Raw genomic sequence first — 53346 nt, 5'->3', positions numbered from 1 at the left:
TGATCTACAAATGACTAAATATTTTGTAAAATCGTTTGCCAGATACTATGAAAAAACACATTGAAAAATCATCAATTCTCCGTAAGACATCAATCCACTCATGTCTTATGGAGAATTAGATTGTATTCTAAACAAGTACCCATTAACAATCAATTTTAATCATTATCAGGGCAATTGACCCCTGCTTAATAGGTTACCAATCCCTTGTTCATAAAAATAACGTTAAAGTGAAAACAAACTTTTTACTTTTATGTGTGAATTCATGTCCAGTATGTACTTCCAGTTCGTGTTTGCAAGGAAACTATATAGGTCCAGCATATTTTTGCCTTTTTATCTTGAATGGGGAGAATCTTCTTTTATCCTTTTCTTACTAGTCACTAATCTATAATCTGAAATGTACTGTGAGGGCTTACCATTCTGGAATGAGTGTTTTGATATCATATTGTTTTTGAAAATATTGAATATATTTCTCGAATAACTGTCAGTTAAACATTAAAGCATAAATATCTATATTTGTCAATGATTCCTTAACTAAACAAGTTTTGAAATATTTTATATTTATGACATGTTGTCTATTTTATAGAAAAATATGGGATATACATTAACTTATGAATATTGCATTCATAAAATATGATATATCATTCATTTAGACACTTTTTGTCTTACTTTCTTCATTGGAAATTTTGTGTCTAGTTTGGATGGGTATACTTGTGGGGTCTCAAGAAAGAGAGGGCATGTGGAGCGCTGAAAACTATTCAGACCTTGAAAGAGATTACTACTATATACTACTACCACTACTACTACTACCACTACTACTACTACTACTATATCCTATTACTATATACTCTTACTACCGCTACTACAACAACAACTACTACTCTACTAATACTACTACCATATATTATTACTATATACTCTTACTGCTACTATTGCTACTTCTGCTACTACTAGTACTACAACTATATACTATTACTATATTATTACGATTATTATAATACTACTACTACTACTACTACTACTACTACTACTTCTACTACTACTACTACTACTACTACTTTTTCTACTACTACCACTGCTACTACTAGGACAACTACTTCTTCTACTACCACTACCACTACTTCTACTACTACTACTACTACTACTACTACTACTACTACTACTACTTCTTCTACTATTATTACTACATATACTACTACTACTACTACTATTCCTACTTCTTATACTACTATCCTACTACTACTACAAACACTACTCCTGCTACTTATACTACTACTACTACTACTATTGCTACTATTGCTACTACTACTACTACTACTACTACTATACTACTATACTTCTACTTCTACTACTATTGCTACTATTGCTACTACTACTACTACTTCTACTACTACTACTACTAATACTGATGCTAATATATTACTATACTTCTATTACTAATACTACTACTACTACTACTACTTGTTCTTTTTTTCTTCTTCTACTACTTCTACTACACTCCTGGAAGTGTAGGAACCACACCCCTATGTGATTTTTTAACGAAAGTGAAGGAAAGATAACGGTGAGAGCAGAACAAAAGGATGGAAAAGATTTGTCTATTGCTTGTACTATTCAATTAAGGGGGGGGGTCATTTTTACCTCATCTCAACCCTCCTCCATCCCACCTGCATCAAAATACCCAAGAGTTCCTTTATAGGCCTATTATTATGTCTAATTATGTGTGATAGACAAAATAAGTATACAAGTCAAAACTAAATGTCATTTTAGAAAATGAAGAAGATAAAGATGGCATAAGCACCATCAAAATTGAAGAGACTGAGAAAACGAGAGAGGAGAGAGTGAATACAAAAGGGAGATATAAAAGGGGTCATGTAAATGAGCAATGGGAAACTGAAAGATGTTGACGATATGATGAGATAATAATGCACAAAAGTTTGATCTAGCAGCTTTATAATAAAATATCGAAGGATCTCCATATTTATTTCTGTAAGATATACACACATCAATATATTTCTCGAAATATGTTAGTAATTCCTTATGTAATTAGAAAATATATTAAGTTTGATACTTTTATTATTGCACATTATATGAAAGTTCCAGAAGTTCTCCAGGATAATTATAAAAAAGGGATATTTACAATATTCACTGTGAGCATGCAAGTTTACCTTAATACTTATATTAGTATAACAATATTTTAATTCTAGCTCATTGCATCAAACTGATTCTAATCAATTCAAACTCATTTTATTTAATCAGGAAACATACTACTGTGCTGTTCAACTTATATTCATTTCACAAGAACCCAGGAGCGATGTTTCAATTGACAATGTTATTTTAATAAATGAAAAACAATACTTGGATTTAACATGTTCAAGGAATTCAATTTGCGTACACCAATCTTATCTATCTCAGGTAATACCCACAATAATTTCAGTTTGTTCAGAACTCTTACTTTCGAAGTATGAATAAAAAAACACATGCACACCCAGCATTTATGTACAAGCAACAACTTCACAGAAAATGAACAATTCAGTATAATTTTCCCATGTGTTTAGAATCAGGTAATAAAACAATTTCGATTTGGGGGTCTTCAAATTATCTACAGCAGGATAATGTGAAATAATCATAAATGTTTTGTCTCATCATTCATCTCCAAGTTCATTGTTTTCCATACCTTTCTAATGCTTTAAGTCCCGTATAAAGCATAATAGTTGCACTTCAGATAAAACGTTGTTTTTCAATTTCTGAGTGTTATTGAAATTAAAGGGGAAGTTCACCATGACAAAAAGTTTATTGTAAAAATAGCAGAAAAAAATAATAAAAAATATTGTCGAAGGTTTGAGAAAAAATCATCAAATAATTAAAAAGTTATTAGAATTTCAATTATTTGCTTTGTGACGTCATATGCGAGCAGCATTCCTACATAGCGAATGGTAAAAAAAATGAATGAAATGTCATTTTCTCAGAAAATTGAAAATGGTTTTCACTGTACCTTTTGTATATCAAAAGACAAATCATTTCACACCCGATCATGAATAGAAAAACAAAATTAAGTCACCAGGAACCATACAAAATTTGAAATTCATGTATTTTACATTACATGACACATGGGGCAGTTGCTCGTTTATGACGTCACAATTCCAAAACTTTGAACTCTAATAAATTTCTTACTCTTTAACGGATTTTCCTCAAACCTTCACCAATATTTGTTACTATTTTTACAACAAAGTTTTCTTCAGGGTGAACTTCCCCTTCAAGTCATTAGATTATTCTGTAATATTCTATGATCACGTAGGGGGATTGGGGAACAAACTAGAAAATCCAGTAATCAAAAGCATATATTCCTGTAATGGCGCTGTCACACCTTGGCGTTTTAGACAGCGTATGCCCGACGTATGAGGAATTTGGCGAATACGCTGGCGTATGTCGAATACGTTACGGGTAAGTTTTGCATACGTTAAGAGTACGCTAAAACACGCTGGTATACGTCGTCATACGGCGAGGTCGTCGAAAAATTTTGTGCAAGCACAAAATTTTTCGACGTATGCCAGCGTATGGCTCATACGTTCTGCATACGCGGGCAATAAGTTGTAGGCAAGTTACGCGATCGTTGATACACGTTGACACACGTTACTCGTAAGTTACTCATAAGTCGATGTACGTCGAGATAATGTCCAGCGTACCCTAAAACTTACTTCTAACCTATGAGTAACGTGCTTTGAACGTATGTGTAACTTAACTCCAACGTATATTGACGTAAGAAGACGTGCTCCGGACGACCACAAAACTTACTGAACGTGTTTATAACTTACAGCTACCGTATAATGACGTATTGACAACGTATAAAGGTGCAGGAGGAACCCATCAGAACTCATGAAGACTTCATGGTGAACAGATGCCCATGCCATTCGAGAGACACGTGTTCGTCAGCGATACGCTGCCGCGCGCTATGCGTAAGTTAGGCTATCGTAGGGCATAAGTCGTGTACGCCAGCAATACGCTAAGCATTCGTTGGAATACGTTACTTATAAGTTAACGAAGCGTTCGATATAAGTTACTAATACGTTATGTATACGTCCAACTCGTTATGAATACGCTAAGTATACGCCCAGAGTTGAAAAAAAAAACAAAGTTCAGCGTATGCCGACGTTTTAGAGAAATTTTGATACGTCGGGCATACGCTGTCTAAAACGCCAAGGTATGACACCACCTTAGTTTTAAGCTACAGGCACAAGACCAGAGGGGAAAGTGCATGTTTATTTAGAAGAATGTGCACTCTGCCCTCCCCCCCCCATGGAGGGCCCTATAATTTGTATTCAGGAATGAATTATTTTCCCCCATCCGTGCTTTTGTTTTACTAATCAGAAGTTGTTAGGAGTCAAATAGAATAATTAGGGAGGGGGAACTGGAAACTCTCCCTTTAAATTCGATCATTTGCCCTCCATGATTCCAACATTCCTCGATCTTTCCCTGAGTGTGCTTGACACTTGGGATTTCATGTCCTGTTAACCCATGAGAATTCTGAAAGGCGCAATCTAAGGGCATAAAGGGTGAGTTTTCTTGCCAACTTTGTATTAAGTGCTGCTCAAAACTGAAGGATAGCATAACATGTTCATTAATTAAATCAAACTACTTTTTTAAAAGTTCCTTGAAGATCATTTCTTTTCTGCAGTCTTCTCTTGTGGGATGTTTAAAAGTCGTTTCCATTTTCCCATTCTGCTTTCCCCTTCACATGCCGGATATCGCCTGGAGAGAGGGAACAGAGGGAGAAATTGGAACACCGTGAGGTTAAGAAGTAGTTTTCACTTTTGAAGCAACATCATTTAATTACAATATAAACAAAACTTAGATTCCCATAAGATTTCTCCTTACCAACAGAAACGACAAGCAGATTATAAGTACAGACAACAAATTCCATGAGCCTGTGATGTGACTTTAACTACCTTAAATCGAACGTCTACTTTCAGGTGTAATTTAGTTTTAGACTCGTATTGAAGGCACACAATTAAAATACAAACAAATTACAGACACTACTTTTTTAAAGCTTGAGCAAAGTCTCCAGAATCCCTTGATCGTAATCAGTAGTTTAACAGCTGTTTGAATATCGGTGTTTGGTAGTTACTGTCAATTAAAATCAAATCCTGACTGAACTTGTATCAATAAATGAATTAAAATGAAAAACGCTAGAAACTATAAAGTTGGATGGAAAAGTTGCTTTCAAGATTTAGCATCATGACCATATAAATATAAAGATTACATTGGTCATTTATGGTTTACCAGTTTCTAGTTTCACTAAATACGTTACAGAAACTATTGCCTATCTGTACAGTAGGCCCAGTTAATAATGTTTTGTATGCATGGGGCAGCTAGGATGTTGATTCCATTTCATGCAATTAATTCATTTAAAGTTTGTGTGTGTGTGGGGGGGGGGGGCATCGTCAGCACGATCAATGGACATTCGTGATGATATGCATTGAATTGTCTCAGAAATAGTGCATAACTTTAAAATACCAAATTCCATTGAATTTTCAGTATTTGCTTTTTAAGTTTTAATATGTTTAAAAACTGAAATGATAATTTGAAAATGCTTCCCGCTCACTATGCTTCGCCAATCCCTCAACTTCATTGCGGAGAAGGGTGTAGAGAGGGTTTAGGAAGAAAGAGATGGTGGGGGGGGGGGGGTAAGGTGGAACAAGCTGGTAATTATTTTTCCTGTACTGTGTAAAGTACAACAATTAGACATACACATACACACTATTTCTTACTTGTCCAAGTACCAGATGCCGAATACTGCAGCTGATATTAGTAAGACAAAGAGAAGAAATATGACAAACCAGTTCCGTTCTGACCACGTCTGAAAAGAAAATATACATGGAGATACTTTTGCTTAGTTACATGTTTATGCTTTTTCTTACCGTTAACGTGGATCAAAATGCCAATTATGACAGGGGTCCACCCGCCAGTCATAAGGACCACTGGTCATAATACCCGCTAGTTATAAGGACCGCTAGTCATAATAGTCATAAGGGTCGCTATTCATAAGGGGCTTTGTTCATAGAGGTCGCTAGTCATAATCAACGATGGGGGTCGCCATTCATAATCAAACATGAGGGTCGCTAGTCATAATAAAGGAAGAGGGTCGCCAGTCATAAGGAGGAAAAAGGTTCGTTGATCATAAGGGTCGCCATTCATAATAGTGGATGAGGGTCGCCAGTCATAATAGTAGAAGGGGTTCGCCAGTCATAATAATGGATGAGGGTCGCCAGTCATAATAGTAGAAGGGGTTCGCCAGTCATAATAATGGATGAGGGTCGCCAGTCATAATAGTAGAAGGGGTTCGCCAGTCATAATAATGGATGAGGGTCGCCAGTCATAATAATGGATGAGGGTCGCCAGTCATAATAGTGGATGAGGGTCGCCAGTCATAATAATGGATGAGGGTCGCCAGTCATAATAGTGGATGAGGGTCGCCAGTCATAATAGTAGAAAGGGTTCGCCAGTCATAATAATGGATGAGGGTCGCTATTCATAACAATGAATGAGGGTTGCTATTCATAATAATGGATGAGGGTCGCTATTCATAATAATGGATAGGGATCGCCAGTCATAATAGTGGATGAGGGTCGCCAGTCATAATAGTAGAAGGGGTTCGCCAGTCATAATAATGGATGAGGGTCGCCAGTCATAATAGTAGAAGGGGTTCGCCAGTCATAATAATGGATGAGGGTCGCTATTCATAGTAATGGATGAGGGTCGCCAGTCATAATAGTAGAAGGGGTTCGCCAGTCATAATAATGGATGAGGGTCGCCAGTCATAATAGTAGAAGGGGTTCGCCAGTCATAATAATGGATGAGGGTCGCTATTCATAATAATGGATGAGGGTCGCCAGTCATAATAATGGATGAGGGTCGCTATTCATAATAATGGATGGGGATCGCCAGTCATAATAGTGGATGAGGGTCGCCAGTCATAATAGTAGAAGGGGTTCGCCAGTCATAATAATGGATGAGGGTCGCCAGTCATAATAGTAGAAGGGGTTCGCCAGTCATAATAATGGATGAGGGTCGCCAGTCATAATAGTAGAAGGGGTTCGCCAGTCATAATAATGGATGAGGGTCGCCAGTCATAATAGTAGAAGGGGTTCGCCAGTCATAATAATGGATGAGGGTCGCCAGTCATAATAGTAGAAGGGGTTCGCCAGTCATAATAATGGATGAGGGTCGCCAGTCATAATAGTAGAAGGGGTTCGCCAGTCATAATAATGGATGAGGGTCGCCAGTCATAATAGTAGAAAGGGTTCGCCAGTCATAATAATGGATGAGGGTCGCTATTCATAACAATGAATGAGGGTTGCTATTCATAATAATGGATGAGGGTCGCTATTCATAATAATGGATGAGGGTCGCCAGTCATAATAATGGATGAGGGTCGCTATTCATAATAATGGATGGGGATCGCCAGTCATAATAGTGGATGAGGGTCGCCAGTCATAATAGTAGAAGGGGTTCGCCAGTCATAATAATGGATGAGGGTCGCCAGTCATAATAGTAGAAGGGGTTCGCCAGTCATAATAATGGATGAGGGTCGCCAGTCATAATAGTAGAAGGGGTTCGCCAGTCATAATAATGGATGAGGGTCGCTATTCATAGTAATGGATGAGGGTCGCCAGTCATAATAGTAGAAGGGGTTCGCCAGTCATAATAATGGATGAGGGTCGCTATTCATAATAATGGATGGGGATCGCCAGTCATAATAGTGGATGAGGGTCGCCAGTCATAATAGTAGAAGGGGTTCGCCAGTCATAATAATGGATGAGGGTCGCCAGTCATAATAGTAGAAAGGGTTCGCCAGTCATAATAATGGATGAGGGTCGCCAGTCATAATAGTGGATGAGGACAATGGTTTGATAACTTTCACAGTGGCGTACCGTGGGTCACGGCATGGGGGGGGGCGCCAGCAAAATATTTGAATCACTGAGTGATTGCCAGTTATCATGGTTATACTGACCACAATTAGACCACAAACAGCGAGATTTTAAGAAATATATTTTAGGAATCCACTTAGAGTATGCATATCTCACCATAGTCATCTTATGCAAGTGCTAAGTGCTTGCTGATTTATTAGAATTACATCTGAACACATGAAACACTTTTTGCAGTCATTGCAATTTTGATTATCAAACGCATCTGACAAATATTGCGAGCGCGAAGCGCGAGCTGAAAATTTAAATAATATAGACCTATAGTGGGGCATTCTAAGGTTTCTTTGTATGAATTAACAAGGACCATATACGTATTTCATTAACCAAATCATGCGAGCGAGAGCTGAATTTTTTTGTTATTCAGATTAGGAGAAGGGATATTTTAAAGACAGATTTTAGAAATTCATGAAGAGCTGTCATATCTCACCAATCCACTAAAGCGAACGTAATAATGGAAGGAAATGTTTCATAGATACGAAGACCTTAACATGGGGCAATCACTTTTTGAGTCATGAAAAAGAAGCTATGTCACTAAATAAAACAGTGATAACTCAAGTGCTAGGAAACATATTTGGTTTATATTGACTTGAAAACGGGATGTTTTAGTACAACAGGATTATATATCTCGTGAAACAGACAATGCGAGCACCAGGAACAATGAAGACGTAGGCCCTGGGCAAATTATGTTTCATAAAGGTATGATTACAATGTTTCTTATGTAATGTAACAATTATCATATAATATAACATTATAATGAATAATATTTTCCTCTTCACCGCTACGTTTCTCTTCCATTCTCCCTCTTTTCTCATTTTCCCCGTTTGTTTTTTTGTTCAGCTGATTGGAGGGGGGGGGGGGCCTGCCCCCCATGCCCCCCTTAGTTACGCCACTGTGTGTCCATACGGCAACCCCCTCCAATATTATCTTTTTTTATCCCATCATGATGATGGTTTAATGGATTTATTATATGTTTCAATTTTTTTGACATTCCATCTTAATCCCTTCCCAAAGACCCAACATTGATGAATTTGAAGAAACCGGGGTTTCTCTTCAATGACATAAGTATTTCGTTTGGAAATGGTGAACTGGCTCTTTATTTGCATTTTATGATTAAATAATATTGTTTTATTTGTTTAGCGGTATTTTAGGAAGAATTTTCACCAATAGAACAATTATCTCTTGTGATACTTTTTTCATTTCTTTCGTAGAAAGTGTGTGTATGTGTGTGTGTGTGGGGGGGGTGTTTGTTCGGGCCATCTCCCCCTCCTTGAAGGGGGGGGGGGGTATATCCCCATCCCCCGGGATTTACGCCAGTGCTGCTGCATGTTTGTAATATTTTTGCTGATTATGTAATTGTGTACATTTCCGATTCTCTATCTGGATGAGCGTGGGTCTAGTATTCTTCTGTATTCTATTCTTCAATAATCAAGCAGTCTTATTTATATCATTAGTTTTGGGGTGTAACAATTCAAGGTGGGGGATGTTAACTTGTTCTGATTGGTCTATAGGTAACTGTCTATCAAACTTTCTCTGGTATAAGGGGTGTGGTGATGCTCTGTGCAAGTGACTCGGGCTGGAAGTGTGAGTCCTACTTCTTCCTTGAAGTTAGCTGACATCACTGGAGGTTGGTCATTAATGGTCAAGGTTTAGGATTTAAATGGCATTGGGTTTTTTGGATTCTTAGATGACATTGGGGGAGTTTGTAAACAAGTGAATGTGAATGACTGAAAGGATAACAGGAACTTAAATACATACTACATAAAATACTACATAACAATTCAATGCGATTTACAGGTATGTTTACATGAAATTGATAAGTGGTATATAAACAATTGTTTAAAGATCAATGTTACTAGAATAAGTATTATGCTTATTTCAACTCGTTATTAAAAAAACAAAGGAAAATTTTATATAAAGCTTAATGGCAACTCAAACAAGTTAATTCTGTAAGATATTTAGGTGTTGAAGTTAATAATAATCTCATATGAAATGTTCATGTCAAACATCTATGTAGATCAATAAGTTAAATGCTTTACGACATTTAAGTAAAACTCTTAAACCAGACTTACATAATACTTTATTGAAAAAAATAATCAGTCATGTATAGATCATGCTCGTTCCGTTTGGGGTAATTGTTCATTGAAAAACAGGGAACTTAATAGACTGCAAAGGCGAGCGGCACGTATTGTAATGAAAGAATATGATTTTCTATTAGTTGTACAGATTTAACTGAAATTGTGACAATCTTTTGATACAAGGAGGGATTTTTTTATGTATTTTAGCTTCTACCAATGTATATATGGACTTGCCCCTATTAGACTCTGTAATGATATTGAACTATTTACTGATAGACATGGATACACGTAATGCTGATTCACTGAATGCTGTATTACCTATAAGCCAAATATTGAAAGTTTCAAGCAATCCTTTAAATTTAGTGCAATAAAGACATGGAACTCCTTGTCAAATGAACTCCAGAATATTTCTAACCTCCTACATTTCAAGAGGTCGTACAAAAACAAGTATTTTTAAATTAACAGTAGACTGACCTTTTATCCATATTTTATTGTATACTTAACTGTCTAGTTAATTCTGTATTATGCTGTTGTACTCCTTTCTTTCCCCTCTCTCTCTCTCTTTCTCTCTCTCTCTCTACTTCTGCCATATACTAAACCACACTATTTTTCTTCCTGCTCTCTCTATTTTTTGCAACTTTTATTTTAAATTAAGCATATTCAGTATCTTAACTTAATTAAGTTTGTATACATTTTTATTGTTATTTCATATTCTTGATGTAACAGGACCGTGTTGAAAAACAGTGTTTTATTTGAACATTTTATCCTGTATAAAGATGTTTTAATAAATGATTAAATAAATAAATCTATAAGAAATTTTTAACGTTAAGTCAACATTTTTCTTGCGACTTGACCTTCAATATCTTGAAATGTAATATTACTTTTCCTTGATATTCTGACTGACCCAGGAAACCGGGACCATGAGAGGCTCAATCCCTCCCCTTGCCGTCCTTTTCAATAAACCAGTACAATGTTAACCCCCCCCCCCACAAACACACACAAACATTTCGAACTTACCTAACCCGAGTCCCACCCTCCCAATTCGAAACCATACCGCAGTCAATTTCAAAACAGCAAGTCGCCAAAGGAGAATGCATAATCATTATGGCTGGATAGGCCTATCTCATCTTATCCCAAATAATTTGATATCATAATTAATTGAGATATATATATGTTAACGTTTGGATTTGAATAATCTGCAGGGAGTCTTTTCCTTGCAGTGATACATTTTGAGATTGCGCCAAAGTTATTAAGAAATGTTTCCAATAAATAAATCCTATTATATCTGGCGACCCTCATCCATTATTATGACTTGCGACCCTCATCTATTATTATGACTGGCGAACCCTTTCTACTATTATGAATAGCGACCCTTATCTACCATTATGACTGGCGAACCCCTTCTACTATTATGACTGGCGACCCTCATCCATTATTATGACTGGCGAACCCTTTGTTCTATTATGAATAGCGACCTTCATCCACTATTATGACTGGCGAACCCCTTCTACCATTATGACTGGCGACCCTCATCCATTGTTATGACTGGCGACCCTCATCCATTATTATGACTGACGACCCTCATCCATTATTATGACTGGCGACCCTCATCTATCATTATGACTGGCGAACCCCTTCTACTATTATGACTGGCGACCCTCATCTATCATTATGACTGGCGAACCCTTTCTACTATTATGAATAGGGACCCTCATCTACCATTATGACTGGCGAACCCCTTCTACTATTATGACTGGCGACCCTCATCTATCATTATGACTGGCGAACCCCTGCTACTATTATGAATAGCGACCCTCATCCACTATTATGACTGGCGAACCTCATCTATTATTATGACTAGCGACCCTCATCCATTGTTATGACTGGCGAACCCCTTCTACTATTATGAATAGCGACCCTCATCCACTATTATGACTGGCGACCCTCATCTATCATTATGACTGGCGAACCCCTTCTACTATTATGACTGGCGACCCTCTTCCACTATTATGACTGGCGACCCTCATCCATAATTATGAATAGCGACCCTCATCCATTATTATGGCTGGCGAACCCTATCTACTATTATGACTAGCGACCCTCTTCCACTATTATGACTGGCGAACCTTATCCATTATTATGAATAGCGACCCTCACCCATTATTATGACTGGCGAACCCCTTCTACTATTATGACTGGCGACCCTCATCCATTATTATGACTGGCGAACCCCTTCTACTATTATGACTGGCGACCCTCATCTATCATTATGACTGGCGAACCCTTTCTACTATTATGAATAGGGACCCTCATCTACCATTATGACTGGCGAACCCCTTCTACTATTATGACTGGCGATCCTCATCTATCATTATGACTGGCGAACCCCTGCTACTATTATGAATAGCGACCCTCATCCACTATTATGACTGGCGAACCCCTTCTACCATTATGACTGGCGACCCTCATCCATTGTTATGACTGGCGACCCTCATCCATTATTATGACTGACGACCCTCATCCATTATTATGACTGGCGAACCCCTTCTACTATTATGACTGGCGACCCTCTTCCACTATTATGACTGGCGACCCTCATCCATTATTATGAATAGCGACCCTCACCCATTATTATGACTGGCGAACCTCATCTATTATTATGACTAGCGACCCTCATCCATTATTATGACTGGCGAACCCCTTCTACTATTATGAATAGCGACCCTCATCCACTATTATGACTGGCGACCCTCATCTATCATTATGACTGGCGAACCCTTTCTACTATTATGAATAGCGACCCTCATCTACCATTATGACTGGCGAACCCCTTCTGCTATTATGACTGGCGACCCTCATCTATCATTATGACTGGCGAACCCTTTCTACTATTATGAATAGCGACCCTTATCTACCATTATGACTGGTGAACCCCTTCTACTATTATGACTAGCGACCCTCTTCCACTATTATGACTGGCGAACCTTATCCATTATTATGAATAGCGACCCTCACCCATTATTATGACTGGCGAACCCCTTCTACTATTATGACTGGCGACCCTCATCCATTATTATGACTGGCGAACCCCTTCTACTATTATGACTGGCGACCCTCATCTATCATTATGACTGGCGAACCCTTTCTACTATTATGAATAGGGACCCTCATCTACCATTATGACTGGCGAACCCCTTCTACTATTATGACTGGCGATCCTCATCTATCATTATGACTGGCGAACCCCTGCTACTATTATGAATAGCGACCCTCATCCACTATTATGACTGGCGAACCCCTTCTACCATTATGACTGGCGACCCTCATCCATTGTTATGACTGGCGACCCTCATCCATTATTATGACTGACGACCCTCATCCATTATTATGACTGGCGAACCCCTTCTACTATTATGACTGGCGACCCTCTTCCACTATTATGACTGGCGACCCTCATCCATTATTATGAATAGCGACCCTCACCCATTATTATGACTGGCGAACCTCATCTATTATTATGACTAGCGACCCTCATCCATTATTATGACTGGCGAACCCCTTCTACTATTATGAATAGCGACCCTCATCCACTATTATGACTGGCGACCCTCATCTATCATTATGACTGGCGAACCCTTTCTACTATTATGAATAGCGACCCTCATCTACCATTATGACTGGCGAACCCCTTCTGCTATTATGACTGGCGACCCTCATCTATCATTATGACTGGCGAACCCTTTCTACTATTATGAATAGCGACCCTTATCTACCATTATGACTGGTGAACCCCTTCTACTATTATGACTGGCGACCCTCATCTATTATTATGACTAGCGACCCTCATCCATTATTATGACTGGCGAACCCCTTCTACTATTATGAATAGCGACCCTCATCCACTATTATGACTGGCGACCCTCATCTATCATTATGACTGGCGAACCCTTTCTACTATTATGAATAGCGACCCTCATCCACTATTATGACTGGCGAACCTCATCTATTATTATGACTAGCGACCCTCATCCATTATTATGACTGGCGAACCCCTTCTACTATTATGAATAGCGACCCTCATCCACTATTATGACTGGCGACTCTCATCTATCATTATGACTGGCGAACCCTTTCTACTATTATGAATAGCGACCCTCATCTACCATTATGACTGGCGAACCCCTTCTGCTATTATGACTGGCGACCCTCATCTATCATTATGACTGGCGAACCCTTTCTACTATTATGAATAGCGACCCTTATCTACCATTATGACTGGCGAACCCCTTCTACTATTATGACTGGCGACCCTCATCTATCATTATGACTGGCGAACCCTTTCTACTATTATGAATAGCGACCCTCATCCACTATTATGACTGGCGAACCTCATCTATTATTATGACTAGCGACCCTCATCCATTATTATGACTGGCGAACCCCTTCTACTATTATGAATAGCGACCCTCATCCACTATTATGACTGGCGACCCTCATCTATCATTATGACTGGCGAACCCTTTCTACTATTATGAATAGCGACCCTCATCTACCATTATGACTGGCGAACCCCTTCTGCTATTATGACTGGCGACCCTCATCTATCATTATGACTGGCGAACCCTTTCTACTATTATGAATAGCGACCCTTATCTACCATTATGACTGGCGAACCCCTTCTACTATTATGACTGGCGACCCTCATCCATTATTATGACTGGCGAACCCTTTGTTCTATTATGAATAGCGACCTTCATCCACTATTATGACTGGCGAACCCCTTCTACCATTATGACTGGCGACCCTCATCCATTGTTATGACTGGCGACCCTCATCCATTATTATGACTGGCGACCCTCATCCATTATTATGACTGGCGAACCCCTTCTACCATTATGACTGGCGACCCTCATCCCCTATTATGACTGGCGACCCTTATGATCAATGTAGCCTCTTCCTTTTTATGACTAGCGACCCTCATCTAGTATTATGAATTCCGACCCTCATTGTTGATTATGACTGGCGATCCTTATGATCAATTACCCTTATGGTCCATTATGAATAGCAACCCTTATCTTGCATTATGAAAATCGGACCTTATGACCCATGGTCCTTATGACCTTATGACTAGCGACCCCTTTTGCCTATTATGACTAGCGAGCTTTTGGGTATAGGATTTTACACGTTATGACTAGCGGTCCTTATGACCAGTTAGTATTATGACTTATGGTCCTTATGACTGACGGGCTTATCCCATTATGACAATGGAACCATATTCTTGACCCAGGTTTGATCAGGAGTAAATATCAAATATGACGAATTTGTGTTACCTTGTACTAGTATTCAAGCTAAAGACCTCACAAAATTTACTTGGAAGTATTATAAGGTATTTCTCATGTTTTTTGGGTTTTTTTAACAATTATAAATGGAGAATAATTGCATTGTTCAAATGAGTCTACTTCAACTTCAACTTCTAAGAGCAAAAATGCTATGTAATGTATGTCATATGAAAAATGTGACGATTGAATTATGTACTCATTACATTGACTTACCCTGTCTGGATTCTTGAATTCAACCACTACTGGTGTTTCATTAAATATTTTATAAGGACTCATGATAATATCTTGTTCCTCTCTTGAGAGGGTTAATAAGGCAAGTTTTAATGAGTCTTCATTGAAGGTTGAATTGAAGACGCTCATGTTGAATGCAACGGTTGTAAACGGCATTCTGTAATGAACAAGACAAATCAAATAGTAAAACAGTATATCAAATACTTCGGCCAGGAATCCTTTATGAATACAATGAAACACTATCTGTAATTATATCAATCAAGTGGTGGATGAGTTCTAAATATTCCCTCTATGTCTGAAATACTCTTCGAATGAAGTTCCTCATTAGACATTCGATGGCGGTTATTAGAGTAATAGTGATGAACTGATGATGCAGTGGTGCAACTTGAATCAGAAGTTTAAGTCGTCATCACTGGTTTAGATTCAGAAGGTGTAGGGGTGATCTATTGTGTCATCCCCCATTTGAACCATGTGAATCCCACAGGGTCACATATATACACCCATCATCCCATGATCGTCAAGTTTGGTTATAAGAGTGCCATTATAGTTATATGAAGCCATCAAAGTTGTGAACTTTTGAATTTGAAGGCATTAAACACCAAACATCTTGACGTTCTGCTCTGGCACCAGGTAGAGTAAGTTTGAATTACAGTCGTTCGATTGTTTCTGTTGGGAATGGAGGGATGGCATTGAGTTGTTCCTGAAGGTATCCCGAATAGTAGGCAGCTTTCGAACGGTAGTATAGGTGGATTTGAAAACTAGTGCGCTGTGTACCAGTGCTCTCCTTAGTGCATTGCATGCAGATTTTCAGCCTCACCCAATTTAAATCAAAATTTATTCTTGCTCCACTCGTTCTATAGAAAAATAACACAGGTAAATACCATATCAATCTCATATGTTACTAGACTCTTGAGCTTCTGTTTAGATAGACATTTCGTGTCTATTTCACTCCCTATACTAGCGAGTCTATTGGGCTGAGCTCAGTGAAGTCCAGACGTTTAACGTTTTCATTGTGACAGTTACCATATGGTATTACAAGAGTCATCAGCCAATGAAAATCAATGTTCCATGGTAGTTGCCAAAAAATGGCAAAGTCACAATAGTTGTAACTCACAGGTCCGCAACTGCAAAACTTTGTGCGTGTATGCCAAGGAGGGACCACTAGTATTTTCATCAATTGCTTCTACTTGTCTCAGCGAGAACCCTGATAAAATTTAGCTTTACCGTCCTCATTTGTTTAGTCTCTTAACAATCTGTACTGATCATAGAGTTAAATAACTCTATGGTACTGATGCACAGCAATGCGCTGAGGCCTTGTTACAACTGGTAATGTGGCAGCGATGCCTAATGTTGCATTAATGCATTACTTACTCATTGAAATAAATGTTTTGACTTCACATTCCGAAAGATGTGACTGGGCTTACTGTTAGCGCTCTATTAGGCTAAAAACGTCATGTGCGGCTGGTATTTTGGTAAGGATGTTATATTTTGACTCTTGGAATCATGGGTTTATCGATATTTTGATTACGAGAAATAGTTTATTTCATACCCTGTGATTGATGATGACCCGTTGATGGCATTGACGATATCGATTTCCACCATGATATGGGGTTCTTTTCCTGTAGCAGTGTGGATCAGTTCTGCCAATCGTTTCTCAATACCAAGTAGTGATGGGTCGATGTGATTTTCAAGTGTCACTTCAGTAATTGTGTTAGCTGCAAGTCGTAATGTGCAATATAAAGACAAGTGAAATTAACCTTAAAATTTTGCTCTTTTTATAACACACCTGCTAGGCATTGCCCTGCAAAACATTATCATGCGTGCACAATGGACGATACAAGTTTTTTGTCAGTTTCATTTTTGCACGAATCTTGAATGAGTAAAATCATGGAGGTCGAATCGGAGGCAACCAGTTTAACAGGAATTTTAACGTATCCATTGAAATTTACCTCTTTTGAGAAAAGGCCATGCTAAAGATGTGAAAATTTAACCTCTCTTTTGATGGATATATCACAGTGACTGCAAATTTTATGTACTTACCAAACGAAATCTCACAATTTTCTCCCACGAAGTCACCGGGACAAATACATCTATTTCAGAAATACAAAGAGAGGGAAGCATATTCCTCATGAATACTAACTTTCATGTTAAGGAAGTGAGGGGTGATGAAATGGTAGAACATATTTTATCAAAAGAAAACAAAAACAATTTTATTTGTTTATTTTACTGTTAGATATGTTTCTGTCTTTGTCGTGTATTTCATCTCTCTAACAATTATAATTACCTATATGCAACTGTAAATGCCTGAATCACGTTTTAATTCATCTGGGCTTAGAAATCTGCCCCTCAAAATGGGGTAAAATTAAGTGTACCAATTAAAATAATTTTTTCTTCTATTATAAATGTTTATGTTTAATATCTACCCATAAAGAGATGGGGGTGTACCTTTTTCCTTCTGACGTGAATATGCAGGTGGCCCCATTCTCACACGGCATTGACCCACATGGGTCTTCGGTAGTTGTTGGTGGTGGAATTGTGGTTGGAGCTATGTTCGAGCATTCATAGGTCCCGATAAGATTTTTACAATATGGAGTTTCAGGTGGACAAGGCTCGATCATTAAATTGCACTCATCGATGTCTTCTTCGCAGAAAATCCCCGTATAACCCTCGGTACACATGCAAGAATAGCCATTCAACGCATCTCTGCAACCTGCGCCATTTTTACACTTGTGATTCACGCATTCATTGATATTTTCCTCACAGTGTTTCCCCCGGAATCCAGAACGACAGTAGCAAAAGAACTTGCCAACGCCATCTATGCATCTGCCGTTGTTTTGACAAGTTTGACGGCTACATTCATTGATATTAAATTCGCAGTGAGGGCCTTCATATCCTGGTTGACAACTACATCTGTAACCATTTAAACGATTGACACAATGTCCATCGTTCAAGCAAGGGTTACTTAGACATTCATTGACTTCAGTCTCACAGTAGCTGCCGAAGTATCCGTCAATACAGTCACACCGGAACGCATTTATCATATCGACACAGGTGGACAATCCACGACAAGGATTTGAAGCACATTCATTGATGTTGACTTCACAGTTGTATCCTTCGTACCCGATCAAACATTCGCATCTGTAACTGTCGACCCCATCAATGCATCTTGCATTATTGATGCAAGGTCTGCTTGTGCATTCATCAATGTTCGTTTCACAGAGAATACCTTCAAATCCAGGTGCACAGTGACAGGTAAATCCGTGGATTCCATCCTCGCACGTAGCTCCATTCTGACACTGACCAGTAGAGCATTCGTTGATGTTAATGTGGCAGTCCTTGCCTCCGTAGCCTGCTGGGCAAACGCAAGTGTATCCACTCACACCATCTCGACAGATTCCATTATTTTTGCATGGGCGAGATGCACATTCATTGATATTAATTTCACAATTCTTTCCAGTGAAGCCCTGTATGCAGTGACAAATAAATCGATTAATCCCATCTAAACACATTCCATTCAAACATGGGTTGCTTGCGCATTCGTTGTTGTCGATCTCACACCGGCGGCCACGGAATCCTGGTCGACAACGGCAGAAGAATCCATTGACAGCGTCAATGCACCGTCCTCCATTCATGCATGGTTCCGTTGAACATTCATTGGCATTGATCTCGCAATGCCGCCCACCCCACCCTGGCCTACATCTACAGAAATATCCGTTGATCTGATCTATACATGAACCTCTGTTAAGACAGGGATTGCTTGCGCATTCGTTGATGTTGGTTGTGCAGTGTTTCCCTTCATACCCAACCATGCACTCACACTCGTAGCCGTCAACTAAGTTACGGCAAATCGCTCCGTTTTTGCAAGGATCACTCGCGCATTCATTGATGTCTCTTCTACAGTTCTTTCCGTAGTAACCTGGTCTGCATTCACATGAATATCCATTTACACCATCAATACACTGACCTCCATTCTGACAAGGAGAGCTGAGACATTCATCAGTATTTATCCTGCAAGTTGTTCCTGTGAACCCTGGTGTACATTGGCACTGGAAACCATCAACTTGGTCTGTGCAGGTGGCATTGTTAAAACATGGTAAACTTTCACACTCATCGACGTTGACCTGACACCTGCTTCCACTGTAACCCGCTGGACATCTACATCGAAATTCGTTTATTCGATTTAAGCACCTGCCTCCGTTTAAGCAAGGACTGCTAGCACACTCATCTGATTCCAATTGACAATTCTCTCCAAGATATCCTGGAAGGCACTGGCATTCGTATGAGTCTACCAAGTCAACACACCTTGCTCCGTTTTCGCAAGGGTTGCTTGCACATTCATCAACGTCTTCCTCGCAAAGAAGTCCTCGGAACCCTTCGTTGCAAAGACAGATAAAACCAGCAACCGAATCGATACACTGAGCGCCATTCGCACACGGGCTGCTTGCACATTCATCAAGGTTAACGGAGCAGTCAGGACCACCGAATCCTGTCATACATTCGCAGTGAAAGGATGCTACTCTGTCATAGCATGTTCCTCCATTCCTGCAGGGTTTTAGTATTTTACATTCATCAAATTCATGTTGACAGTTTTCACCATAGAATCCTGCCAGACAATAGCATGAATAGGCATTTCCTTGGTCTCGACATAGTGCACCATTTCTGCATGGCGATGATGCACACTCGTCAATGTTCAACTGGCACATGATCCCGGTGTAACCAGGTTGGCATCGGCAGGTGAAGGACGCATAGCCATCAATGCACTGTCCGCCGTGTAGACATTCGACTCCTCTGCAGTCATCAGGATTGTGCTCGCAGTGGGTTCCTGAAAATACATAAATTTATGTCGACAATGACTTACTGAAAACATTTACCTTTCAGGAAGTTAAATTACTTTTACCAGACATGTCGGATGAGACGTTTTGTTTCGGCGGACAATTACTGACATGAATTAGCCTCGGCTGAGCTTTAGGTCAAAGCGCCATGGATGGCATCCGGTAAATGCCTGAAATTACTCGAATGGTCCCAGGTTCCAAGAATGGAATGTAAGGATGTAAGAATGCCAATTATAAGACACTTGCTGTGTGATTGACTTTCTTGGAGGGCAATCCCCATTCAAAATTTATCCTCTATTGACTACTTACGCTCAATATAAAGAATAAGAAAGGAGTTGGATGGACGATATACGATATAGCCTATTTTTTGTAGAATCGTAGAACCCTTACCTATTGCTCCGTCCACACATGTACATTCATATCCGTTTTCCAAGTCGACACAAGTACCACCGTTCATACACGGTCGAGATGCACATTCATTTACATTCTGTTCAGAAAACCGAAAAAAGGGGAAAAACAAAGAATTTTAATCAATCGCATACATTGAAAGTGATTCATTTTTTCACCAAAACTGAAGACACAAAGCAGGAATAGACAGATTTTCGTCAGAAAACAGAGAATTTTAAGTCCTGTTGTTTTGGGTTTATATCCCTGACCATACTAGACTAGCGAATAAACTCCTTCAGGCTACCTGATGATCGCTCCTACCATGGACCTATTACGATAGGTCCATGCTCCTACCTATGCGCCATCGCGCCATTTTGTGGTCTTCAATGTTATAAAATTATGCTCAGTAGATTAATGATTGTAATCGATCGAATATACCTTTGGTTGTTGTCGGTGTTGGAAATATGTTTATGCACTCATCATTACACCGACCAAATACATTGAGAATTTAGATCATTTGTCTTTTAAATGTTATTAGCAAAGATATTTTTTTTCCTTTTAATGCTTGAGAGCCCGCTCATAATGAATGGACTTTCTCCACACCCGGGGAGCTTTCCAGCAAGGGATAGCAAATCGCTTTCCCATAATACAAGGCTTTCGTATTTTATTGTTTATCCAAATACAACTGTACCTTCTGGGTAGATGGCGGCAAGTAAACCGAACCCGAATCTGAACAATGATATCATAGACTCTTCTATACTCTAGCATTGACTCTCCTCTGTCATTACAGATCATACACGGTTAGAAATGATAATTTATAGATTTAATATTTTAAGGATAGTCATTGATGGAACCCTCATCATTATTATGCAGACTCACCACATCGCATTCTGGTCCAACCCAACCAGGGAAGCACTCCTTCACGCCAGAAAGGATATTACAACTGTAATGACCCGTTTCTCCAGGATTGCAATATACATCACAACTGCCACCATAGAAATGCTCAGAACAATATACTCTAATCTCCACTTTCGTTCTGAAAAAAATGGAAGAAATTCGAGAGAAAAGGCAAAGACATAAATATTGGAGAGAAGAAAAATAGTTATATGTTCATGATGAGTACAATACTCGGTAGAAGACTTTGTGACGAAGGTGACGAAGTTTTCAACAAAATTTGTGATCTGAAGTTTTTATTACCTGCGGATCTATCACTAAATTGTATTAATTACACGATTTTAGTATTCTTACATGATATTAGTAATATAGGTAGGACTCATTTTGGTTGTTATTATTACTTTATTTATAAACGACAACCAAAAATAATATTGCTTGTACCATGAATACCATGCACTTATTCTAAGCTTGGTTTAAAACGAGACCAGCTGAATCTTTTCAGTTGCACCTTTCTCTTTTAGCGTCATATGAAGAATCAACATCGAAAGGTTTGATTTTATGTCTATTTCTATGTTTTATCAAAGTCCGAGTAATCAGCTTTATATAGAGAAGCCTTATCAATTCTTACTCTGTGTATCCATCACCAGTAAGCGTGTATCTAAAGATTGGCGCTTCGATCAAGTTGATGTCGGGTCGGATGGCGAAATTCCTCGTGTAGAAGTCGACACTGTTTGGTTCATGCCCTAGATCGATATCCCAAACACCGACCTTTACCCTGATACCTCTCTGTCAAGGAAAAAGAAGAAAGACATCGTATTTAAGAATTACAAAGATGGTTATCTCATGGCCACTATCCTATCGGTTTCAAAAACCAGCGGTAGTGATGTCTATCCGTTTGACTTTGTGATGAAGTACCCCCAATCCATCCGCCTTGTCTCAATGATTATGTTCCGTTGTTAAGGAAAAATGCCTAGGAGTTTGTTTCAGGAAAGACTTGCTAACACTGTGTCCCTTTTCCCAGAATCTCACAATACCCTAAAGATTTCGAAATATGATGTTTACCGTTGAATATCATTTATAAGATCAATCATCGTTATGTGATATATTAATGTCCTTTTCATGATATAAAACTTTATATCCTTTCAATCATTAATAGCAGTTTACCCTAGTTACAAGCTAGACAGATCACCCCTCCCCATGAGGATCATGTGAGACGAGATAAGCCAGAGGACGACAGAGATAACAATCGTTATATAATTATATGAGTGCCATGACATAAGTTTGTATGAAATAAAACAAACGTATTTTTTTTCAAATCAACGAAAAATCACCATGAATTTCGAAATCAGTTCACAAGCCGTTGAGAAAACGTGAATCCTAACAGTGTCGTCTCTCTAATTTTCTTAAAAAAGGTCATACTTCATGGTAAGTTATGGTATGACATACGTTCTTCCAGTGAAGTGAGTTTAAAAAAGATGTTATATTTCCCAAACTTATGTAATTTTGAAAAATGCTTCAAACGAATAGAACAGAACCGTGGTAGATACTTATCGTCATGTATTTCACTACCTGACAAATTTGAATGCCTGCCAAATAAGGTTCTTCACACATGGAAGATAAAATCGGCATTATGCGTAATGCGTTGAAAGGTATATGTCAGATTGTATGCCGATTGCTTTTGAAGTGACACCTGAAGAGAGTGTCAAAGAGTTTACTGGCTGCTTGTTGTCCATGTCGTGACGTCTTGTTTTTGTATTGATACAAACAATGCGACTTTCAAATTCTAACTGAGCTCCTTGTCAACCCTGACCATGCATGGATTTTCTATTTGATTTGATTAAGCTACCTAACCAGTTAGCTCTTTGGATTTTTCAAGCACTTACTAAACATCTGAAACATGAATCTAGATCCTGAAAGTTAGTCATGTAGTTCAAATAATATACATCTACATTTGATTTGTCACTTGGATGCCCAAATATAATACGCCGTTTCCAGGCAGACAGCAACAAAATTATTGAAATCCATATAATAGGTGGGCATGTGCACCTCCCTCCATCGGCTCAGAAGTAAATAATACTGGTGATGATTTTCAATTGTTTCTATTTTGTTCACAAATTATAGCAAAACATGTTTCATTATTCATTATTCGATTAATGTAATCCAAAATTATCTCTAAGACTTCTTTATCATCTTGGATATCACACTAAATCTTTATGGGATACACCAAACCCCATTCATTGCTGCCTTTGGATCTAAGCCTATTCTACTTAGTTAAATTTGTTAATACTAAATTTTTACTGAAATGTTAAGATTACAGTCATAATAGAATCACCTATCATCACATTATTGGCTTACCTCCCATTCCCGGACCTTAATCAACATCGGATTGGGAATGTTTCCAGAGAGGATTTCAGGAAATTGGAAGTCGTCCTGGTTGTCAAAGACAGCTCCTGTTCGTAACCGTCCGTAAGGACAATTCGCCATGTCGATATCACTGAAAATAGACATGATATTTTGTCATTAGTATCTATATATTATAATAAAATATACAGACCTTATTATATGAAATAAAGAAGTAATTATTTGGTCATGTTTGGGAGATTACAGAAAAATTGAAATACATCATAGCTTTGAAGACGTTTCACCTGACGTTTGCAGTATATTTCTTTATTTGTTTACAACTTACATTCTTAAAAACGATTTTTTTTTTCTTCAATTTTTAATTCTAACAGAACATGTCATGTAAAACGGTTTATATTAAATTGTTCAAATTCCAAATATTTTATTCGAAATTGAATTATATTCGGACCTAAATTTCCGCTACAGTAGAAAGCATTTTCCGACTCAATGTCTAATATACATATGGATATATTTTTAATCATGATTACTAGAAAGCTTATAATATAATACACATGTATATATCACAACCTGAATGTAAATGAACAACTGGGTGTTGTCCATTCCATCTATCTACAGCTAGTTTGAAGCAAGGAGATGAAGGGTGCTATTTTAGGAATGACCATTTATGAGTCTTGAAATAACCAGGAAGCCATGGAAACTGCCTTATATTAGGGGTCGTAAAGTTTTTGCAGAAACCAGACATCTTATCTTTAATCTATAATGAACATATATTTGGACCCCCCAGTCATAGCCTGTCTCATATTATACACTATTCATATACTAGATTTCAACTAAGATAACATGGAAATGTTTGGGAATGCATCATGCAGAGCACATGTATTCGACCATTCGTATGCTATTTGTATTTGAATATGTACTTATGTGTATTTCCACAAAAAAGAATTTCCTTCATCCCATCATTATAATTATATTGATTACTCTTTAGCTCCATCGAGTGTCATTTTATGAGTAGGAAAGTACTATTTAGTTTTTTTTTATAAATCTTATCATCATTCGTGTACTATCAGTATTATTCTCATCTTGATCTAATTATTTATTTATGTAATCATTTATTTATTATTATCATAATTAATGTTGTTATACTTTAAGTATTTATTTATTATTATTATTACTAATTATTAAAGAGGTATAGGTTATCTCTTATGAGTTATAATGTTACAATAGTATTAATTCTTTATAATCGCTGATTTCTGTATCCTTATTTTCATACATTGTATTTACCCAGAATGCAACACTTACTCTCCTGGGGGACCGAAGCAGAGATCAAAGCTGTTATCACATCTGTCACTGCATGGTCGATCTACATTATCACAGCATTGGCCATCAAACAATCTGCTATTCTCATTCAGGTAAGCCTTCAGTCTAAATGAGACCGTCACTTCACATGATACGTATCCGATGCTCTAATATTCGAGAACAATGGAAATAAAACCAATTGTAAAAGTTAGTTCATATCTCTATAGTATTTTCACTTGAACTCATACCATATAATCCGCAGGAGAGTAATTAGAATATCTCACAATTTTTACATGCATAAACATATGTACACACAGGAAATTGGATGAAAACCCGGTTCGATGGTTTAATTAAACGCACCCACCCCCAAAACTCCAAACAAACATAATTCTCAAGAAACGTTGAACTTCAATATTGAAGATCAGTGAATTAAATTTATATTATGTACAGTCAATCATTGTACTGAGAACAGAAACTTAAATCAAATACATGTATGCATTTTCTCTCTTATTAGTAGATGAATAGTTAGTATAAATGAATCGCTAAGTGATGCAGACAAAGATGCTCTAAAATGGAAGCTTTATTCGTAAAATGCAAGAACATTTGAATTTACTTCAATGTTATCAAACAGTGCAATTTTGTCATCTCGATTAAATATTGGACAGTTTTTTTTAATGGCGAATTATCACAATGTACTTCAGATCGCAACCAATTAGGACACTTGCGAAAAAAGTCATTTGTAACGGAAGAAAAATTTAGTGGCGTCTTAAGACGGGTTTGTGCGTTATCGGCCGAGGTCATCTGTCATGAGATCATTTGACATTTATTACAACCACATTGTTTCAAGTAAGCCTAATTAAAGAATTGCTCTTAATTTTGCTCGGTCATATTGGCCTCTTCATAGAAAACGATTCTGTCGGGATTCTAAAATTAGCAATATTCTGCACATTATGTGAAAGTTCATACCATGTTATATGTAAACTATCTTTTTTTAAAGTTTCACAGCAAGCTCTATAAATCCTTTTCATACAGAGGACACAATCTTTCTGATGGAAATTTCATCATCCCTTCCTACATGACTTAAAACAATAATAAATGAATAAATAAAATTACCCTTTACTTGTATATAATGGATGAATAGGTCTAATAGATTCACGAATTCATCGAGAAAAGTCACTGTTGAAAGTAATGGCAATATTCTTTTTAATTGAAGCTTGGCACGGTTACAACAAATTTGTCTGTACCGTTGAATGTTTCTCTTTGTTTATAGTAATCCTTTTGTCTAGGTCGACGAAAAGTTAACATTGAAAACTTCTCAATATGCATTATGTCAATCTCGTGCCAAAATGACATGCTTTTGAATGCAAGGAAAATTGTTGAAATTGCTCAACTTATTACACTGGGCACAAAATAAAATTAATATTAAATACTAGTAAGCAGCATATCATGAAGCTAGAGATGTTATCTTAGATTTGATGATTATCATCACTTTGCCATTATTTATCATTCAACAGTGCCACCTGGCTCAGTGGTATAGCGCCCTCATGATCGGTAGGTCATGGGTTCGATCCCCGGCCGAGTCATACGAAAGACTTATAAAAATGAGACGTTTTGCCCTCTTTGTAGGCCCTTAAAATTTATATTGAAGAAGGGTAATAATCACATGTTATTGAATGTTTGAATGCAAGGCCCGCTGATAGGGCACTTTTTTTTACCTGAAGTGGGTACCCTAGGTAAATACATTATTATTATCATTTTTATCACTATTATTATTATTAATACCGATCATTGTCTGCAGTAATGCATTTTATGCAATATTCATCTCTTCCCGTAGTAAAATGAGCTGATATCCCCTTATACTTTCCCTCTTTTCCATGATTCACGAAAGCAACAAACAGTGCAAGTAAACAGCCTTCTTGTTTATCATTTTTCTAATTCACCAGCATGTATATTTTGCACGTCTACATAGTTTCATACCAAAAACAATGAATGTATTATAGTAGATGTGAGAAGTTTGTTTCGACAAAGAAGTAATATACTTCACATTAATTTTTGTTTAATTATTCAAATTGTGCCCTTTTACACCGCTTGCATAATTGAATATACGTGAATAAAAAAAAATCAAAATATCACAATCGTCCTTTATCTTTATTTTGCTTTTGAATCGCATAGATAATGAATAGTGTATCATTTCAAACATTAGTAATAAAGGTATTATTTTGAATTTGATAAGATTTTTTTGTAAAAAAAGGGGGCGATATGATTACAGCTCAAAGTTGGATACCCAACTGCTACTTATTAAAATAAAAGAAGAGTGATTTAGCGCCGTGGTACCACTGGGCGATTGACTTCGTTATCTAATCAACAAAACTGGATGAGTAAGATGTTGGCTAATAAGGGTCTAGACCAATCGAATTTTGTCCAAATTACAAACGGAGAGGGACAAAATCTCAAATCATTGTGATTATTAGTCACCCATAAGACTAGATCGGGTGAAAAATGATACAACAGCTTGCGATCAAACATTGCTGAAAACATGTGGAATGAATAAAACACTATATAAAATCTTTAGGTAAGGTAAGGTATCACATTTTGACACATTATCTCAATCGATTTAGATCATTTTTTTTTACATCATCATTTCATAACTTAATTAATAAAGTAAAATTAATAAAACTGTGATTGACGATTATTCGATATTTCCTTTTCGAATTCCGAGTGAGGCATATTTGCATTTTTAAAGATTAGATGCATTTTTAGTACACTTCGTTGTATAAAGGAATAAATTCCAAGACATTGATCATGTTCGTGAAAAAAAAGAGATGGTAAAGTGCTCAAAAGAGAAAGAAGCGTGTAAAAATGTGAGTCTAAATTGTGTCATAACGATTAGGAGGCCGATGTTTTTTAATTCACTGCTTTGGAATCATGTTTGCAGTGTTTTATCCTTTGTGATTTTTTTTTGAAATTCCTTTTGTTGATTGATTCATAAGAAACTTATGTGAGTTTGGACTTCTAAATAGACTCATTTGTTTCTGTCAATTTTCTTTAATGAGGATGTTTAGAAACAGGAACACATACAAGCTTCTCAAGATTTATTGATTTATTTCTGTTCCAACACAAAAACCGATGATTGGGAGTATGGGACTAACTTGAATAATGACACACATGAACTTGAAATTTAATTGTTATTAATTGGAGAATGAATATGTTTCATATTGGATCTCTGAGTGTCTGAATCTGTCTCTATAGGGCATTGCTTGTTACACGATAGATATATTTGACGTCATCATGAAGCTTTGATCTAGCTTATAAGTGTAGTTTAATTTTCCTGGTAGACGAATGTCAAAATATCTTTATAACAATACTATAGTGGCTTAAATATTTTCTCGAGCCTGTTCCCCTTTTCTGTTAATATGACAGGAGCCCTGTCGTACAATCAACCGAGAATGATGGAGTATGATCTAAAAAAAAAGCATGATCTAAAAAAAGCATTTGACGTAATTCCACACGAAATAATACTTGATAAACTAATTTTCTATGGTATGAATAATAAGGTACGTAAATGGTTTAAATCGTACTTGGTCGGAAGACAACAATGTGTTAATATAGATGATTATTGTAGTGAGTTTTTAACTGTGAAATCAGGGGTGCCCCAGGGGTCAATCCTTGGCCCCTTGATCTTTTGTCTATATATTAACGATATTAACAACTTAAGAATTCATAAAAATTACAAGATTTCACTCTATGCAGATGATACCGTTATTTTTAACAATTCTCATAACTTTTCTGAAGTTCAATTGAATTTACAAAATGACTTTGATTTAATATGCAAGTGGTTTGATATTAATAAGATGTATATTCATCCACAGAAAACCATGGTCATGCCTTTTGGCACTAAAAGAAAGCTAGATAATCACCAATTCAAGATCAAATTGTACGATAACTACTTGCAATGTGTTGATAAAATGAAATATCTTGGTATTATACTTGACTCGCAACTGACCTGGTCTGACCATGTAAGATATATATGTAATAAAATATCACGTACAATTGGATGTATTCGCCGCATAAAGCAATTAATACCCCATAAAACTCTTGTAACCTTATATTTTGCTTTAATTTTACCACATATTGATTATTGTTGCACTGCATGGGGAAGTTGTTCAAAAACAAATCTTTCCAAACTACAAAAATTACAAAATAGATATGCCAGATTAATATTAAATAAGGATTATAATACACCGCAGTGTACACTTCTTACAACCCTAAATTGGCAACCCGTTGAACAAAGACTAAAATATCACTACTGTTTATTAGTATTCAAAATAATCAATGTAAACGCCCCTAACTATCTAAAATCGCTTATTACTTATCGCACCTTTAAATATTGTACCCGCTATGCACTAAATTCTCTCCTCGACATTCCATTCCCCAAAACTGAATTCAAAAGAAAGTCATTCTCTTATAAAGCAAGCTCCCTATTTAATAAACTCCCATTTTCAGTTCAATCCACCAATTCTATAAATTCTTTTAAACGAGGTTACCTATTGGCCAAACATTTATTATAACAAAGTATCTTCTAGTATTCTTTCTTTTTTGTTTATTTGTTTTCTTTTTTGTTTATTTTATAGATTATACCTTTTTCTGTTAATTTTCACTTGTATTTATATATATACAGTGCGTATCAAAAAAAGTTTACACTTTGAAAACGCCCTGGGAATTCAAAAATATGCAACATGTGGGTAATTTTTTCACATATAATTATGGGTTTGGGTCTCATCTATCAAATGAAAGTAAAAGTTTTGACAGAATGTTACACTTGAGTGAGCACTGTCCATTTTTGTAAAGCTCGCAGAAATCTGTTTGCGCAGAAATGCTTGTTTTCACGCTGTGTCAAGGGGAAAGGGCGAAATCAAACTTACCCTGCGAAGCATTTCTCATAAATTTCCCTAGCACTTTTAGCCAATTGAAATAAAACAGATACATTCAAGCATTTTGTAACAATTTTGCCGCCCAAATTTGAAATTTTAACACTTAGTAAGCACAAAATCTACCCTTTTTGTGCCAGCTGGATCTGAGGACATAACTGAATCTGAACAAAAATTTATATCAGCCACCCGGATCAGCCATCTCCAGCACTTTTCACTAAGTTTTTCATTTAAAGTGGCTTTACATTTCATTTTTCATTTAATACTTGTTTCTCCACACTTTTCCCAAGCTTGGCAATGATTAACAATATGAAAATCAAGCCTAAGCCATTTCATGTAAATCACAACTCAGTGTAAAGCAAATATCATCACGATGGACTTGGTGTGTGGGGGAATGGGGTGGGGCGTAATGCACTCTTCGAAGTGTTTTGGGCAAGGAAACAAGTTTAAAAAGGTAAAAGATATCTTCAAATCAATTTTAATAGCTAAATTCCACGTGTTCTTCATGATTAAGGTCTACTTTTATTCGCATAACTATTTCAAAGTTCTGCGCAAATCATTTTTCACCAACTTTTCAAAAGTAAGTGGTGCTCACTCAAGCGGAAATATTTTTCGACAGTTATATCGTCATTTGCTTAAATGGATCTGTACCAATGCTAAAATGTGGAAAAATCATTAGGATATTACAAATATATAATTTTACAGGATTTTTTCTAAGTGTAAACTTTTTTTTGATACGCACTGTATATATTATCATGTTTATGTTCTATTTTTGTTTGTAAAGGGGGAGGGCTTCGTTGTAAAGCAGTTTTATAACTGAACCGAACTACCCTCCACCTTATTTTATCATTTGTTATGAATAATACATGAATGAATAAATAAATAAAATATTTTTGTAGTAATGTTATTTGTTCGCCATTGTATGTAAAACGTAATACATAAGAATAATTGAAAAAATACACTGTTTTGACACCAACGTACCAATCAAATGAAATACTGAAGCACAAAAACTTCTTCTAACCATTGATAAAATCTAAGAACATCAAACATGTGTTTCACAAATGTAAAATCAAACAATGGTATATAATCGAGGAACGTGTCGAGTTTGTATGTTGATAAATATTAATGCCGTCTTCTTTAAACTTGGCGCCAGTATTTATGTGCGAACCAGTGTCACGAACATGTATCTATAGGGGCTTATTGATAATTGATGTCATATGCTGCATACGGGGAAGTACCCTAATTGATTGGAACTTGACGAGCAAGATATCGGATGTTGTAAATCATGATAATGATCTGATGATTTAATTACTTCTCTTGCGAGGACATTAAACAATAGCCGTATTTGTCACGTTCATTGCAGTCAAAGGGTATAATTAAAATTTAGGGATAAATTTGAATGTACCAATAAATTTGAAACATCAAAATCAGACTTTAAGATCAGAGCCTTGATTTTCTGACATAGAAATGCGATTCACAATATGTTATCACAAATATTTACAGATTTCACTAGTTGAAATACTAGAAATAATAAAAATGTACTTTTGATGAAGTAAGAATTACAAATAGCCCCATTCAGTTTGGGCAAATTTTACCTGAAATTTGATACGTAGGCCTACTTTCTATCATCTTTCTTGAATATTCATATTCTTTAAAGAATCCTCTGGCTGTGTGATCTTTTGATATTGTATTATTTATTCTCCATCTGATACTTCTTAATTAGTTTTATGAACACTCATTTTTATTTTTTGAAGAAATCTTTTTTTCCAAGGGGAGGGCAGGATTGAAACTCAGTTTAAAATAATTAATTTCACTTGTTGTTATAAATATATTGGGGTCCATTGAAATAAAGGCTAACCCACCCCTCCATCCATAAACAGAAAAAAATAAGGATTATAAGATGTTTTCCAATTGCCGTTGTTTTATGTTTTCTGTGTTTTATATTAATAGCTATCGTAGATTTTCTTCAATATGCTGTTGTCAAGCTGTACTGTGATTTTTCAAGTAAATAAAATACAATTGGTAAGAGTATAGATTAGCTTCCTCTTTGCCCTCTTCCCGTCACTGTATGTTGACAATCTACTCCTTTACCAGACGTGACATTTGGCGTATTGTTTAAAGGCCAAACAAAATCTTTCCCGCAGGGTACAACATGGCTCATCAAATTTTACGCATCCGGGGAAGAAAGTGAACGAATCGGACAATCAAGAAATAAAGAATCAACCACCTGTTTCCTATTTCTTATGCACTTTCAATTCAAGATTTCTGTTTTGGCTGACCTCTTGATTATTTTATAAAGTCAAGTGAAGATCAAGATCAAGATGGCTAAGAAACTTCAGTTTATGTGGCTTTATTTCTTGACACTCTGGGAGATAGCAAACCTTTCGTCAAATTGGTTCTTTTAAGAGCAGAAATGCAAGGAACGAATGAATGAATTTTCAATGAAAATCCTTCAAGAAGTAATTGTTTTTTGTGAAGTCAGGTGATTGAATATATTCCATTAGTTGTCGTTTTGTTCACCCGCTCCAATGTATAAAAGATATAGAAAATTGTACATTATCATATTCACGCTTCTATGGAAACAATCTATAAATTAATGATCCGTGTTTATATTGTATATAACATTACATATTAAGCCAGCCTAATTTTTTTGCTGATCAAACCACATTCTATATTGCAGTCATTATAGTAAGAGCTTTCCAATTGGAAACCAGCTTTATCTAATCAACTAACTTGACGCGATGTTTATCAGTGTTGGTATAGTGCAAGGTTAACTAGACAAGGAATGTCAATAGATGATGAATGTCCATCTTCAAAAATTTAATCAATTTTATTAACTTATGATTAAACAGAGCAATGGGCTGACTTATGTTCTTTGAAATAACCCGAAATGAAATGTTTCTTTGGTTAAATAAATTTAAGAATTAATTAAAAATGATATGCTATTGTAAGTTTGATGTCTGTCTACATATTAAAATATTGGGCAACATACTGTCCACTGTGTTGAGTAATGTATGTTGGTAAAAACATATATATATTCTGGGCAATTATGATTAATTATACAATTGAGCAAATTTATTACCCAATTATTAGTTTTTATTACCAGATTTGGACATATTTTAACCAATAGTTGTGTGGACAATATGTTGCCCAGTGATGGTTAAAAAATGGGTAATTTTTGCCAAACCTTTTTGAGAGTGTAGCTCGTGGGGACATCGGTGTATGGAAAAGTTTAATATATATATATATATATATATATATATATATATATTGAACACGAATTTTCACATCAATTTTTAATCGCAATTAAGTTCGTATCAAATCTCATTTCAAATGGTTTTATATAGTAAATGCATGACCATTTTGAAAATCGCGTTCGTCCAATTAAAGGGATGGTCCATGCTGAAAATATTTATATCTTAATACACAGAGTAGAATTCACTGAGCAAAACGCTGAAAATTTCATTAAAATCTGATAACAAATAATAAAGTTATTGAAGTTTAAATGTTAGCAATATTTTGTGAAAACAGTCGTCATGAATATTCATTAGGCGAGCTGATGATGTCACATCTCCAGATTTCGTTTTCTTATGTTATTACATAAAATCATATTTTTTTCATCATTTCATACTTGTGTGAATAATGTCTCCCTTATAATGAAATAAGTTGCAGCAATAAATATCTAATGCACTAAATCAGTTGTCAATCCAATTTTTCTAGTTCTTGGAGGAAAAAATTTGAATAAACCTAATTTCATATAATAAAATACAAAAGAACAAGTGGAGACGTGACATCATCAGCCCACCTAATGAATATTCATGACGACTGTTTTCACAAAATATTACTTAACTTTAAAATTCAATAACTTTGCTATTAGCTGTCCGATTTTGACGAAATTTTCAGCATTTTGCTCAGTGAATTCTACTCTATTTATTAAGCTATGAATAATTTCAGCCTGAACCACCCTTTTAACCTCAAGTTGTGTGCGAATGTGGCCCGGGGTATGCTCACCTTGTATCCGAAAATGAGCCCGGTTAGTTGAATCCCAGTTTATGAGACCGCAAACCCACGTCCTCAGTTTGACAATTAACGAAAATTAGTCCCCGATTGTCAAATTACAAGTGTGTGTGTGTGGGGGGGGGGTCGTATATGTGTGGAATGGTATACGGGTGTCAGGGCATACGTGAGGGGTGTGCAGGTATATGTGTTGGGGTGGGTGTGTTTGGGTATGGTGGAAAAATCATCATGGTCACATGCACGTTCAATGCCTTCCTGATAGATTCATATCTCAATCCGAATACTTCCGTATCGATCTAAAAGATACTGCAGCTAATCAGATCACCTATACAATAACCAGCTATACAGTGCGTCCCACAAAAAACGAAACCGAGATTTATCGTTGACTTATCATAATTTTTCACAAATACAATAGACAAATGAAATACCATTGTAAAGCTTAGAATCTCTTCTTTCATCTGATATTACTTAGATTGTTCCTCATTCACGCATGAGTGAGCAAAAACAATTAGAAGAGGGGATACCAAAAAGTCATTTGGCGGGCTGTATTTGGGTTTCTAAAAGAAAACCACTTTTTTAAAAAGTTCAATATCTGCTCTTTAATTTGATACCTCAATTACAGAAAATGGTCAAGAAATAACAAAGTTCTGGTTATTTGAAATAAGGCTTGAATTTCAATAATTTCATAAAAAGAAGAGGTTTTACAGGCTAGCGTTCAAACTCACTCGACAATCCGTTTTGTTGACGATCAGCCATGCATTAAGTCTTTTGTTAACCATGCGATAGCTTCTGTGGGAAACCGGTGAAAACACATTTATTTAATGAAATTCTGGAAATAAAAGCAATGTTTCGAGGGAACATAACTTTTTTATTTTTTGACCATTTTTTGTGATCAAGGTATCAAATAAAAGAGCAGATATTGAACTTTTTAGGCATGTGATTTTCTTTTGGAAATTCAGGTACCCCCCGCCAAATGAGTTTTTGGTATCCTTTCTTCAAATTGTTTTTGCTCACTCATGCGTGGATGAGGAATAATCTAAGTAATATCAGATGAAAGAGGAGATTCTAAGCTTTACATTGGTAGGTCATTTGTCTATTGTATTTGTGATTAAGTTATAATAAATCATCGCTTAATCTCGGTTTCGTTTTTTCTGGGACGCACTGTATAGGTGATATTTTCAGATTTTATGCTCGCAAATCATTCGAGTAGATTTCCATTTGGAAATATTGAAACGTGACAGAAGTATAGATAGAAGTTAAAAATAACGGACAATTGGCGTATATTCGGGTTGTATGTAACAAAGCATATGTTTTTCTTAGTGAAAATCTATGTATGCCCACTCAAAAAGGGGGATAATTCCCCCTCTCACGCCCGTGACAATTATCATTGTACATAATATTACTAAACAATAGCTTCATGGCTTAAACATGGGCATTTAGTGTGGCTTGAGACAAACTTGTGAAAGAACTAGAAGTTGAATTTTGAAAAGAAATGTGGGTGAGCGACACGATTGAGCACACAAAAAAGCTAAATTAATGGGCATATTGCCCCTTCGGCGGCCGTACGGCGAGTTCACTTTTTAGTACCAGCTACCAAGGAGGATTAAAATCGATGAAGGGGGAATGTGACTGCAGCATTAGAAATAAAAATGATTGATGCCGTTATATGCATGTAGATTTTTAGGCTAATTTATTTTCATTTTGCCTTTTAGAAAGAATGTCGTTCCAAATTATGATCCTAAAAACAATAACAAACCAATATTTACCTTTCGGGGTAAATCAATACAGTGGTAACATAGATTTACGTTTTAGAGCTTAAAACGTGGCACGAAGATCATTCAGATGGAAACAACACTTCACCAGTTAGTCCATTTTATATACGGTAGAATAATCATATCAAACTTTGTACCAGGTGACATCTTGCTACCTGTATAGAACAAGTACTTCTTAAGTATACAATATTTGAATAAAATGCAGTTAAACATTAAAGTATGCCTCAGAGCTTTCAGAGAGGTTTGTGTCTCCTTCGACGCTGCGGGCCGGGACGCTGGTCATCCTCCAGATTTCAAGAACGGCGTCCCACCTAATCAGTGACCCACATCTAATAAATCTAACGTACAGCATTATTAAGAGCATCATTGGGAGTTTACTCGTGTATTTACCATGTCCATCATCATTCGGGTCGTGTGGTCCAGTGGTTTCGGGTCGTGTGGTCCAGTGGTTAGAGCATTGGACTCATAATCGCAAGGATGTGAGTTCGAATCCCAACTCTGCCTTTGTCTCCACTTTGATAAAAAGGCCCGAGAGTGATATCTGTCGTCTATAACGTCAGCCACTATGACTGATTAACCTAGACGTGGTTTCATTGGTAATTGGTTATATGCCAGCTTGGCGTTTACCAGCAAAAAAATGCTGTCCTGCCGAGTTCCTACGGGAGTTACCACAAACAGAAACAAAATGTTATAGGGAGGTTAAGCCATAGGCAAACATGAAATGTACCATCCAAATTTAAAACAAAATATGGGCTTTTTGGGGCAGGGGTGGATTAGATTTGGGTACTTTAAGTTAGTGATCCAATTCCTTCTACTGAATAATTGAAAATTATTTTCATATATTTTGAGAAGGGTACTGCTCCCCTTTTATACAGGAATAGATCAACGTGATCATATACTGATTACGAAATTAAATGAATTTCGTACTGTGTGTGATGTGTAAACGAAGAAACTGACAAAGTCTCTGTGTACTGCAACTCCATCCAAGTACATAGGACAATAAGGACCTACGAATTTTATATTCCCATATATCTCTTTGCTATGTGTAATTAATACTTAGGTCATCTAATTACTTGCATATAAGTGGTAAGTTTGTATCAGAATTCTACTTTACACCGAAATCTGTAACATGAGTATGCTTACATTTTTTTTATTTACCTCAAAGGCATTGTTAGGCATTACAGTGATGAGGCAAAACATCATGATTGAGAATAAGATTACATTACAGCCTTTATTATAACCACATCCGATGATGACGGTGCATGGTGTTTGATTGGATGGACTGACAGGTCTATGACAATCTCAGGGTCAGGTTGAAGATGAGAATAGGAAGGGATACGGCAGGTGGATGGGATTGAAGTCCTGGTGAGATTATACCGTAGAATGAGTGTGTGCGCGTTTACCAAAGGTGGGATGGTGTGTGCATGTATGTGTGTTAAAGAGAGAGAAAGACAAGCAAACACAAAAAAGAGAAGGAAATCCAATACAACAAATACACCACCCCAATACACACACACACATACCGACACACATAAAAAAAAGAGAAGGACAGTATTTTTAATGATACATGAGTATTTCGCAGAATTATCCTATTCATCATAGTCGTTTTCACTTATCTCCAACTAATTCAGGTATTAAATGCAACAAAACTAACAAAGATGAACTTCACAGGCCACGTCGGCAGATATAAGGTATTGGTTTGGGTATTCGTTATTAGTTGGAATGGGGTCATAATAGCAAGTTAGGGCGTAAAAGCTGAAATAAGAACAAATGGATGGGATTGAAGTCCTGGTGAGATTATACCGTAGAATGAGTGTGTGCGCGTTTGTCAAAGGTGGGATGGTGTGTGCATGTATGTGTTTTAAAGAGAGAGAAAGACAAGCAAACACAAAAAAGAGAAGGAAATCCAATAAAACAAATACACCACCCAAACACACACACATAAACAAGAGAAGGACCGTATTTTTAATGATACATGAGTATTTCGCAGAATTATCCTATTCATCATAGTCGTTTTCACTTTTCTCCAACTAATTCAGGTATTAAATGCAACAAAACTAACAAAGATGAACTTCACAGGCCACGTCGGCAGATATAAGGTACTGGTTTGGGTATTCGGTATTAGTTGGAATGGGGTCATAATAGCAAGTTAGGGCGTAAAAGCTGAAATAAGAATTAATGAAAATTCGCTTTCATGCTTCGTGCCATTTGGGATGGATTTCAAAGTATAATCTTAGTAACATTTCCCAGGATAAAGTAAGAGAGACAGGCTATCCGGTCAGTTTCCCTTAGCCTCTTGGAGAAGGGTTGCAAGTCAACCACATTTTGAAGGCTAATTCTTGCATCCTGTTAATTGCCCACTGAATTTTATTCGAGAAGATTCAGTGATGATTTTGTTCTGGTCTGATCTGAATTCAATGTACAGACCAAAATGTGAGCATATACATTTGATCGAAACATATTGTGTGTTTAAACTTAATAGAATTTTGTTGTCAACTTTATGGTCTTGATACTGGGAATATTTATAGACTTTAAATCGATATTGGCTAAATGACATCGTATAATTAATAAAATTCTAAATAACAATAAAAAAACAATGTAAATTAATATAACTATGAAGTGAAGTGAAGAAATCAACAACGCCATGTATAAAAGATGCACAATATAATGCGACAAATTTGATATTTGATTAGACAACTTAAAATGTTGTAGAATACAGATGAGACTAAAGTCGGTTACAGCATCAAAAATGAGCAAACCAAAACTCTATTGCAGATGACAAGACATCTATTAATATCAGCTATTCTTATCCGTAATGAATTTGTCTATGGAAAAAAAAAACATATTCCTTTTTTTTAGGGAGGGGGGGGGGGCAAGCGTGAAACAACTTTCGCAAAGAGAGTGAGGATCTGTGCAAAGCTTCCAAAACAAAAGCTATATCTCACATGGTTCTTGTAACCCAGAACCAAACACTCAAGGGGGTCAGTTCGGAGGATAACTGTCATGCAGATTCAAAGCATCACCATCAATTTCCTCCGGATTTTCCTTGGCCGAATCGGGCTAGGCTCTGGCGCAGTTCCGTTATCAATTAGCCAGAAGTCCTCTATCAATTAAGACACTTGTTAGTTATTCAAACATGCTTTGAAATTACTTAGGATTCCCGACGACCCTGGTCAATACCAGATAATTACTAACGTTCAAGAGCATTTAATTACTGTAAGCTAACTTGTAAAATGGTTCAATGTTTATTTAAAGGAATTATCTTCTTTGGTTAAGAATACGACGTCATAAACAACATCAAAATCATGAATGTATACATTAGAATATGCATATTATATTCTGTTTTCGAGAATTATGTCACAAAATTTATACCATGAAACAATGTTTGTTTCAGGAATCAGTATGCAATAATTAAGAAAGCAGTTTGTGGTATTCATATGGCTGTAAAATTTGCTGAGGTATATCTCTCTTTAAAATGATAAGAAATGATAAGAAAATAATGATAATTCTGACGTGTGGTTACAGTATGAATAGTGTAGAATACAAATGCCAATTCAAAAAGATGCAGTAATGACTTTAGGCCTAATAATTGAACCTTTCCGATTGGCCACATTAATGAATGAAATTTCTATATTTATTCATTCTACGTTGCTATTTGCTATACGTGAGATATTTCTTCGTTGGAGTCTCATTATATTTCTATTGAAATGCATCAATTTCCCAATTCATAAAATATCAATGAGCTAAACCGTAGACCCACCTTTTCGCGAGGTCAGTCTTTTTGTTTCCCTGTTCTATTCAAGCTTTGGCATGAGCATGAGAGCACATGCAGTGATATTTTAAGTTGCATAGCTGACTACATAACTTTCTGCGAAATTGAAGAAAAGTGTAATTCAATATTTACCATGAAGATGACCAGAAGTGATATCATCCATATTTTCGCCATTTTGATGCTCAACAGAGTTTATTCATGTATTTTGATGCGCAGACTTCTAGCGTAATGGAGACGTTTAGTCGGATGCTTCTCTGCTCACATCAAATTTATGAGGTTTTCTTCTTCAATTTCGGCAAACTCGTAGAAAACTAATGGTGCCTTTTATCCGCCATGATATCACTTAAAGAGATTGAATAAAAAGATATTTTAAAAAAGCTTATGATATATTTTCAAATCTTTCGTTCCTGTTCCCTATTATTATTTCGTGTTCGATAGTTTGCAAGATGTCATGAGATCCGCGGGTGCTGCGGGAGACAGATGATACTTGACGACGTGCGTTGGGCACCCAGTGCGCGTTCGTCTGCTATGATGTAGATGAAGGAAGAAGCGGGTAGATCGAAATCATGCGATTTTTTATTAGATGAAATCCACATTTTAAGATATCGTTGCGAACTACCGTTGGGCCTATTGAAGGAAGTAGCAATAAAGCAACGGATCTGGGCAAGGGGCATGTGCGTGCCATTCGGATGAAAACTCCACTGTACAGAGTCACATGGTCATATGCTGAAGTTTTTAAAGAAACCCACTTTTTTCCTCCCCAAGATATCTAGAAATGTGTGGATGTTATATAGAAGGCGATAGAATATAGAAAGTCAGTCTTTTCACAGAATGTTTGCAGATATGTAAAACGAGCCGTTTTGACGGGAAATGTGTATGAGTTTCAAACAGTGAAGCTCCTTGGTTTGATGGATTGATTTCAATTATTGATAGGTAGTATTTATGAAACTCATCATTAAAAAAACAATACAAGGTACATATTTATGACAAATACGTGGCAATTACTCTAGAATACTACTATCTCGGATATCAAGTTTTGGTACGTTCCCATAAATGCAGTCTGTGGATGTAATGAGCACTAACAGTCGTTAATGATACATCTCTGTGGTTCCCATAGTAACAGTGCCTGTCAACACCAGTCCAAGGGGTTATTTAGTTGGACAGGTACTGTCACTTACTCATGTTTCCACTCTACCATTCAAAGTCGCGTGGAATAAAAAAAATGCAAACAAAAGCTTATTTACATAACGATATTAATCATTGTTGTATAAATACAAGTTCTAAACTTGTTATAATTAAGGCCTTATACAGATCTAAATTTACATATATAATGCAAAGCTTTTTTTGAAAATTTCCGAAAAAGTAAATGTCAAATAGTCTTGGATAAGGTCAAGACCTATTGTTGTAATTAGTTGGAGTGACAGACGATGGTGTCGTTTGTAAGACAGGTGAATCACCTTTAAACCAACAGGTGGTCCCCCTGGTGAGTAGTGATCACTGTTTGGTCATTACAAACCATGCTAATCCCACTTAGTCATATTGCCCTTAGCTTATTAGTATTTCTCTAACAGTAGTAATGATTGGTGGATTGATTGTGTTTGTTAGAGTTAGTGAGCGTAATAAAGTGTTACAGTTAGCTAATGTGAGAATTAAGTGTGAAAATAGTTGTAGGATCTACAATTTCGTTACCACCTTAGGGATCTAAAAACTTGATTTATGCGATTTCAGTCGATATTAACTAATCATAGGGCTTTTGATATGTGAAGGGTTTCATAAGGGATATGACTGTTGGGGTTTCCTCGATCGGGATCCAGGGTCCCCTCTTCCCTCATTCACGCCGTCCCACGCTAACCTAAATTGATCATGAAATTTATAAGATCATTCAATTTACAATTTATGGTGCTGCGAACAGCCCACTCCATGCTGAAAAAAAAACATAGTTGCAAGAAATAAGTCAAATTTGGTGGAATGTATTTTTATATAAATTCTGCTGTACCTCAGAATTCAGTTGCTATTATTGTACATAATTTATTCTTGCTTTCAGATAATAGCTTAGAAAAGTATAACAGATAGATCAAATAGAAATATAAAAACTTGTATTTATTATCAAAGTGAATTGTATTCTTATGTAATGTCAGAATACATTTTTTCGAAGAAAGTATTAATCAGGTTATAGAATAGCGACCAATTTACGATTTTATGACAATTCTTTTCCTTTTATTTTGTCTGTTAAATCGACTCCTTCTCAAGTGAAATAATTCATTTGCCATTTTTTCCATAAAATAATAACTTCATGACACATTCTGTAATAAAAGTTAGGAAAAGTGGACCCATCGTCATTTTGTAGTAGCAACCTCAGTGACTTGACGCCATGCAGAGACTGACCATACCTTGGACACGTTGATGGGAATTACCTGGTTGGGAGTGATAAGACGGGAATTCACTTTCAAGGATTTCGAGCTCTCTCCTCCAGACGAATCGAAGTTTTATTGCCAAATTCAACGGAATCCCTGAATTTGAACATTAGTAAAGACGAGATCGTATTCTTTGGGTTTGGTTAATGGCCATTTTGTTTTCAGAGCATGAAAATATGTTGCTTCCAAGTGTAAAACATGCATGCTAATAATCCATGAATTTTGTCTCATGCACTGTCCCCTAAACGAGCTTTGATTGGTTATGTTGGAATGAAACTTCTATACAGACATGTTTTAAGGACTTCCTTATTTACCCTTATTTGTTATTCGATGGAAAAAGTTACGAAATTGTTAAGGATAATGGATTTTGATTGTAATGAGTTCATGAGTTGATACTTGATATAGGCCTTTAGTCAGTACTAGTCATGCTAGTTGGATGAAACAATTACAATTTCCCTCTTCAATTTACCTGCCAAAAAGTACATGTACTTGCTCAACTCACCTCGATGATGAATATGAAATCCAAGTTGATGACCTCGAAATCTTCATCTATCTGTTGATCAATAATACTCAGTAATGTTACACCCATCTCAGTTTGTGACACTAATCGTGTCATTGTTATTCCGTAGTCTAGCAACAACAATGCTGTTTTGATGTCTTCCTCTTGCCCACGTAAAAGCAATCTTTCTCGTCTAGGCCTGTCAGTAATATGTTATCGTAGAAGTGTCCAGGGACCTCTCTAATCAACATCAAATCATCCCTCGGGAACGAAAAATGAGTCTGGCAAGGTATTATGCTGCCTTACTCTTTTCATATTTCGTATGTTCTTTTACTGTTACAAGCAATGCATCGATTATGTAAATGGTGGTGATTTCTTACCTGATCGTTAAGAAAGCATGAACACTTGTGAGCAAGCAATCAGAGGACCGATATCTTAAGATCCTCTCCTAGGGACCTGGTAATGAGTATTAATGCCTTACCAAAGGGCACTAGCGCACCAAGTGGGAATCGAACCCTGGTCACCGGAATCCCAAATACCTGCTCTACCGACTGAGCTATCGCGCCTACTATATTATGTGAAGCAAGACTGATATTCACTTGATTTATTTAAGGGATATAGGTTAGGTAGGTGGGGACGCCTTGTGAATAAAAAGCAAACTTGACACCTCAAAAATCACAAATTTAAGGGAAAAGATGACATGAACATATCACCATGATATATGGCCGGAAAGAGTATATTCTCCAAAATTATTTAATACCACATTTGTGTGGTATGTCTTCATGCACTGTAAAAAAAATTAAGTGCTAATTTAGCACTTACAGTGGATGTATAGTGCCTGTACTACGAGTGCTTTTATTCTATATTTAAACTAGAAAATCAGCACTTTTAGTGCAGTTATTATACGAGCACTGTATGTGCTATATTAACACTTTTTTGTTTACAGTGTGCTTGGATTAAAGTAAATTTTGACTTGCGCCAAAGTAAGGCATGACTCCAATTAATGAATCCAGATGTCAATGATGTCCTCATCCTACGAGGGTTGCATTAAGATCCATTGCAAAACACACTTTTTAATAATTAACATAAGAATTGTGTAATAAAGGGTTTTTCAAATATGTTAACTAACTTATTAAGGATAATGGCATCATGGGCACCTACATAAATTTATTCATTGCAGCCTTCGGCGCAAATCGAACTTAGATCACAGTAAAAAAAAAAAAAAAAAACAAAAAACAACCAACAACTCCTGATTATCAAAGCGTTAACACATACCACATTATGGTATCAAATTATTTGGAACAATTAAGGTACTCTTTCATGTCATATATAATAATTATGTATTTTGATTCACATAGTATATCTAATGGAGTTTCCTTTAATTAAAGGGGGCCTTTGATATACTATTATTGAACCCTATATATATATATATATATATATATATTATACACATGTTATATATATCTGTCTGTTTGAATAAAAATTTGGGTAAAAATTGTTTTAAAAAAACAACTTTTTTTTATATGTCATAGGTGTTACCATTCTGAAAAATAGTTTTTAAGTCTCAAATACCTTTATTTTTTTTAAATGACTAATTAACAGCTAATGAAATTTAAAATGTGTTTTTCTCAAATTGGACCTACTGCACGTAAAATGGTGTAAAAACCTAATTTTATATTGCATCAGCCTAGTATTTTGCAGTTTTAATATTGTAATATCAATAATTAAATCTGTAGCAAAAAGCGAATAATTATTTGTTATAGTATGCATATTAATTACACTAATTAATTAACAATATTTAATTTCACAGATTTGCACCCAAAATGCCTGTCTCTGTTTATTTGTTAGGCACAATGACTACATCATTGGCAGAAATGTTTGTTGCAATGATACGCAACTTTTATACCCAAAATTGAATTTTCAAATTAGATAATTAACCAAAGTTCTCCAGTTTACACTTTGATTAGGTTGCTGATCAGAGCTGACATACACATGTATTTCATTCCTACATATTTTCAGAAATGTCAATTTTTTTATAAGAGTTAGTTGTTCCCTGCTTTTAAGCTGCCTAAAAATATGAGGGTGACAGTCATATTACGTATCATTTTAAGTTGTTAATTAAGTTTAATTAACATTTTATCATGCATTTAGCGGCTCCGCCATCCTTGTTACTTCAAACTTGATATGCTATAGTTTTTGTTCCTGATATTGTATTGATTTAATTTATAGTTATATATTTAGCCTTTAGTCCTTGCTTCAAAATGAGATGCGGCGATGTATCAACAATTTATCCCTGGCACCATGAGGAAAATTGTTCATCCGCCACCCTTTTCGCATACCCAACTTATAAAATGCGACCATATATACACTGTTAGAAAATTTATCCTTGAACTAAAAGAAGTTCCTGCAGCAGAGTCTCGAGAACACCTGTAATCTTACCAGATTGCGTAATCTTACAGGAAATTGGTATTTGGTGTGTGTAATCTTACAAATTTCCTTAAATAAAACACTCTTTTCCCCTTTTTCTAACAGACCTGTTCTGTTAAATTGCAGAAAAATTCCTGTTTCATGAATTTAAAGAATGATTCTGGTATTGCTTTCTGCAAAATCTTCTTTTATTTTTCTGTAAAATCAGGGTTTTTTAACAGTGTATATAAAATCTCAAACTGTAAGTAATTATAACCCCCAGACATTAATTCTATTTATATACTCTTAGCGGTAACCACAAATACCGCTCAGTTTGAAAATGGAGCACAATCTCGTTATAGAATATAATTTAATCAGATTATGCTGACCTCCAGTCAAGTTTTTTTTAAAGAATTCCTTTCCATTTGTCTATACTTCAGAAAAACAGAATGGTAGATTTGATCCATACTTGCTCACTCTATTACCATTCTCAGTGGATCTGTTAGTATGTAGGCATTCATTTTCAGCAAAAGGCACATTATGGTTCGCAATCATCTTGTTGATATATGAAATAATCAATTCGTCTGTAGCAGATCAGTGTAGTAGAAATAACATTAAACAAAATCATAGTATTCGTACACTCACCTGACTGCATTGTATCTTTAAATAAGCCCTCTGTATGTATTTTGTGCAATATTCGGTTAGTAGTTACACAACATGTCTGCTTGAAAAATAGGAAACGTGTATAATTATGAAGTGCTGGGTATGGTTATCTAGTAAGTTTTTAACTCAAAATTTTGTCATTTTGAGGATTATGCCATTTGAATTCATGTCCCTGCTATAGTTCCTGTACTTAGTTTCCTAAGGTTATTGTCATTGCACTGTTTTAAATGCTAGAACAGTCAGTACATGCAGTATATTTTACTAGTTTTTTAGAATATAGAGATTGTATACTAAGCGCGAGCGTAGCGTGGTAAAGGTATCTCGTACCTGGAATTGACCTGTCCATAAACCTCTCTGGAATGAACTTGCTTCTGGTAAAGGAAGATCAGTTATTAGCCCTACACATAACACGGAAGGTTAATTATAGGGATGACCTTATGAATGTATCAATTTCATGGCTAGTTAAAGGCTTCCCTAGAATAGTCACTGGCACTGAACATTTAATATACACGATGGATACCTTAGTCAGGATATCCTATTGTCAGAGCTGATACCCAAGAAAGTTGTCCCATTGAGCTTCTGACCTTTCTTCAAATTGAAAGCAAACTTCCGAACATATTCAAACACTGATCCAATTGAACTTACGATATGATTCTGGACGCCCACATCAGTAAGTCTAATCATATAAGTGATAATCAAACCAAATGGTCATGCCCTTTCCCCGTAATTTATTAAAAAAAATCATACCAAATATATGAGAACTCACACTATCCTGATCATATCTAAAACATGTAAATTTTCACAATTATTGTTGTCTCTGTCTTGAGAGAATTAGAGGTTTTGCATAATATGATACAAAGGACATTGGCCTATAGCCTATACTCTAAAAAATAAAATTTTGATTCTACTTCTGATAATAATGACATCAATGATGAGAATGATATATCCATAGGCGGATCCAGGGACCGAAGCTTGCTCGTAGTAGGATAGTTTGATTAGGAAGATACGTATCCTTTTCATGAATTCTCACTAACCATCATTAAGATTTCCTTTTCATCATGTTCATGTCACAATCATCATAGGGCGTGCAGCGTCAGTTTTTCGGGTCTGAATGTCAAATATTTTCAGCTCGCGCTTCGCGCTCGAATCATTTAATTAGTAGGAAGTGTATACCCCTCATGAGTCCTTCCCGACAGTTTTTTATGTGTCTCCTGTCAAGGTCAATATATCAACAATGACAATTCGAGCTTTGCGTTCGCATTAATTGTTTGGTTAGACATTTATTTGTTCATAATTACAAATAGTATTATGAAAGCTCCATATTTGATCTGAATATGAATAAACAAAAGATTTGGTCTCCCGTATCACGGTCGCAGTATTTATCTTTAGCCTTATTCCATACCTTATCTTGTTAAAAAATATAGCTAAAATTTACTTAAACTTCAATCTTTAGACGACCCCCTGTTACACCCACAAATGTAATAATCGCCCACAAATGTAATAACGCCCACAAATGTAATAACACTTTACCCACAAATGTAATAACGCCCACAAATGTAATAACACTTTACCCACAAATGTAATAACGCCCACAAATGTAATAACACTTTACCCACAAATGTAATAATTTTTGATCGCCCACAAATGTAATAACACTTTACCCACAAATGTAATAACGACCACAAATGTAATAACACTTTACCCACAAATGTAATAATGCACTTTACCCACAAATGTAATAATGACTTTACCTACAAATGTAATAAATTTGAAGTGATTTTGTTGGCGAATTCGTTCTAAACTAATATCCTACATTAATGTGTTCATATAGCACAAAAGTTCAAAGTCTTTTTTCCAGACCCGGTTAATGAAATATTACAGTACAAGTCCAAGTCTTTTTCCAGACCCGGTTTTTCAAAATTATAATATACGTCCAAAGTCTTTTTACCAGACCCGGTTGTTTCAAAATTATAGTATACGTCCAAAGTCTTTTTTCCAGACCCGGTTAATTCAAAAATTATAATGCAAGTCCAAAGTCTTTTTTTCAGACCCGGTCGTTTCAAAAGTTATAATATACGTCGGTGAGGGGTAAAGACAACACTCTAAGCCCAAGCATTTTAATTGGGTTTAATTTTGAAGATTGGTCTCAGCTGTCATTTTTTTTCAATATTTCTTTATCTTTTAAATAACCGGGTCCAGACGAAAGACTAAGCATAATACTCGTGTTATTCCACAAGAATAAGAATATGAGTCTTTTGTTTTTAGGATTGTTTAAATCATTTTTAAATCACCGGGTCTGGAATAAAGACAACGCTAAACATGTGCTTTTCTACATGCATGGTCTTAATTTGGAGGATTGTTGGTTCTTAGATTCGTTGTTGGGGGTTGAGTTTTATTGATTTTTTTATTCCTGAAATAATTGTGTCTGGAGGAAAGTCGATCTTCGACAATCGGTCTTCATGTTGTTCCACAGTAATTAGATTATTGGGTATTCGTTTTACAATATTTGTAAAAACTATTTTATTTTTCAAATAGTAACCAAGTCTGGAGAAAGGATGTCTGCTTTACCCACGCGTTATTACAATGTTTTGTAGGGGTAGTAGTATTATTTAATAAAAGACATGTTTTTACTGGGTGAAACTTTGGAAATTTGGTCTTAGATTCGAAGTTTTTCAGTTACTTTTTTTTAATAGCCGGGTCTGGAGGAAAGAGTACGTTTTAAAACTCGTGTTATTCCACGAGAATAAGAATATAAGGTCTTATGTTAGAAGATTTTTTTTCGTAACTGTTTTAGGTCTGGAATAAAGACAACACTCTAAACCTCTTTTAAAAGAGGTTCTTAGGTTGAAGGTTTGTTTGGTCTTAGACATTGATTTTTTTTTAATTCTTACTATTAGCGTTTTTTTTAAGAAAAAAATGGTCGGGATGAAAGACTACGCTATATCCAGCATTAATAAGATTATGGGGTCTTTATACTGTTTTTAAACTGTTATTCATAATGTTTAAATAACAGGTAACCGGGTCTGGAGAAAAGACTACGCTTGATTCTCAATTTACTCTTAGTGCATATATTCACAATATTCACCGTATAAGTTGAAACAACAACAAAGACATTAATTACACCAGTTTTAATTAACTGGGTCTGGAGAAAAGACTAAGCTCGATTCCCATTTTTTTCCACAGGAATATCATTATCGTATCTTAGTTTGGACTTATATTATACATTTTTTAAATAACTGGGTCAGGAAAAAGACTTTCGACTTATTAAAATTCTTGAAACAACCGGGTCTGGAAAAAAGACTTTGGACTTATATCACAATTTTTTAAACAACTGGGTCTGGAAAAAAAGACTTTGGACTTTTATTATATTTTTTTTAAACAACTGGGTCTGGAAAAAAAGACTTTGGACTTTTATTATATTTTTTTAAATAACCGGGTCTGGAAAAAAGACTTTGGATTTATATTATAATTTTTGAAACAACCGGGTCTGGAAGAAAGACTTTGGACTTGTACTTTGATGTTTAACCCGGTCTGAAAAAAAGACTTTGCACTTTTGTGCTATATGAACGCATTACTATAGGATGTTAGTTTAGAACGGATTTCGCCCAAAATCCCTTCAAATTTATTACATTTGTGGGTAAAGTCATTATTACATTTGTGGGCGATCCAAAATTATTACATTTGTGGGTAAAGTGTTATTACATTTGTGGGCGTTATTACATTTGTGGGTAAAGTGTTATTACATTTGTGGGCGTTATTACATTTGTGGGCGTTATTACATTTGTGGGTGCAACACCCCCCCCCCCAAAAAAAAAAAAACCCCAGCTTTTATCGTTTTGAGCTGCCAATCGTGAAATGTGGATGCAATTTTTTTCCGCTCCTCCTTATTTGAAAAAGCTGGATCCGTCCCTGATCAACAATGATAACACAGTCGTAATTAACGTTTCAGGTTTCAAGTGTAACAATCCATAAAATGTATCCTCAGCGAGTCATCCAGTTTATGTGTTTGTTACTGTTGTAGCAATTTGCAGATTTAATATACACATGTACTTATAAAACCATGACATTTATATTACTATGATTTTCATTGGGTAAATCTAGCGAGCATTCATGCATTCAACTTATGCTGACTAATCTCTCATATTTACCTTAGACAACAAACTTCTGTTTATTTTCCCAGTCATGTTCTCAGACATGGAGGTATGGAGCAAAGATTTTAGCTGGTCATCAGACTCCCTCGAGGAGTGAAGCAGTGTTGATTGTTGGATGGATGGGGCGTGGTTCGAGCAGGCAAGCATTTCCTGTTACCAGGATGACAATGATTGCTATCTTTTCAAGCTATATGGCAGACTTGAGTAGTCAGGGGAAAGTGGGACTTTGCAAAACTGATGTTAAACGGCGAATGAAAGAAAAGAGATGAGAGAAGGGCATGGGGAAAGAGAGAATAGAATATGGGGATAGCCAACGTGGAAAGGAAAATATTAAGAGCCACCACACCCCTTAATGCTCTCATTTGCTTTCATATTCTTGACTCTCATGACATTATCCACTGACATTATTTGTAATGCATGCCAAGATATAGAGACCAATTTGGGGGTTCAAGTTATGATTTATTGATTTGATTATTTCTAGATAAATGCAATTTCATTTCAGGAAGAAATTACTTTACAACAAGTTCTAAAAGAAAGGTTGGACGTCGAGTCCAGGGCTTTATAATGAGTGCGTTTCCCATCTTCCAGCACAAGTCAAAATTTGCTGGGTGTTTCAAAACTCATGTTCGATCTTAAAAACCAACATGCAAGGTTGTACGGATGAGGGCATGCGGTAGTGCCCCAAGGGGTCTGTGAAAAAAAGTGAAGTGTTATGAAATAGGATTTTCATTTTAAAAAGGTCATTATTTTGCGCCACCTCTCTGCTACATACGGTGAAATGCTTCTATATTTTTATATCATACTATTTAAGAATTTTTGGGGAACTGTGTCTTTTTGGTCAGTGAGAGTCCCTTTATTGGGAGTGGAACTCGTCAGAAAATGTGAAGAAATGGGCCAATATGTTGTGATTTTTGTTTTGTGCTACTCTCAATGCAGATGTGCATTATACGGACATTATGGAATACAAACGCCATCCCAGTGGCACCAAAGCATCAAAGTAAGAATATCAAAATTGAGCATACCTCCGGGTACGTTTTAATTTCATAGAAAAATCCTGGTAAGGAAATATATTAGAGACTGTAATAACACTAGACGCGATTGAATTGGACAGCTTGAAAGTAAACTTCACGCCTGAGATGAATCGGGGTATCAGTGGTCGGGTCAAGAAGGTTTCTTTAGAAATTCAACCAAAATTTGGTCGTCTGGAGGAGAAGTGCCCCATAACCGCTACGTCATCCCTCTTTAATTTGGTATGAAGGACACTGCACTGAGTGTTTACCGTTCTAAAAACACCATAACACACACATTTAATACCGTGATGTAAAGCAAATCGTAAATACGATCGACAGCCCTAATTTACTTTCTGTCGACTATCTTTTGTCCGATGCATCATGATCATGAAATTCATCGTGTTTTCAATTGAAGGTAAACATATTTTAAACTTTCAATTCAAAATCATAACTATTAGGGGGAAAAAAATCATAATTCGTTTCTGTGAGTAATATCAATCATCTGAAATGCAGAAAGGAATACCGTGTCATAATGACTTTGTTGATTGATTATTTGCATGAAGTCCATATCTTTAACCCTAAATATGCTAAAAGGACTGATGGGCTATTTGAGATGTAATGAGGACGGGGGGGGGGGCATGATGTCCCCCTTCTGATCTCGGCCGCCGTTCGCGCGATAGCGCCGAAATTTGGCACGCATTTTTTTTTCATTGTTTTTTTTCACCACGAATGCTATAAGCTAGTATAATAAAAAAATCTGAAAATATTTTTCAATTATTATGAATAAAATATGCAAATTTATTCATGAAAAAGGTTATTCGCATATTTAATACCCTATTTCAATTATTCTTCTTTCTTTGCAGATGTCATCATTGTAATCTAATTTAAAGTATTCCACAAAGCAAAATGGCGAAAGCCAATTTTCTCCTTATGTATTCGTTTGTTTTTAGAATTTCTTATTTTTTCGTCTAAATGTTTAATTAAGCAGACCAATTAAAACGAAAAATAATCAATAATAATTTTGTGTCTCACCTACTTTTTACACAAAGTATAAAAAAATGAGCCATTTTCGGCATGAAATTGCCTCGTAAAAAGTCACATGACGTCGCGATGGTATATCCGTATGTCGCGAATTTGGGCTCAAAGGTTGCGCGAGACTTCAAAAAAAGTCATGCGATCTTTTTGCGTTTCGAAAATTTCGCGCGGACTGTCGGGGGGGGGGGGGATTAAGTCCTTTAGGGTTAATGTTGTAAACCTTGCAGGTTTCATAGGGTATTTATTATCTTACATTGTATTTGGCATTTAAAAATATGAAATCAATATTCCAGATTCAATTATTGGACATGCAGTAAAATATTATACTGAAAATAATGAATACCTATCAAGTCACCGAAAAGAGGTCCTGTTCCCCAATATCAGGCATCGTGGTCAAAATGACTTTGAATTAATAAATTATTTTCTCATATACATTACCGTTCAGCCGAGATAAATAGGATGACATTTCCAAGGAAATTGCCAGCTCAAACTTTTGGACATTTTATAAGACATGAAAATTTAACATTTCGAGTAGATTTTTGTAATGATCATGAAAAAGATGTGTATTTAACTAAAGAAATCACGTGAGCGCGAAGCGCGAGCTGAAATTTTTAATATTCTGAAAAAGAAATTGTTAAGGACTGCATTTAGTGACTCATGAAGAGTATACATATCTCAACAATCGAATAATGCGAACGCGAAGCGCGAGCTGAAAATCTGTGATATTCCAACCTTAAACTGGACATTCTCAGTATTTTGTGTAACCAGGAACAGAATAAGTACCTTACTAAACAGCAATTGATGCGAGCGCGAAAGGCGAGCCAAAATTTTTTGATATTCCCACCTGAAAATGGACATTCCTCTAAGCATTTTTGTAACCATGAATAGGATGAGTCCCTTACTAAACCATAATAAATGAATAGGAGGATTTTCTTACTAAATTTATTGATACAAACGCGAAGCACGCGCCTAAAAATGTGTTTTTATAACATAGATGTATTATGTTTTAGTTAATAAAAGTATTTCATTTTGAAAGAGGGCATTTTTCATTTTGAAAAAAAAGGCATTTTTCCCTTTTGGATTTTTGGGGGGCAAGTGCCCCCCCTCTTCCCGCCGCCCAAGTTCCTGATTTTTCTCTCTCATGCTAAGATGCAATTGCCAAAATGAAAAAAAAAAACTTGGGCTAAGCCAGCGCACACTAAGCGATCCGGAACCACACAGTTTTGTTTAAATAAATCGCATTTGCATTGAATATGAGACATCCAAGTAGTAATAAAATCGTAAA

General features: G+C 36.1%; 1 protein-coding gene across 1 annotated transcript; it reads right to left on the bottom strand.

The window, feature by feature from the left end:
• Window positions 1-4125: 4125 nt before the first annotated feature.
• On the bottom strand, window positions 4126-40368 carry LOC121409916 (fibropellin-1-like). The gene is made up of 12 exons (XM_041601698.1): window positions 40016-40368; window positions 25398-25561; window positions 24093-24231; window positions 22366-22523; window positions 21723-21879; window positions 20847-20943; window positions 18070-20446; window positions 17665-17714; window positions 17174-17339; window positions 15607-15781; window positions 5763-5851; window positions 4126-4743 (listed from the first exon to the last, which is right to left on the bottom strand). Exons 1-12 carry the CDS (start codon window positions 40055-40057, stop codon window positions 4653-4655), a joined length of 3705 nt encoding a protein of 1234 aa, XP_041457632.1. The 5' UTR covers window positions 40058-40368; the 3' UTR covers window positions 4126-4652.
• Window positions 40369-53346: the final 12978 nt, after the last annotated feature.

Source organism: Lytechinus variegatus, chromosome 3, assembly GCF_018143015.1.
Source record: "Lytechinus variegatus isolate NC3 chromosome 3, Lvar_3.0, whole genome shotgun sequence".
Classification (NCBI taxonomy): Eukaryota; Metazoa; Echinodermata; class Echinoidea; order Temnopleuroida; family Toxopneustidae; genus Lytechinus; species Lytechinus variegatus.
Note: the sequence above shows the minus strand (reverse complement) of the source record. Positions and strands in the feature narration are given on the sequence as shown.

Bases quoted from the DNA above. Each gene is read 5' to 3' on its own strand.
- LOC121409916 (XM_041601698.1), bottom strand. From the start codon at position 40,057: ATGGCGAAAATATGGATGATATCACTTCTGGTCATCTTCATG. The intron at 25,562-40,015 runs GTAAATATTGAA...CTCGAATATTAG, and splicing joins CACTTCTGGTCATCTTCATG to AGCATCGGATACGTATCATG. The intron at 21,880-22,365 runs GTAAGAATTGAT...CATTTTTTTCAG, and splicing joins ACTGGTGATGGATACACAGA to AACGAAAGTGGAGATTAGAG.